We start from the raw sequence: 72,089 nt of genomic DNA on the forward strand, positions 1-72,089 counted from the left end.
TCCTAAAGGTGCTACCAGAAAACTACTAGAGCTAATCAATGAATTTGGTAAAGTGACAGGATACAAAATTAATGCACAGAAATCTCTTGCATTCCTATACACTAATGATGAAAGATCTGAAAAAGAAATTAAGGAAACACTCCTATTTACCATTGCAACACAAAGAATACCTAGGCATAAACCTACCTAAGGAGACAAAAGACCTGTATGCAGAAAACTATAAGACACTGATGAAAGAAATTAAAGATGATACAAACAGATGTAGAGATATACCATGTTCTTGGATTGGAAGAATCAACATTGTGAAAATGACTACACTACCCAAAGCAATCTATAGATTCAATGCAATCCCTATCAAACTACCAATGACATTTTTCAAAGACCTAGAACAAAGAATTTCATGATTTGTATGGAAACACAAAACACCCCGAATAGCTAACGTTATCTTGAGAAAAGAAAAACGGAGCTAGAGGAATCACGCTCTCTGATTCAGACTATACTACAAAGCTACAGTAATCAAGAAAGTGTGGTACTGGCACAAAAACAGAAATATAGATCAATGGAACAGTATATAAAGCCCAGAGATAAACCCATGCACATATGGTCACCTTATCTTTGATAAAGGAGGCAAGAATATAGAATGAAGCAAAGACAACCTCTTCAATAAGTGATGCTGGGAAAACTGGACAGCTACATGTAAAAGAATGAAATTAGAACATTTCCTAACACCAAACACAAAAATAAACTCAAAATGGATTAAATACCTAAATGTAAGGCCAGACACTATAAAACTCTTAGAGGAAAACATAGGCAGAACACTCCATGACATAAATCACAGCAAGATACTTTTTGACCCACCTCCTAGAGAAATGGAAATAAAAACAAAAATAAACAAATGGGACCTAATGAAACTTAAAGGCTTTTACACTGCAAAGGAAACCATAAACAAGACGAAAAGACAATCCTCAGAATGGGAGAAATATTTGCAAATGAAGCAACTGACAAAGTATTAATCTCCAAAATTTACAAGCAGCTCATGCAGCTCAATATCAAAAAAACAAACAACCCAATCCAAAAATGGGCAGAAGACTTAAATAGACATTTCTCCAAAGAAGATATACAGATTGCCAACAAATATATGAAAGGATGCCCAACATCACTAATCATTAGAGAAATGCAAATCAAATCTACATTGAGGTATCATCTCACAGTGGTCAGAATGGCCATCATCAAAAATTACAAACAATAGAGTAAGCTGTGACAAAGTGAGAGAGTGGCATGGACATATATACACTACCAAACGTAAAATAGATAGCTAGTGGGAAGCAGCCACATAGCACAGGGAGATCAACACGGTGCTTTGTGACCGCCTGGAGGGGTGGGATAGGGAGGGTGGGAGGGAGGGAGACGCAAGAGGGAAGAGATATGGGAACATATGTATATGTGTAACTGATTCACTTTGTTATAAAGCAGAAACTAACACACCATTGTAAAGCAATTATACTGCAATAAAGATGTAAAAAAAAATTACAAACAATAAATGCTGAAGAGGGTGTGGAGAAAAGGGAACCCTCTTGCACTGTTGGTGGGAATGTAAATTGATACAGCCACTATGGAGAACAATATGGAGGTTCCTTTAAAAAGTAAAGTTAGAACTCCCATATGACCCAGCAATCCCACTACTGGGCATATACCCTGAGAAAACCATAATTCAAAAAGAGTCATGTAACACAATGTTCATTGCAGCACTATTTACAATAGCCAGGACATGGAAGCAACCTAAGTGTCCATTGACAGATGAATGGATAAAGAAGATGTGGCACATATATACAATGGAATGTTACTCAGCCATAAAAGGAAACGAAATTGAGTTATATGTAGTGAGGTTGATGGACCTAGAGACTGTCATACAGAGTGAAGAAAGTCAGAAAGAGAAAAACAAATACTGTATGCTAACACATATATATGGAATAAAAAAAAATGTTTCTGAGGAACCTAGAGGCAGGACAGGAATAAAGATGCAAACATAGAGAATGGACTTGAGGACACGGGGTGGGGGAAGGGTATGCTGGGACGAAGTGAGAGAGTGGAATGGACATATATACACTACCAAATATAAAATAGATAGCTAGTGGGAAGCAGCTGCATAGCACAGGGAGATCAGCTTGGTGCTTTGTGTCCACCTAGAGAGGTGGGATATGGAGAGTGGGAGGGAGACGCAAGAGGGAGGGGATATGAGGATATATGTATTCATATAGCTGATTCATTTTGTTATACCGCAGAAACTAACACAATAATGTAAATCAATTATACTCCAATAAAGATGTTAAAAAAATAAAAGATTTGTGTAGAGGGAAGAAAAAATCTGTTCAGTTTTGTCAAATTATTTTTCTGTGTCTATTAACGTGATCATGTGATTCTTCTTCTTTAGCCTGTGGTATGATGGATTAATTGTTTTTCAAATGTTAAACCAGTCTTGCATACCTGAGGTAAATCCCACTTTGTTGTAGTATATAATTCTTTTTGTACATTGTTGGATTGGAGTTGCTAATGTTTTGTTGAAGAGTTTTCTGCCTATGCACATGAGAGTTATTTGTCCATGGGGTTTCTTTCCTTGTATAGTCTTTGTCTGGTTTTGTTATTAGAATGAGTTAGAATATGTAAAATAATGAGTTCAGAAGAATTCCCTTTACTTCTATCTTCTGTAAGAGATTCTAGAGAACTGGTATGATTTCTTCCATTAAATATTTGGTAGAATTCACCAGTAAGCCCATCTGGAACTGATGCTCTGCTTTGGAATGTAATTAATTATTGATTCAATATATTTAATAGATGTAGACCTATTCAGATTGTCTATTTCATCCTGTGTGAGTTTTGGCAGGTTGTGTCTTTCAAGGAGTTGGTCCATTTCATTTAGATTTTCAAATTTGTGGGCATAGAGATGTTCATAGCATTTCTTTATTATCCTTTTAATGTTTATGAGGTTGGTAGTGATGTCCCCTCTTTCATTTCTAATATTAGTAATTTGCATCCTCTTTTTTTCCTTATTTAGCCTGGCTACAGATTTATAGATTTTGCTGATCTTTTCAGAGAACCACATTTTGGTTTCATTGATTTTCTCTATTGATTTCCTGTTTTCAATTTCATTTCTTACTGTTCTAATATTATTATTTCTTTTCTTCTGCTAACTTTGGATTTAATATGCTCTTCTTTTTCTAGTTTGATGAAGTGGAAGTTTCAATTACTGACTTTAGTCCTTTATTCTTTTCTAATACATGCATTCAATGCTATAAATTTCTTTCTAAGCACTACTATTGCTATATCCCACACATTTTGATAAGTAGTGTTTTCATTTTGTTCAAAATATTCAAAAATTTCTCTTGAGATTTCTTCTTTAATCTATCTTATTTAAAAGTGTGTTGTCTAATCTCCACATATATTGAAGTTTTCCATTTTTTTCTGTTGATTTCCAGTTTTATTCCATTGTGGTCTAAGAGCAGATATTGTATGACTTGTATTCTTTTAAATTTGTTAAGGTGTGTTTTATGGCCCAAAAGGTGGTCTATGTTGGTGAATGTTCCATGTGAGCTTGAGAAGAATGTGTGTTCTGCTGTCGTTGGATGAAGTAATCTATAGATGTACATTTATACAGTTGATTGGTGGTGGAATTGAGGTCAATGATGTCCTTACTGATTTTCTGCCTGTTGGATGCGTCTGTTTCTGATAGAAGGGTGTTGAAGTCTCCAATTATGAGAGGATTTATCTCTTCCTCCTTGTAGTTCAAACAGCTTTGCCACACATATTTGAAGCTCTGTTGTTAGGCACATACATGTTAAGGCTTGTTATGTCTTCTTGGAGAATTGACCCCTTTGTCATTATGTAACATCCTTCTTTATCCTGATAACTTTCCTTGCTTTGATGTCGGTAGATCCGATTTTCTGACCTTTATTATTTTCCTTCTCTATAAAGAACTTCTTTTAACATTTCTTACAAGTCAGAACTACTGGCAACAAATTCCCTCCATTTTTGTTTGCCTGAAAAAGTCCTTATGTCTCCTTCACTTTTGAAGGGTAATTTCACAGGGTACAGAAAATTATAGGTTGGTGTTTTTTTTCCTCAACACTTTAAATATTTTACTCCACTCTCAATTCTTGCTTGCAGTTCATTTTTTTAAGTTAAATAAATGTGGAGACATTTTGAAGACATATATCGTGACCTCACTTGCTCTTCAGCGACACTACTGACTTTACGCTGAATAAGATGATAGTTTTTAAGTACTAGAAAAAATTTCTCAATTTTTTATCTATTTCACAGTGACCTGATATTTTATTTCCACCACAGAGATACAATAGATGTAAATGTTCTCAAGAGCATAGAGAATAGTAAAATGTAAAATAATTAAGAAGTAATGAGTTTTTATTCCCTTAGTTTTTGATATAATTTATTTAATTGTAAGTTTATGTAATTCAATTTTTAATAATGTAATGTTTATCAATAACCAGCTCATAAGGTTTCTGAAAATTTAACAATTGGCTCTCATGAGTTGGTAGGTGCTGGCTCCAGCACACCACCGGGTAGTGCTGTGGGGAGGATAGTTGGGTGTCAGGTGTTTGAGTGTGTGTGGGGGGGCGATGAGAATAAAGAGCACTTTCACATATATCACCAGTTCTTATTACCCTTGTCCTCTTAGGGAGGCCCATTGGAAAGTGCCTTTGACCTGTTAAAATGGACCTTCAGTTTCCTTGTGAGCCAATAATAGCACCTTTCCCATGTTTCATATTTATAGCTTAACTTATGGAAAAGCACAAGATCTTTCTTCTGTCAACTCTAGTCCCTTCTCCTCAACAAAAAATTAGTTACAAATTCTAAAATAAGGCAGCCCCTCCAAACACAGCACAGGGCTCACTAAATTCTACCACAATGTACCCAGCAGGGAAATTGGGTTTCTGCCAGCTGACCCACCCTTGCCCACCCCCATCTCTCTGTGACACCAGGACCTGACTGCACGGAGAGGTGTTCTCTGAAATTATGGAACAAATCAGAAGTAAAAGGTCCATCAGCTCATTAAAGGTCAGTCATCCAAGTTCAGCTTTGAACTAACACATCCAAATTTGGTGTGGCCTGACATGACTACATCTTTTTCTTTGTATAATGAGAGTTACCAGACAGAACCACCCAGAGAGTCTTAACATCCCTTTCCAGAAGACAGCTAAGAAAGGGAGTGGGGAGCACATTTCTGCCCAAGGCTGGGGCTTGACCACAGCCTTGGGTGATTACCCAGCTCCCTTCTCGGCTCTTGCAGTCTAAGCACCTGATTTTGACTTCTTGGGAACAGCAGAGTGACTTAAAGCCTGAAAGGAGATGAGCAATCCTCGAGGCACAGGCAGAAAAAGTCCCAGTGAGACAGGAAGCCTACTGGTTCCTGATGCATAAACTAGACAGTAGAGGCAGCACTTGCCTGACAAAGAGCTCACTCTGCCGTGGCGTCTGCAAGCAGCTGCCGGGCTCCTCACCGGGCTCCCTTCCCTCTCCTCACTGGCTGATGGATCCCAAGGGGCTCCTCTCCTTGAACGTCCTGTTGTTTTTCTCCCTAGCTTTTGAGCTGAGCTGCAGAACAGGTGAGTGCTCATCTGTCTGAGGACTTGGGTCCCATGATTACCTGCCAGGAATCAGCTGTAGCCCATGGATGGAGAGAAGAGGCAGGGGTGGCGGGTTGTTTTTCGGCTGCCTCTTCCTCAGAGACTGACTCCGAGGTCTTCCTGCCTCTTTTAAAGAGGAAGGAACATTGTGAGTTACTGGGGTCCTGGCTTCTGAGGCTAAGCCCCACCAGTCCTAGTTTCCAAGGAAACCAGGAGCTCTAAGCCAAAGGCACTGGTCACATTCTAGACCAGCCTCTCTGGGTGAGAGGCTCCAGTCAAAGTCCTGGCTGAGTGGTTGGTTTTGCATGAGTATCTTTCTGGCAAAGACCCAGGCTAAGGGAATGAGCTGTAGGGATGGAGCTCTGGGAGAATATTACTCCTACAACCCTGTCCTGGATGGGGATCCTCACACACGCAAGCAGACAAACGAAAAACATGATCCACCTACATGAAAAGGCTGTAGTGCGAAGAGAGGGTAGAAGTGAAAACCCCAGGCACTGGTTGAGAACAGATAGTGGCCACAGTGTGGTCATACTGGTGGCTACTTTCCTGGAAGAGAAGGCTCCAAGGCAGCAAGAGGGGGAGAGGCCAGGATTTTTGGAGCCCAGGGCTGGTTACAGTAAGTGAGAAATGCAAATCGGAAATGCTCAGGGTCAGGGCAGCTCCAGTGTAAGGCCAGACACAAGACAAAGTGTTTGAAGCTGGGCTCTACTCCTGTCTTTCTGGTTTGCTGGTATTCTCTGTTTAGTAATAGCTGAGCTATGAGAAAAGGTGTTTGAGAAAGAAAAAGCCAAGCAAGGGGCAGACTTTGGGCTCACTGTGGAGTGGGTGAGAATCTCCTTTCTGCTTAAATGCCTTGGGACTGTGGGAAGCGGTCTGGAGTGGAAGCGGCATTAAGGAAGGGGGGACGTCCTGAGGCTCCGGATATTCTGTTCTTGGGGTTTTCAAGACCACAAATCCATTATGGACTTTTCCAGGAGAAGCCCAGAGATATGCTAGGATTGTCAGAGGGGCTGCACTTGGGATCTGTCTTTTGCCAGATTCCCAGATGAATAGGCCTTCCTTGGCCCCACTTTTTCTCAGAATCAGGCAGACCCATGGCTCTTGCTACCCAAGGTCTCAGAGAGCAATAATTGAACTGAGGGCTCAGAAAGCCAAACGAAACCACTTTAAGCCATCACAGGGAGAGTCAAACTTTCCTGGGTGCACCCCATTTGTGACTCCACCATTTTTGGAATTCTTCTTAGTGACTATCAGGCGTGATGGGTTTGAACAGTGAGCTGGACTTTTCTGTCTCTGTGCTGGCTTGCCTCCTGGCCAGTCTGGCCCTGGCATTTCAGGTTCTGCTGACAGCTGCTGCGCGGAAAGCTTTGGAGGTCACTGGTCAGTGAGAAACAGCCCAGCCCCACAGGCATGGCTACCCAATCGGTAGTGTCTCCCTTCCTTCCTTTGTCTGCTTTGAAATATGTACAAAAATTTTAGTGTTTTTATTTTAAAATATGCACCCTTTTGTGAAACCCCAATAAAACCCAGAAGGAAATGCTTTGCAAATGGGACAGGTCATTCATGACAGATTCACCCAACCAAGAAGCCCCATTCTTGTAAAATCAGTACCTACTCCCTTTCCCATCTCTACTCAGCTCGACTTCCAATTCCCAGTCAAAACTGTAAAAATCAAGAAGTCCACATGTCCCTCCCCCAAGTAAAGTGAATTTTCCATTTCCCCCAATGATACATCTTTTAATAGACTTCATTTTTTTAGAGCTGTTTTGGGTTCACAGCAAAAGTAAGCAGAAGGTACAGAGATTTCCAACTACCTCCACACATGAACAGCCCCCCCGCCATTAACAACATCCCCCATCAGAGTGGTGCATCTCTTACAACTGATGAATCTACCCCAGTGGGATTTTTTATTCCTTCATTCAGGTCCTCCTCACATCCTTCACACACATGAGGGGAGAGGTGAGGGACAAGTGGGGGCATCCTAGACTTGGCCCAACCTTGTTGTTCACTGGCCCATTGTACCCCAAGATGCAGATCTAGGCACTTCCATCTCTCAAAAGCTTTAATACTGTGATATAATGCCACTACCTTCACTGTCTCCAGTGTTGGACTGGAAATCAGAACCTCAATGTTATTTGGTTTTATCCATAGATTGCCTTTGAACAATCCCATTCAGCAACGGTCTACTAAGGACACACGATGTGGCTAGCACTATGTGAGGTGTGGGGGAAGTAAAATGAACAACCACAGCCTCTGCCTAGCACTTGACACAGTATCTGTGAGAGCCCTTCCATGAATGTTTGTTGAATGAATAATAATAGTATGTACAGCATCCTTGCTGTATACCAAACACCGTGGTAAGTGCTTTGTGTGTATTATTCATTTAATTATCATACCAACCCTATGAGATATGTGTAGTTATTGTTACATTATGATTTTATAAAACAGGAAAAAGAGGCACAGAGCAGTTAGCAATTTCTCTTTAATCACCCAGCCTGACTCCAGAGGCCTGAATGAATGAAACTAGATAAGCTTATGTTTAGGGAGGAGGAGAATCCTAAAATTTGTTTCCAGGTACCATGGTAAAAATTAGAATATGCTGTCTATAATTGAAGGATATGAGTTGATTTTAATTGAACTGAAATGAAGTATAGGAATTTTCAAAAGGTGAGAGATGTTGACAAAATCAAAGAAGGAAGTACAAGGCATATGGAGGTATTTGATCTGGAATTTGAAAAGTGGATAGAAACATCTTTCATCATGTAGCTTTCATTTAATTTTTTGTTAACTAGTTTGTTTATTGGAAGAGTATCACATGTATGTCTATAAAACTTCAACAGTGTAAAAGGGTACAGAATGGAGACAAATCTCCCTTCTATACCCCTCCCTACTGTTACCAGTTTCTTGCATGTCCTTTTAAATGTATACATCAGGTAGGTTGGATTCTTATATAACTTGAAAAGAGTACTCTAGATGAAGGCACAGATGCAGAGGTAAAGTGCTATGAGTTTTCAGGGGGAACTGTAAGTGGCCTGCTGCACCTGAAACAGAGGTTTCATAGCTAAGGCACTTCTAGCTCCTCACCTGGCAAATAGGGATAAGGGTCCCCTTCATCTCCCTACATAAACAACTCTTACGGATGTTATAAAGATAAAGGAGAGTACATTCAGATTTTGGAGAGAGAAGAAATTAGACTCTGTTTTGTCATTTGTTCATTCATTCATTCATCTCATTCAGTTTTTTCATTCTCTCGGGCAAAAAGGATTTATTGAGTTCCTACCATGTCCCAGGTGGGTATTAAGATTACAGCAGTGAACAAAACAGACACAGTCCCTACTCTTGGAAACTTATAACTGAATAAGGATGACAAGCATTGAACGAGAGTTAAAAATGTCTTGAGCGATATGAAAGGAGAGATGCAAAGTGAACTGGAAGCATATGGCAGAGAAACCGAATCTAAGCCAAGGGTCAAGGGCAGAGGCCTGAAGGACAGAAGGAGTTAACCTGGCAAATAAAGAGCAGTGACAGGCTTTCAGGCTGGGGAACAGTGAGTGCAAATATTCTAAGATAGAAAGACCCAGCAGCGTCAAGGAATGGGACTAGGAGGACAGCTGGTAGGACTTCTGTTTAAAAATGAGACTTATTAAAGACACATTATCTTTTCTTTGTAAGCCTAGATTTCGCATAAGAACTGTGAGGGCTCTGAGTCCTACCTGAAAGAAATGTTGTAGCAAGATGCCCAGTAACAGGGCTGGGCCAAAAAATTGTTATCATTAGGTAGAATCCCATTTTGTGAAAAGTTTGGCTAAATGCTACTGATTTCAGGAAAATATCCACGGGCCCATGTGAATCACTCTACTTTCTAAGTTGAATTTTCCTGGAAGGAAAGTGAGTTGGTGTTAACAGCTACAAATGTTTCCTCCAGACTCTCTTAGTAACCAGGGGCTGACTGAATCACAGACCTGCTGGAAAACACTCATCAAGCAGTAGGATGTTTCAGGAGCTGGGACTCTACTTGAAGTGTTTTATGAACCACTTTAAAGCCCCCACTTATTTTTCCACTCTTGCTTAGGTGGCAATGAGTTCACGTACCCCCTGCAGACCTGGCCACTCACATGCTTAGTTGTTACATCATCATTCTTTATGTGGGTTGTAGCGTGTGAGGGTCTCTTCCTGATGAAGTTTTGATTCCACTCCCCATGACTGAGTCTGCCTGAACCACTCAGCCTTTTCTTCTCATCTGCCCTCTCTTTCTTTCCCTCTTTACCCTCTTCTTTTCTTTTTTCAAAACATTTTTTCTTTGATTTTTTTTTTTTGACTACTCTCTGCCCCATCCTCTATTTCCTCTTCCCCCTGACTCCCTTCCAATTCCAAGTTCTGAAAACAGCCATGGTGTAAAGAGTTTGTTGGGTTACATGGGCAGAAGGGGCACACAGGAGACATGGCAGGGTGGAGACTTATGGTCTATGAATGGGTATAATTTCCATTTCTTCTTTCTCTATATTAAAATTGATCCAAAAAAATCAACAGTATGATGGCAATTCTCAACCTTGATTTGAAGCCCAGACTCCTTTGAGAGATGACATTTATGGCTATGCTCCCAGAAAAATGTACATATGCTTATTTATACCGCTTTTGTACACAATTTCAGGGGGCCTATGTACCACATGATGTTTCTCCTTGCATGAATGGTTCTAGTTTTCTGTCATCCCTTTATTGGTAGAAGTTTAAGTTCAGGATTCAAGAGGTTACTCTCTTGGGTACTGTACCTACCACATTATCTGGACAGTCAGGCATCCATAAGTGTGGCTGGAAGGAATTCCAACATGCCCTGCAGTTTATCTTTATAAAAACAGCAACACCAGCACCATGAACAGCAGTCCTTATTGAATCAATTGAGCAACAAGGGAGAGCGCTCTGTTTTAAGAGTTGATGTATTGGCAATATGTAAAAGAGCAAATGCCTAATTGTCTTTCTCACTATTCCTTAATAATTATAAGTGTCAGGAATTCTCTGGCAGTCCAGTGGTTAGAACTCGGGGCTTTCATTACCGGGGCCCAGGGTTCAATCCCTGTTTGGGGAACTAAGATCCTGCAAGCTACATGGCATAGCAAAAGAAAAAAAATACTATGTGTCCACCACTCAAGTCCTGATTTTTCTTTTTTCCCAACCTCTGAATCTCTAGTCTGATATCAGCTGGGCCCTTTACAGGATTTCAGAGCATGTTGGTATCAAGAACATCTGAATCAGTTTGCCCAAATTTCCAACATCCATCTTAACCACGAGTTATTGTGTCTTTTCTAGATGGCTGCACTACTTAGGCAAACAGTTTTATTGTACTCTTCTGACTTTCTTATCAACTAGAACAATTTGTGCTCTCTCTGACTCATGGGCTCCTTCTTTTACAAACATTAGCTTATGGTTAAGTTCAATTATTAAGTTCAGTCACGTATTGGGCAGAGCTAAATAAGAGAGGTTTTAGTCAGGTAACATGGCTTTCAGCATTCATAAATTGAACAGATATTTATTTAAAGCCTACTATGTGCCAACCACAATTGTGAGTCCTAGGGACAAAACAGTGAACAAGATCAAATTCTTCCTCTTGAGAAGTTGGCATTCTAGTGTTTAACACTAGAATAAAATAAAATAAATAAAATAAAATAAAATAAAATAAAATGAATAATATATACAGTATAACATCAGACAGTGATAAGCACAACAAGAAGGGATAGGATAGGATAGGTAGGATAGTCAGAGCAGGTCTCTCAGAGAAGATGATTTTTTGAGCAGAAATCTAAAATAAAATGAGGGAATGAGCTCTTTAGATATGTACGGGAAGAGATTGCCAGAAAGAGAGAGAGAGAACAGAAAATGCAAAAGCTCTGAGATGAGAATGTTCTGGATGAGTTACAGACCAGCCGGAGCCAGTGTGGCCATAGTGCAGTGAGGACAGGAGAAGGAGTTGGAGAGGTACCAGGGATTGGGTTATTCAGTCTTTGAAGCAATAACAGGGACTATGGATTTTATTCTATGGGTGCTTAGAAAGCCCTGGAAGATTAAAAGCAGGAGAGAGACAAAATCTGATATAGTTTTAAAAGGTTACACTGTCCATTGCATGGACGCAGGGAGATTAGTTGGAAGACAATGGCAGGGCCAGGCTGGTGATGATGGTGGTTGAAAGTCCTGAGATGCCAGATATATTTTTAGGGCAGAGTCAACAGGATTGCTGATAGATTGAATGTGGAGTATCAGAGGAAGAAAGGAGTCAAAGATGATTCCAGTGTTTTGGCCTAGGAATTGTAATGTTGTTTGCAGAAGGGGCTATAGAATCAAGAGTTCATTTGCTAAGTTTGAGATGCCCTTTAGACCTCCAAATACCAATACCAATCAGTGTAGGCAATTTGGAGTACTGTGAAGGGTTTGGGTAAGAGATATATCTCTGTAAGCATTCCAGAAACATGTCAAACTATGCAACTAGATAAGTGTGGCTGAGAAAGAGAAGAGTTCTGAGTACTGAGTCCTGGGATGCTCCAGTCTTTAAGAGCAGAAAGTTTCAGGCAAGGAGACTGAGAAAGGGCAGCCAGTGAAATAGGAAGAAAACCAGGAGAGTGTGTTGTTCCCCAGGCCAAATGAAGGCAGTGTTTCAAAGGGGGAATGTGAACAATGCCAAGTGAAAGCAAGGATGAAGATGGAGAAGTGACTTAGTATCATGGAATATACAGTGACCTTGACAAGAGTGGTTCCAATGAGTAGTAAGGAGAAGGCCTGTCTGGAGTGGGTACAAGGAAAAATAAGTCAGGAAATGGGGACAGAAGGTATAAACACACATTAAGGGACTTTGGAATAAAAGAAAACAGAGAAATGGGGAGGTGGCTGGGGATGGACCTGGCACCAGGGGAGGGGTTTTTAAGATTAGGGAAATTACATGTTGGTATGTTGTGTGTTAGTAAAAATAACCCACAACATACCATAACAATAACAAAGTTGATGATGCAAGGGGTGGGGGAAGTTGCAGAAGCAAAGCCTTGAAGTGAGTGAGTGCTCCATGAAGGAAGAGGTTAACCTTATCTGGGAGCAGAGACCATCCATCCAAGTAGGTAGGTTGACTTGGTGGTAGAAACAAATGGAAGTCCTCTTTTACTTCTTCTCCTTTTTCAGTGAAATGAGAAGCAGGGTCATCAACTGAGGTTGTGGGGGTTTTTTTGGTTTTTTTTTTGGTTGTTGTTGCCTCAGCTTTTTTGAAAAAGAGAAGTAAAATAATTTTTCACCCTTGACATTGTTAAATATCTTAGCTTTTTGGGGAGTTAGGATTCCACAATTTGAATATAAGGCTCATCTCCTCCTGGACTCCACATCCCTCAGACTTTTCTCTTTCCTCCTCATCTGAAATGATGTTTCCTAACCTTGGTCTCTTGGGCTCACAAGCTCAGAATTAGTTTCAGTTACTCTCCATTCTTCATGCTATATATCCAATGGTGGTGGGAAGTCTGGCTGAGGAATTAATCCAGTTACTAGTTATATGACTTTAGGCAAGTCATTTAACTTCTCTATGCCTTAGGTGCCTTAACTATAAATCTGAGTTGATAGAATTCCCTCCTGGATCAAAGAAACCCAGAGTCCTAATTAGTCTATACAGCTCTATCATAAGTGATTTTAAGATTTCCACTGCAATTTTTGAAAACTGAGAATATAGTGGGAAATACTGAGAATATAGTGGGATCCTCATGACAGTCCTTATAAACTACTAAGGACCTGGCAACCCCAGGGATTGGCCAAGAGGAAGAGGGAGATCATCCAGTCTATTATTCCTGATCCACAGACAGGATGTGAGTCTCAAAGGCTTCCATAATAAGGGACTTCGTTCTCCTTCCTCCTGCAGGTGAGGGCTCAACGAATTGCCCAGTGATGATCCTTGGGCGGCTGGGAAGCAGTGTGTTGCTGCCCCTGACATGTGACGGGATAAGTAAGAGCATGAATAAGAGTATTCACATCCTTGTCACAATGGCAGGATCACCCATAGACACCGTCAAGAAGAAAATAGTGTCTCTGGATCTGCGGAAAGGTGACTCTCCACACCATCTGGAGAATGGCTATGAGTTTCATCCAGAAAACCTGAGCCTGAGGATCCTGAAAAGCAGGAAGGAGGATGAGGGCTGGTACTTTATGAGCCTGGAGGAAAACATTTCAGTCCAGCAATTTTGCCTGCAGCTGAAGCTCTATGGTAATGATGGTGGCTTCCCCAGTCCCCACTGGAGGGATGAGATAGTTCCTTGCCTAAGAATTTAGGCCTCTCTCAGAAGCATTAGTATTAGTATTCAGAGTTGGAAGCAACTTGAAAGACATCTCAGTCCAGGGGTAAACCGTCCTTCAGGAAGAAGTTTTAGAAGTTCACAAATCTTTTTTTCATCCAAATTGCACGTTAGTGATAGCTGATTAGCACAAGTTACCTTTAACCCCATTTTCTTGGGGCTCCAGGCCCTCTTGCCTACAGCCCCTCTGCCTGTTGACAAGAGGGTCTGGAGCCCCAAGAGTCTCAATTTACAAATAAGATTTTATTTGAAAAAAGGTGTTTTTTTAATAAAAAAATTTTTGAATACCACTGATCAAGCTCAATCTCGCTTTCATAGATGAGGACACTGAAATCTAGAGATAAGTGGTTTGCACGTTCCTACTCACATCTGCGTAGGTGGGTTCACTGCACTAGGAGTCCTGGGAGACGGAGGGCTGAAATTCAGCCCACACATCACTCACCAAGCCCCGCATCCTGGCAGAGGATTGCATCTACCTGGTGGAAGAGGCATATTTTTCTCATTTAAACAAATGCTCTGATTATAAAATTGCTTAGTTGCAGAACTTAAACTAGAACGTAGGTCCACCTAAATCTAAGGCCAGTGCATTTTTGAGCCTCTTTAACTGCCAGCCCCTCTTGAACACACCCAGAGTTTGTCTCTTAAGTCCCAAGGCTCCCTTGAATTCCCAGGGATCCTGGCAGCCATGCGGGCTACCCTGCTTCTTCAACAGTGAGTTTCTTATCTCTGAGGATGGGACAGGAGCCCCAAACAGCCAACATTTCTTTAAAATCCTCAGGTACCAACAAGAGAGACAGAAATACCCTCCCTGCCCTTCCCCTGGCCCTAGCATTCCCTTCCCTCCAAACAGTGTATGCAGAATTCCCACAGCCCTCCACCAGGTATCAGTGTGTCCTGATCATTCCAATAGTGTTCCTGGGGCAAGGCTGCCATGAGCCCAAAGATTACACATGCATTTTCTAGAACAGTTCACTGCCTTTGTCACATCTTCTCTTTTATGATCAAATTCTTACCTTAGAAAATATGGTTCCTGCAACCATGGTGTTCTTCTCAAGTCAAAGAAAGAGTCTGGATCTTGGAGTTAGAAAGACGTAGTTTCAGATCTCAGTTTGGCTGTTAGAAGCTGAGTGGCATTATGTAAGACACTCCACCTCTCTGGGTCTCAGTTTCCTCATTTATAAAATGGGAATAATTATAACTAGGTTCATAATTGTTGAGAAAGTTGTTGAAGAGATTAAAAAATATTACAAATGTGAAATTCTAGCATTATGCCTGTCCTATAGTATGTACTGAATAAATAAGACTTTCCCTTTTACTTTGTCTATTTCACAGCATTAGAGTGAGATAAGTTGGTGAGGCCTGTGGCTATCCCAATTTCAGACACCCTAAAGCACTTGCTATAACACACACACACACACACACACACAAACACACACACACACACAGAGTATAGATGAAATCTCACCAGTAAAAAGTCATTTTTTTCGATCTGGAAGGTAATAATTTAGCCAAAGACAGTTAAAACCCATGGGGGAGTTAGCTGACAGCAAACTCCACAGGTAGAATACAGGAGAGCAACCTAGATGAGGAACAACAGAAAGGCAAGGGGAGCCCTAACAGTACTGGTTGGGGGGAACTAAAAGACAATGTTTTCTTCTCTATTTTATCCCAAGGTGATCCTAGAAAGAAGTATGGGGGAGGGGCATATGAGAGAGGGATGGTGCGAAGCAGTAGGTCCCCACAGAAATAAATCACACTACAGATCCACGGGCGGGGCGGGGGATTTGCATTTTCTTCTAACAAGAAGGTTAAGTCAGCATTCCAGAGGATTCATTTCAGTGATGGCTCCCTTTCTCCTCCTCCTGACAGAGCAGGCCTCCACTCCGGAAATTAAGGTGTTGAACTCCAGCCAGGAGAACGGGAACTGTAGCCTGATGCTGGCCTGCATGGTGGAGAAGGGGGACCATGTAGCTTACAACTGGAGTGAGGAGGCGGGCACCCCTCTGCTGAGCCCCACCAAGAACTCCCACCTCCTGTATCTCACCCTTGGCCCTCAGGATGCCAACAACATCTACATCTGCACCGTGAGCAACCCCATCAGCAATGGCTCTCAGACCTTCATCCCGTGGTCCAGATGCAGCCTCGGTTCCTCAGGTGAGTGCCCTTGTGGCGGCTAGTGTGCCACATTAACGATATGGGTTCAGTCCCCACCTGGACCAATTGCTCTTCTTCCATAGCCATGGTCTTCACCTTGGGAACAACACTTTATATGTTCTCTATAGTTTGTAAAAGCCTCCCATGTGCACTCAGTGAGTGGTTACTGTTCATAATGACCAGGGTGGCATTATGCTCAATTCAGAGTTGAGGAAACCAATGAGAAACGATGGAGCCAGACCCGGAGCCCAGGTCTCAAGTTATGATCCTTCCTCTCCCCTCCTGCCGTGGCACCAACCTGAAAGGCTGGCCGGGTGAGGGAGTGCAGGTGGCAGGTCCTGACTCCCAAGTCCATGCTCTACCAGTGGTGGGATTGTTCTACACCATCAATAAGAATTTATCAATCACCTATGCTGTAGAAAATTGGGAATAGACATGATAAATGACCTCTGCTCTCCGTCAACATGTTATAAAGATAAGACATGAAACATGTGCTCAATAATGAAAAGCAGGATGTAATAAAGGGCCACATTTCATGAAATGTACTGTGAATCCCATAGCAGGTCAGAGGGCCAGGGTAGTCAGTTCTCTGACTAAGACCTAGACTGTGAAGTCTGGGAAAATGATAAGTCATAGAGCACTTTATTATTGGCAAAGCGCTTTCAACTCTATGATCTCTTTTGATCCTCACAATGGTCTTATCAGATAAATGTTGTCATCATCTTCATTTCACAAATTAGGAAGTTTAAGCTCATAGCATGTAAGTACCCTCCTCAAGTTTCTTCAGCTTATAGATGGTAGAGTCAGCACCTAAACCTAGATCTTCTGACTGATCTTTCTCTGGAAAGATAAAGCATCATTATTCTGTTATCAAAAGGAACGAAGGGCTGATTAAGTAAGCTCAACTAACCACTTGAGTTTGGAAACAGGATAGACCACTGAGCTTTTTCATTAATCGATCTTGTGTCCATGCCTCAGGTAGGCTCAGGGACAGAAGAACCAGGGTGCTGGCCCTGCAAGGTATTACCTGTGCTCTGACATTCTTCCCTCTGCAACCACTGGGGGGAAACAAGAGTCATTCCAAGGGGACTCCTGCCCACAGTAGACTTGGTGTATATGTGGAGGGCTTTTCCAGATGACCAAGGATCCAGGGACAGGGGAATGCAGCCAGGTCATGCCCTTCAGCATAGCATGTCCAGTCAGCGACTCCCCTGAGGTATTCCAGAGGGACTACTGGGAAAATCTACCTGGTCTCTTCATCTGAAAGTTCGTTGGTGAGCCTAACCAACTGCCTGTTTCCTCCCCCAGCCATTCATGGCAGAGTTGGCCACCTGTCCACCCACTCAGTGTGTCTGTCTGCTTGCCCACCTTGCACACAAGCCACATTCACAGGCTCCTCCCCCAGTTCAGACCTCTCTCTCTGCCCACAGCTATTCAGAATGTGCCGGTGGGATCAAGAAAGCAGTCTTGCATGAGTGCGGAGTTTAAAGAATGTGGCCCCAGTTGTCCTAGATCCAATATTACCCTTTTTACTCACAAGGATAAGCCACTTAACCTGTCTAAGACTTAGATTCTTTATCTAAAATACTAACAGCTGAAAGGTCCTAATTGTTTACTATGTGTCAGTATGTGGCATCTCATTTAATCCTCCCAGCAACCAAATAGTATTAGTATCCCCACCTTACAGATGAGGAAACAAAGATATGGAAACGTCACACACAGAGCAAGGGGCAGAGCTGAGTTGTCTGATTCTGAAATCCTCATAGGTACTAGTGGAACAGATAATACACTTTCTAAATGCCTTATAAATCATAATAAAAATGTGTGTATTTCCCCCAGGGCTGAGGAAGTAGTAGCCCTTACCCCTGCCCAGCCTTCTCTGGTCATAGCAACCCTCTTAGAGTAAAGACAGGGCACCAAATGTTTTACCCTGACCCACCTCAGAAAAGAGCAATAATTCTCTTCATGCTCCTCAATATAGTTTAATGAGAATTTAATCAATGTTTTCCAAAGTCTTGGCCATAAAGCCTCGCCTAGGGGCATTTAGCTCAGGACATTCTTAAGAAACATATAGGGACTCCCTGGTGGTGCAGTGGTTAAGAATCTGCCTGCTAACGCAGGTGATACGGGTTCAAGCCCTGGTCTGGGAAGATCCCACATGCTGTGGAGCAACTAAGCCCATGCGCCACAACTACTGAAGCCTGCGTGCCTAGAACCCGTGCTCCGCAACAAGAGAAGTCACCGCAATGAGAAGCCCGCGCACCGCAACAAAGAGTAGCCCCCGCTCGCCACAACTAGAGAAAACCTGCGCACAGCAACGAAGACCCAATGCAGTCAAAAATAAAGAAATTAATAAATTAATTTTTTTCAAAAAGAAAGAAACACTTAACCACTGGTGGTCCAGTGGTTAAGACTCTGTACTTCCACTGCAGGAGGTGCGAGTTCGATCCCTGATCAGGGAACTAAGATCCCGCATGCCGTGCAGTGCAGCCAAAACTAAAAAAAAAAAAAATGCTCTTACGCATCTAAGCCACTTTGAGGACCAAGTATGCCCTAGTGTGACCAGATTTACTGGGTATGGAGCAGGCTTTTGCGAGATGGGGAAGGAAAAGAAGAAGCGGAAACATGGCACCATGGGAAAGCCCTGTCAGGACCTCAGCTCAGGCATTAAGACAAATACCCAGCAGCCACTGCACTTTCTTGGGCCTCTGTTTCATTACATGTGAAATGAAAATGGTGAACTAGTGACATTCTTTCCAGAGTAAATATTCTATGATTCAGTTTGTATGTACCTGAATAAGAAATGCTAATAAAGCGTTACCAACGTATATTAGTTTGCTAGGGGTGTTGTAAAAAGATTCCATAAACTGAGTGGCTTATATAACCAAAATTTATTGTCTCACAGTTCTGGAGGCTAGAAGTCCAAAAGTAAGGTGTCGGCAGTGTTGGTTCCTTCTGAGGGCTGTGAGGGAAGGATCTGTTCTAGGCCTCTCTCCTTGGCTTGGAGATAGCTGTCTTCTCCTTATGTCTCTTCACGTTGTCTTCCCTCTATGTGTATATCTGTCCAAATTTCCCCTTATTATAATGACACGAGTCATGTTAGATTAGGACCCACCTGTACTTAGTTTGCTAGGGTTGCCATAACAAAATACCAAAGACAAAGTGGCTTAAATAACAGAAATTTATTTTCGCAAGTTCTGGAGGCTAGAAGTCCAAGATCAAAGTGCCGGCAGGGTTGAGTTTTTCCTGAGGGCTCTCTCCTTGGCTTGTAGATGTCTACCTTCTTGCTGTGTCTTCACACAGTCTTTCCTCTGGGCATGCTCGTCCGTAGTGTCTCTTTGCGTGTCCAGATTTCTTCTTCTTATAAGGACACCAGTAAGACTAAATTTGGGTTCACCCTAATGACCTCATTTTAACTTGATTACCTCTGTAAAGACCCAGTCTCCAAATAAGGTCACATTCTAAGGACTTCAACATATGAATTTTGGGGAAACACATTCAACCCGTAACACAAGTAAAGATCCCCTCCCCTGCCTCCAGGGATGGGGAACCACAGCATGTCAGAAACAAATCACACAGCTAGTTTGTGGCATGCCGTTCGCAGTAAACCAGGTTGCCTAAATATGGAAAACAGAGTTTTGTTAGTTCATTGATTTGTGTTTGCAAATGAATGTCACTAATTTTTAAAATACTGTGCTTAGTTAGACAAAACATTTACTGAGGTTCTACTATGTTCCAACATTGTGTTAGGTGCTGAGAACACAAAGACCAAAAAAGACACAGTCCTTGCCCTTAAGGAAGGAATAGTTCTAAAAATAACTAATTATCCCAGGTCTGGTAATGCAACAGGTGCAAAACAGAAGTACGTGCAAGTTAAGCAAGAGGAGGGAATGATTGACACTGTCTCAGGGAATCAGAAAGAGCATCACAGAGGATGTGACATAAACAAAGTTTTGAAGAACAAGTAGAAATTACCCAAGCAGATAAAAGAAAGACATTCCAGGAAAAGGAAAAGGCAGATATAACTGGGTCTTGTTCTGTATTATCCTATAGTATCCTGATGGGAACTAATAGATAGTTTTAGGTAGAGGAGTAACACGATCAGCTTTGCATTTCAGAGAGAAAATTCAGTGGTGTGGAGAATAGATTGGGGTGGGGAAGAGGCAGAAGAAAGAGAAACTAGTTATGAGGCGGGCCCATTATTTCAGTCACCCATCAAGGGATGATGAGACCTGAACCAGAGCAGTGGCTGTTTGTTTAACAAAGACTCCATTCAAGGGAAACCCCAGCCTTGGGCTGAAGCGGTGGGGTGTGAGGGTTTATTAGAGGTCACTTCACCATCTATAATGAGGACAGTGATTTTAAGATATTTTTCACTTTCATTAATGAAAAACTCAAAGTGGTTAATGATGTGATGAGAGCAAATGAGACATGATGTCAGCACTGCTTCTCATCAGGACTCAAACTGAAGAGCGAAAGAACATATTTGGGGCTTCCCTGGTGGCACAGTGGTTGAGAGTCCGCCTGCCGATGCAGGGGACACGGGTTTGTGCCCCGGTCTGGGAAGATCCCACATGCCGCAGGAGCGGCTGGGCCCGTAAGCCATGGCCGCTGGGCCTGCGCGTCCGGAGCCTGTACTCTGCAACGGGAGAGGCCACAACAGGGAGAGGCCCGCGTACGGCAAAAAAAAAAAAAGAACATATTTGTTCCTCAAAATCTTTTCTTTCTTTTTAAAGGTAAATCTATTTTTATTTTATTTATTTATTCATTCATTTTTTGGCCACACTGCATGGCTTGTGGGATCCTAGTTCTCCAACCAGGGATGGAACTAGGGCCCCCTGCAGTGGAAGCGTGGAATCTTAACAACTGGACTGCCAGGGAATTCCTGTTCCTCAAAATCTTTTCTTTCTAACAACTGTCTAGGCTCTCCATCATATATAAATCTTTATTCCAACTGTTATCTCAGTGTTTTACAGCAAGAAACACCTTCATGTCTATTGTTATGATGCCTCTTTACTGCAAAGTCCATTTCCAAGGGTGCTACTAAGCATTCTCCTAGGTCATGCAGCGTGTGTCGATGTGGGTCAGCACTGGACAGTGTGTGACATGCTGCCGTCCTTCATGACATGTTCTGAAATAGTTCTCTCTGTGCAAGAATGAGTAATACTAAACCTTAAATAGCCCAACTCAAAGGGAATACCCCTGGAAGCTCATCTTGAAAAGAAGACCCCTTTCTGCAGATTAGCAAAAAGTTGGCTCAGCAAGTCTGGGTTAGCTCAGTGGAAGGAAAGAAAAGCTGACACCTGCCAGTATGTTCTGGGGGCTCCCCCTTTCTAAAAAGGCCATTTCATCAAAAGGGAGCTCCCATTGTTACAGAGTCACCTAGCTGTTCCATGCACAGAGCAGGTCCCTCTCCCTGGTACTCCCAATCCAGGAAGCATGGCAACAATCTTGGAAGGATGGAACCTGGACACTTCTCATGGACCAGAGCCTTGTCACGTGGCCACACCTGCTACACAGGATGCTGAGAAATGTAACCCTTAGCTGGGCAGCCATGTGACTGGACAAGACTTGCATTGTCGTGGGAGAATGAAAATGCCCCTGGAGGCACACCTACTAGCCCCTGCAACACAGTGCTGGGTAGGATAGGCAGTTGTAAGGGATTTTTCTGGAAGCTGTGAACTCTGTAATAATTTTTACCTCGATGGTCCCAGATCTTAAATTAGTGTATGGTATGGTTTAGGACCGCCCTTCCCCCACTAACAATTCTGAGAGGAAACTTCCACCAACAAAAAGATGTCTCTTGAAGATGGTTGACTTCTTCAAGTTGATGTGCTCCAGGCAGGCGGCCTTTCTGACAGAACCACATGAAAGGCAGGAAAGAGATCTGGCACTCTCAGACGGTTACGTTAGCATCTCAGTAACTCCTGGGGTGAGCTACATTTGTTTCTCAGATTCTTTTTATTTTCTTCTTTACCTGCCTTAAAGAATAAAGGTTTGGGGACTTGAGAGACAGGAGCTTTTGTGTTTCTGTGGCAGCAGTTTTCAGAGATAAAAAAGGCCCTTCAGCATTTTCCTTGGATGCATGTCTATGTGCCAAGTTATCAGGTTTAAACCACAGCCAATCTAATAGAAGACCAGGGGTGGAGACTTGTGCAAAGAACTCTTCATAAAATGTACTGGAGTTCTCAACCAGCCTGCTCAGCTACCTCTAAGAGGCTCCAGGGGAGAAAAAGTCCCAAACCTCCTGTTTAAGAGTGTTAAGATAACATTTTTTTGTGGACGAAGAATGGGACCTGTGGACTCCAGAACAATATCGGCCTGATTTTCGAGCATTGCCATCCTGAGGGGGCCTCACTACATGACTGAGCAAAAAGCAGGAGAGCTGGAGATTCTGCCACAGGAAGTGGTGGTTTGAAATAGGAGCACAGATGGTGCTGAGAGCAGAGATGCACACCTTCTTCCTGGTTCCATTTTGTTATAATAAAACACATGCCAAATAGGTCATTGCTTGTTCCCTTCTACTCCTGCCTTGGGCCATTCAGAAGGTGACTCTGCATTCCTTCCCAGACTTTCTCATACTTAGTGCTCTGATAATTCTTAACACAAGGGACATGACAGAATTCTCCAAGCTTCATTCTATTGCCTCTAAATTAACTTAGTCCATCACAGTTATGTTGAGTGCCCTCCTGCCCTACCCTGTGTCATGTGGAAAGGGTAATGCATATGAAGCGTAAGGTACAGCATCTACCTTCAAGGAGTTTACAATCTAGATAGGACTCAGAAGCTACCAGGTAGAAAAACATGATCATATTAAGGAAACTACTACTAGAATTCCTCTTTGGAAGGCAACAGAGTTTGTTTAGGATAGTAGCTTCATAAATGCTAGACTGCAGAAGGTGAGACCCCTCCCCCTAAGAATCCAGCTGTAGGTTAGATAGTTCTGTATTATAATGGGGGAAAATGTTGCTTGTGCAGATATAGGAAGAGAAAGAGAGGGTCTGAGCCTGTCAGAGGGTGGGAAGCTGCCTGGTTCATGATGGAATCTGCTCCTTGTGACCTTTCAAATCTACACTAGAGGATTTGAACCCACAAAATTCTTCGTGTAGGTTTTTTGGGTTTGTTTTGTTTTGTTTTTTGTAGAAACTGATGAAGGCACTGTACCTTGCACCCAGGACAGCTGAGACTAGAACAAGTAGAGCTGCAGGAGAGAAAACTCAGAGGACCATGAGGAAGTTATTCCCAGAAATTACAGGAATCATGGGCAGCCTGAACCCACCAAGCTGTAAAAGTAGCATTTTGTCCATATTTACCCAAATTCCTGACAGCCTAGAGTCTCTGACATTTAGTTTCCATTTACATATCACAATTGAATAAGAGCACCAAAAAGATGATCACCAAGTGTAGAAATATTTGGACCTGGTAGACAGATAGAGAAATTAAGTCGTAAGCAAATGACATGATGGTGCTGAAGCATCCATCCTTCACTGATGTTCAGGGACCCCTCTGGACTTAAGATCAAACCTATCTCCTGTCCTTAAAATCAACCAGCAAGAATTTACCAAGGACCTCTATGTGTCAAGTAGTAAGAGAGCTGCAAAAGAAGTAAAGAGGTGGTCTCTGGCCTCCAAGACCCTAGCAGCTAGTTAGAGAATTGAGGCAAGTGGAGTTGACATTTATTCACCACATGCTGGATTGCAGGCATTGCTCTGAGCACTTTCCATACATTATTTCATTGGTTCCTCAGAACAACTCTGTGAACTGAATATTTTTATGTTCATTTTGCAGATGAGGAGACAGGGGCCCCAGAGAGTAGGAGCAGCCTATCTGAGGTCACAGAGCTATCAAGTGGTAGACCCAGAATTGGAATCCATCAGTCTGGCTCCAAATGCTCTCACTGAAAATAGTCTCCACAGCAGACATAATTCTAAGATGTAGGACATAAACCAAGGTGCTTCAGAGTCCAAGGGGGAGGGAAGAATGGGAGCTGGAATGGTCAGGAAAAGTCACACAGAGGAAGCAAGATTGGCCTGGGGGGTCAGGACTCGGCCGTGGCGGCGGGGGGACCGCTGAAGGTGCAGCGGGAGGGAGAATAGAGGACTGAGCATATGCACAGGTGTTGGATGGAAGATGGTGAAGGGACTAGTTGGCACCTCAGAGGGCCTTTGACTCACGAGGTCTCCCAGGCAACCCAGCCTTCTGCTGCTTTCCATGTGGAGGCCTCACCACCACAGGCTAAAACACAAACTATAAATTCTGTAGGTCTTATGTCACCTGGCTCGACCATCACCTTCTTCTGTGACTCTAAGTACACTTGTCTGAGTCTCAGTTTCCTCAACATAAAATTAGTGAGCTGGGTGAGATAAGCACTACAGTTCCTTCAAGGTTACAAAAGTCTATGGTCCTGTAACTTAAATCCTCCAGTAGATTCATATTACTTTGTATCCAAAGACTAGGAGAAAACTTGGACTTCTGAAATATCTTTCAGGACTGTGGCCAGGTTGCCTCTCAGATCTGGCTGGACTGGCCGAAGCTGGTCATGTATGTCATAGGACAAGTGGAACACATAGCTTTCATCCTCCTGAGACCCTGAAAAGAAAGAGAGGGCTGGTGTCATTGTGTCCCCTGGGCCAGTTATATGTCCCCGTCGTCTTTAGTTTATGTGAATAGGTGGGCAGCTAGCTGTCAGCAACAGGAAAAAGTCTCACTTGGCAGAAGTGTTACAGATGCACTTATGTCATCTGCTATTTCCTAATTTTATTTTATGTATGTATCTATGTATTTATTTATTTTGCTATTTTCTAGTTTTAGATGCACCACCTTGTTGGTTTTATTTTATTTTTATCTGAATGAAATTTGAGAGAACTAGTATTTTTTTAAATGACTTAAATAGTCACAGTGTTTGTTCTTAAATTAACCGTTGATTTAGAAGGTCTCAAAATACATGAAGGAAGAAAAAAGAGGAAATAGTCTTGAAATACTAAGTGCTACTATAACTATTTGCTGGGTCAGTTCCATGGGCTGATGAAACCTGGTGGTACTTAGGCTTCTAGCTCTGCTTCTTTATCTTAGGATCTGAAAGCGTTCTCTGTGGGTTTCTGGTGTTGGCAACATCAATCTGAATAAACAGTCTCTCACTGTTTCTTGGACAAAACACACACACACACACACACACACACACACACACACACACCTGTGAAGTGAGTTCTCAGCAACCATAAGCCATTCAGAGTGGTTACTCAGGGTACAGCTGCTCACAGGGCAATTCTAGCCTCAGCAGTGATTTTGTACTCATATTTCATTCTTTATATAAATTCAGGAGTCTTACTACAACTCTCTGCTTGCCCCCTAGCTTTTTTGATCAGGGGTCAAATGACCGCTGAAGTTGGTATCTGGCAGGGTTAAAACATGTTTAATTCTGGGAAGAGACTCTATCATCAAGATCTTTACAAAACTAGTTCAGTGAGATTCCCTGGGATGACGATGTGTGAAAAGCCTAGAAAGAAAAAGAGAATATTTTCAAACCCAGGAGGCAACCTCTGGTTATCTATCAGGCTGAAGGCCCACTTGGATCTTGGTGGGGTGCGTTTTCATCAATTTGTTGAGACTTCAGTCTGTATCTTTGGTTAACTCTGTAAACATCTGAATTGTGTCTGCAAGCACTCTACCCCTTTGTACCCTACCTATTTCTTCCTTTCAGTTTCTTCCCAACAAATCCATCATAAGTTCAACAACAAGCAGGCTGATTCCACAACCATCCTTATAAGTTACCTTTACACATTAATGTTACCTCCTGGTATTTAGAAGGTACATGCTATTACTTAGAACCCTAGTGGTGCTTCGGGTTGTCCCTCACCGTTAATTATCCTGGTGTATCTTACCCCAAGCCCATAAGTCTCCCTGACTCTCCAAGAAGTCTGTCTTCAGTATTCAGCCATGTTTCTACTCCTAGACCAACCTCTAGTTCTTGAGGATCTCTGCGCCAGCTTCCTTATCCATAAAATGGGAGTAAGAAGAGTATCTACCTCATAGGATTTTTGTGAGGATTAAATACATTAGTAAACAAGATACACTAAAAAAAAAATGCCTGGCCCATTGTAAATGCTCAATAGTTGTCTGTTATTATCTTATTGAGCTAAACGTCTTATTTACTGGGGTAAGAGGTCTCGTCCACTGTTTTCCAAAGTGCTGCTCCTCGTTCAGAAGGATTTGGTAAAGGGAGCAAAGAAGAAAAAATGAAAATTGACTCTCTGATTTTTAGTCTGGGTGATGTACTCTAGTGCTAATATTAAACACAGGACTGATTCAGAGTAAAACTACATACTTTCTTTCAGTTCAGGTCTAGTGGGTTCAATACAGTTATTTGCATGGAAGGACAATAATAGCACTATTATGTTTATTTTTAAAAAAGCATAAGTAGATCCTCCTTCCTCCCAGTGTCTCATGAGAATGGTGTGGGAGTATGGGGACAGCACATGCAGCCATCATGCTCTTTCTACCAAAATGGATACAGGACACATTAGAAATTTAAAAACAGAGAAACTGAGCAGAGAAGTTGACTTAGAAAAAACAAAGATAAGTTTAATTTTATCATGTGGTAGACTGTCTAAAGTGAAGTGAAAAATAAAACATTTGAATAGAAGAATCTTTAAAGAAATTAGGAGTATGAAAGTCAAAAGTAGTGAGAGAAATCGGGATAAGAAAACAGATCTGGAACTCTTCAGTAGTCTAAAGCTGATCTCTAAAACCATAAGATCGAATGTCTCCCTTGAGGAAGAATGTAGACAGAAAACATGAGGCTAGGTCTCCCCACTTCTGCGTGGGATGTTTTTAAACTCACAGCACTTTTGAGACTGCCCTTTGACTTTTTTTTCAGAAGCAAGACAATGGGCACTGTATGCTGGGCTCTTCTTAGGGGCCATTGTTGGTGTCATCATGATTCTGCAAGTGGTAATACTACTGTTGAGAAGAAGAGGTAGGTGACAATAGATTCTTATCAGACTCCCTGTGGTAAGCAGGGGACCTCTCCCCACAAGCACTTGCTCTCACCACTGGGGCTTTCTGCAGGCAATGCCTTTGCAAAAACACTACATAAACATATCCTCGGATCTTGTTCAATTCAGTTTCATTCAACATGTCTTGCTTGATCCCGCCACACTAGGCTGTGGGGATAAAAAGATAGATGAACCACAGGTATTTAATATGGGAGACATGACACAGATAATTTAAATTCGGTATATATGATGAACACTGCAGCAGAGGTGTGTACAGGATGCTGAAGGGATCCAGATAAGAAGCTTAAAATATTCACTAGGAGCAGAATACAGAGGACCCTTGAATCTTGTTCAAAAGAAAAGTTATAACTACTGACTAATAATAAAAAGGATGCTTTTACCCAAGGGTTGAAACCTTTCTATAATTTCTTTTTTTTTAATTAATTATTTTATTTATTTTTGGCTCCGTTGGGTCTTCGTTGCTGTGCACGGGCTTTCTCTAGTTGTGGTGAGCGAGGGTTACTCTTCGTTGCGATGTGAGGGCTTCTCATTGCGGTGGCTTTTCTTGTTGTGGAGCACAGGCTCTAGGAGTGTGGACTTCAGTAGTTGTGGCTCGCGGGCTGTAGTGTGCAGGCTCAATAGTTGTGGCATGCAACCTTAGTTGCTCCACGACATGTGGGATCTTCCCAGACCAGGGCTCGAACCCATGTCCCCTGCCTTGGTGGACGGATTCTTAACCACTGTGCCACCAGGGAAGTCCCTATAATTTCTTTTTATGCTTACAATATCCCTCTGAGAAAAGGAGGGTATAGTTGTTTCTATGTGACTTAGCAATGGGGTAACCAAGGCACAGAGAGAATGACTCCTGCAAAGTCACCCAGCTGATCGGCGAGGGAATCAGAACTGCAACTATGTGTCCCAACTACCGGGGCGTGTTCCTCTAGGAAGGCCCACAGCTTATCAGAAGACAGCAGAGAGAACACACTTTACTACCATTTTAGCACAAATTCTGACTCACCTTGGACAAGTGTGCAAGTCATGAGGTCACTTAAAGCCAAACTAAATAGTTATGGAAAGTTACCCAGGGTAGACTGAAACCATTAGGGCCCAATTACTCCCTTGCAGTTTCAATGCCTAGAGTTAGTATCTCCTGGCCTCCCCTCCAAGTTGTCCTATGATTCAATATCCTGGGCAGTGTGCTCCCCTCAGCGACACTACCCACCACCCACTCACATTAGCATCAGAAGGTCCTGCCCCACGATCAGGACAGATCCCTGGGCTGGTCTTCCCATGGGGAGAATAGAACTTGATCCTCACACCACAGATCTGATGGCCGATCTCATTCTCAAGTAGATCAGTGTTCTCCACATATAACCTTCTTGGAAAAGCCCTGTCTCAGCACTCTGATGTTGGTTTTGCTTATGTAAAAAAATCTAGGTCATAGCAAGCCGCCTACTTTGTCTCATTTCCTCCATTTAAGAGGTAGCTGGGGAGGAACGGGGGGAGTGCGGCAATGCAGACAGAAATCACGATGAGAGTCCATGGGGATGGGCCAGGGCAGCCACATTTGTCTTAGACAATAAGGAAGCAGTGAAATACCAGCGATGAGAAAACTGAGATTAACATACCTGCATTAACCCAGCTGGTGAAGGTCCTGGGATCCTAACCTGCACTCTTTCCTCAACTACATCCTGCTCATCACATGGTTGTCTCTGAAAGGAATAGCACTCCCCACCCCACTACAATTCTCTACTACTTTTCCCAAACACGTACCCATCCTTGTTTCTAATCACCGTGTATTCCTTGTAAGCCAGGAACATACAAAGCCCTGCCTTAAGTCTGTGGGAAAAGCTTATACTTAATTGCTGTACCCCCATAAGACTTTGCTCAAGAGATTCTGTTGCCAACTTCTATTGGTGTCACCTCCAGAATGCAGCCTGACTCTGAAGGTTTTCAGATGGACTCTCTGGAAATTTCGTGTCCAGGAGACACACTAGATAAGAACATAGATTTTTAGCATTCAAATGCAGACTTTGCCACTGACAAGCTCTGTGATCAAACGAAAGGCAAACAAATCTGCAAAATGGGGATAATATTATGTACTTCATGGTATTGATGTGGGGATCCATAAGTCAATATACTGAAAGCACTGAACACGATGGCTTCCATGGATAGATGATGGATGAGAGATGGATAAATAGATGGATACACACACACACACACACACACACACACACACACACACACACACACAGAAAGACTAATCTCTTAATGTAAGCATCAATAGTTAATCTCTATTGCCAGCAGAGGGCAGCGCTGGAAGGATCTGGGAAGAGCACCTAGAACAGATTTAAAGTACTTGAGGTTAGGGTAACATAAGACAACTTTATGCCTCAGATGAGAGCTGAAAAGGATATTAGACCGACTATGCCTTCATTTTACAGTCATGGTAAGAGAAGAGACCCATTGAGATGACGTGTTGTCCAATGACACACAGCTAATGAGGGCTAGAAGGGGGATGCCCCAATGCTAAGGTCAAGACATTTTTCATTAGATCTTAAGGCCTCAGTGACTAGAGTTGAGCTGGCTCCTGAAAACCTGTTTCTGCATTGGGGAAGAAAAGCATGAGACTGAATTATCTTGGTCCAGTGGTCTTTTTGAGAAGCAACATTCAGCCTTGCCTTTTCCAACTCTCTGACCCTTTGGGACTTTCCCCTCAATTGTAATTTTCAGCTTGAGCTGACCTGAAAGACTGAAAGTCCTTAAGGACCGAGGTCTGTTCTCTACACTATTTGTTCCCCTACAACACCTAGGACAGTGCTGAGTGGGGGCTTCTAACTGTGCAAACATTCATGGTTTTGAACCGAAGGATGTATTTCACAGAACTAACTTGTGCCCCCTCTGTTATCTCCTCTGATCACCCCAAACCCTATCCTCCCTCCCTATCCCCCCGCAACACGCATCCTCAGCCAGTTATCAACCCTGACCAAAAAAGTGAAGTTGGAACCACCAGGCAGGTACTCCCTGCCCACACATGCACAGGAAAACCATACGTTGGCTTCTTTGAATTCTTTGAGCTTCCCAGCAGCTGCCCATCACTTCCTTCCCAAGTGTCACACCCTCATGCAGCACCTTCCACCACTTTCATCACGTACATACATACAAGGCCTTTCCCTTCCAAATAAAAATATACCTCTCCTAAGTGCTATTCCCTCAGAGACATGCTCCTAGATTTTTAAAAGAATAAATTAATTGGTGTTAAAATAAGTCTACCCTAAAGACTTCACGTGATTTCCTCTGAATCAAGTCTCCATTGTTTTTGCCTGGACTTTGCAATAGTCTCAAAACAGGCCTCCCTGTTCCCATCTGTTTTTTACCCTCCATCCTTCTCACTGCTACATGATATATCCAAAGAATACCACAAAACATTAGAAAGAATGAGATAGGTCTACTGCACTAGCATGGAAAATGTCCTCAACACATTTTAGCTGAAAGGGTCAAGTTACAGAGAAGTGTATGGAATGACTGTATTTGCAGAAGAAATATCTGTATAAGTATAGCAAGTGTCCAGAGCTGCACCATCTAATACGGTAGTCATCAGCCACGTGTGGCTGTTTAAATTTAAATTAATTAGAATTAAACACAATTTTAAATAATTTTATTGAAGTATAGTTGATTTACCATGTTGTGTTAATTTCTGCTGTACAGCAAAGTGATTCAGTTATACATATATATACATTCTTCTTCATAGAATTAAAAACAATTTAAAATTCAGTTTCTCGGTTGCATTAGTCACAGTTCAAGTGCTCAGTAGTGACTTGTGGCTTGCAGCTACCATAGTAGACTGCAAATATGGAACATTTCCATCATCGAAGATGATGTTGTATTGTACAGAGCTGATCTGGAAGGATATACATCAAACTGTTAAAAGCAATTACTTCTGAGAATGAAATTGTACTGGTTAATGGGGGAAAGAGGACATACTTTTTACTCTCTATTATTTAAATTTTTGTAACAAGAATGAATTATTCCTACAATTTAAAAAGAAAAAATTTAAAAACTGGTTAAAAATTTAAATGTTCTGCAACATATTAATTTCCAGAGATCCTAGGCTCTGAGCAAAAAAAGATGGTAGGCATTAGAATGACATTGCAGCTTTATTCCAAATAGTCCCAGGCAGATCATCCCTCTTGCATCCCTTCCACCTACACATACACCGTCCCCCAGAAACAGGGAGGTGAGAAAGCTGTGAATGAAACAACATGCTATGAGCTGAAGAATTCGAAAGAGGTATAAATAACTTGCCCTGCCCCTAAAGAACTTAGAATTCTATTAGGAGATCAGATATATACATCAAACAATAGAGATCAAAATAATTGAATGGCATATCAATTACACCTAACAATTGCACGTAACACTATGTGCCAGGCGCTGTTCTATACACTTTACAAGTAATATCTCATGTAATCATCACAACAGCCCTGTGAGGCAGGTATTTCAATCCCATTTTACAGATAGGGGAATAGGCCAAGAGAGATCAAGTAACTAACCTAATGTCATATGACAAATGTACACGGGGTTTGGGACTAAGTGCTTTGTTCCTGTGGTACTTCTGGGGAAGGTGGGTGTGCAATGGGGGGTAAAGACCAGACAGGTCTGAGCAGAGAGTTCATGCTGGGGACCAGAGGGAGATAACCACTATGGTTTCTTTTCCCCAGGTAAAACAGACAATTACCAGCCAACAATGGAAGCAAAAAGCCTTACTATCTATGCCCAAGTCCAGAAATCAGGTGTAAGTCCTATACTGTCTTTGTCTGGGGTGGACCTGTCATGTTTCCCATGGAATCCCTGGCCATTCAGTTCACTTTGCATGTCTGACATTCATGGTTCTACGTGGGTTCTGAAGCAGAGGAAATTAAGAAAGCAGAAGTCAAGAACAAGAGCTCTCTAAAAGGACATTAACTTCGGTGTTAGATGGGACTATTTATTATTTGAAATAATGGGAAACACTGGGTAATTTTCTGGTCATCTGTTTCTTCGTAGGAAAAATTGAGGAAGCTAGAAACATGTGATGTATGACTCCTTCCAACTCTGGCATTCTAGGAGTCTACGGTTCTCTGTTATCAAACTCTTTCCTTCTCTATGGAAGAGGGTGCCAGCTTGAGGAGAGAGGGGAAGATTGAGAAAGGCTATTGTGTGACATGTTGGTCTGATCCAAGCTTAAGAGTTTGCAAACATCAAAGAGACAAGGAAGGAAGATCTTGAGGATTCTGCCTAGAGAGTGGTTGGTGAGATGGAAGATGATATGTAGGCAGCAGATGAAAGCAAAACTGTGACAGAGTGATGCTTGGGCTGAAACAGAAGAGATGGATTTAAAAAACTAGAGTCATGATGAAGTTGAGGATCAGATAAGTTAGAAGTAAGAGGGAGGTTAAAGAATGATGGCTAGATATGAAGATATTATAGTTTTTCTGACATGAAGGCAATTCTAGGTGATGTATAGGCCAGAATATGGCCATTCAGGATGTAGGGGAAGGCAAATTCTTGAGTAAAAGATGTGAAGGTAAAGACAGCTTTGATTAGCACCTTGGAAAATTGCATCAGATGACAGTAAATGCATTTCTGATAACCAGAGATAAATTCTTGGACAAAGCCCTTCTTTCTGCTGTCCCCTAGTGGTCTGGAGGGTGTATTACACAGGCCATGACCACCGTTGAGAACCAAACTCCATTTAAATATATGAGTCCCAAGAGCAACCTCTTTTGCATATACATATTTAGGTAATCAGGTTCAACTTAACCATGGTGCCTTCCCTATCTATTCTATCCCATGTTGCTAGCACCCCTCTTTTTACTGTAAAGTATGACATCCATACCAAAAAGTGCACCCTGTATAAATATCAGCTCAATGAATTACCCCATCTTTTTTTTTTTTTTTTTTGGGTAATTACCCCATCTTGATACCTAGTAAAGCAAGTCTCTCCAGCTTGCTTTTCTTCAAGAGTTTTGGCTATTATGTCCCTTTGTACTTGCATATGTATTTTCGAATCAGCTTCTCAAGTATCACAGAAAGGGGAAAAATCCTATTAGGATTACATTGAATCTGCAGATCTATTTGAGGAGAAATCATATCTTTCAGTATTGAGTCTTCTAGGACCATAAAACTACCACCCAGATCAAGGAACAGAACATTGTCCCCACCCCCAGAAGACCTCCTTGTGTGCCTCATAATCACTATCTTCTCTCTCCTCCCCAAAGATTCCCTATCCTTACTTTCTGAAAATATAGTTTACTCTTTTTTTTTCCCCTTTGGACTTTATAAAAATGGAATCTTATAGCATTTTTCCTCCTGTGTACAGTTTATTTTGCTCGATATTACCTTTTATGAGATTCAAGCATGTCTTTGAGCTTAGATATAATGCATTCATATTCATTGATTTATGGAATATCAATGTATACATATACAAGAGTTTATTCTTCCAGTTGGCTACTGATGGACATTTGTGTTATTTCCAGTCTGAAGCTATTATGAAAACTGCAGCCATTCATATTCATATGTGTGCTTCTTGGTAGATATGTGCACATATTTTTGTTGGGGATATATCTAAATGTAGAATTGCTAAGTCACAGAGTATGCATATCCTCAAATTGATTAGATAAGGCCAAACTGTTTTTCAAAGTGGGTGTACCAATTTACTTTTTTGCAACTACATACAAGAGTTTCAGTTGCTACACATTCTAATCGAAATTTGGTGTTATTGGTCTTTTAAATTTTAGTCATTCTTTTGGATGTGTCTTTTTATAGTTCTATTTTGCATTCCTCTAATTATTAAGAAAGTTGAACAATTTTTCATATGTTTATTGGCTGTATAAATATCCTCTTTCTTAAAGTGACTGTTAAATCTCTTGCCAATTTTCCCTTGCATTTCAGTCTGTTTTGGGTGGGATTATTATAAGGCTTTTAAACATTTTTAGCAGTTATATTTTAGCACATACCTTCACCCATCTTGTGGCTTGCCTCTGCAATTTCTCAAAGATACATTTTGATAAAGGAAAGTTCTCAATTTTAGTGTAGAACAATTTCATCATCTCTTCCTTTGTGTTATAAAAAGATAACACTTTTTGTATTCCAGTTAAGAAATCTTTCTTTACTCCCAGGTATGAAGATATTCTTCCACCATCTTCTAAAAACTGTATAGTTTATCTTTTCAACTTATATCTGCTATGCACCTGAAAATGATTTTTTGAGTGTGGTGTGAGATGGGTCAACTTTTATTTTTTTCCATATGGATATCCTATTGACTATTTATATTTAAAAACTGTCCTTGCCTCACTGCAGTACCACCTCATTATAAATCAAGCGTCCATCTGTGTGTGGATTCTATTTTGAAGTTCTCTGTTCTGCTCCATTGGTTTATTTCTTTACAATTGCACCAGAACCATACTGTCTTAACAAATCTGTGATTGCAGATTTATTACAAGTTTGATATCTGGTAAAACAAATCTTTTTACTTGTTCTTGTTCTTCAAGTTCTTGGCCATTTTTGGTCCTTTGCATTTTCATCTATATATTTTAGATTCAGTTTGTAAAAATTCTCCTTAAAATCCTGCTGGAATTTTAATTAGAACTGCATTGATCAATTTCAGAAGATCATATATGTTTTCCTATTGAGTCTTTCAATTCATAAAATGATATATCCTTTATTTAGATCTTCTTTAATTTTACCCTATCACTCCTTGAATTATCTTCTGCAACATTACTTCCAAAGTGCTGGCTAGCTCCTTTTTACTAAAAGGACCTTTTTATTAAAAGGACCTTTTACTAAAAGCATTACCTGGGACCTAATTAGAAATGCAAAAAGTCAGGCCCCACCCCAGATCTTCTGAAATAGAACCAGACTTCTAACAAGATTTCCAGGTAATTCATATGCACATTAAAGTGTGAGAAGCCCTGCTCTACCCCAAGCACTTCCAGTAATGGGAAATTCACTGCCTCTCAAGGTAATTCATCCCACATTTGAGCACTTCTTACTATTAGAAAGATCTTATTACATTGAACCAAAATATTACCCTAAAAATTCCAACCTTGGTTTAAAGCTGACAGACTGTACAGAACAAATGTAATTCCTCTTCTACATGGCAACCCATCAGATATATGAAAAGAAAGATCATGTCCCACCTTGAATCTTCTTTCCTCCAGTAAAGTTTTCCAATTCCTTATCTCTTCCACCAGATGACAAGATTCCAAGTTCTCTCCCATTATAACCCATGTGCTTCCGTTTTAAGGCTTGTTCTATGTCCAGGAAAGGCAGAGAATAGCATTGTCCTACACCAGTGCCCCCAAGTATGTTGAAAAGATGACTTTCCAGGCATAAGATATGTCGTCTCCATCTTAGAGGGACAGGGTCTCAATTTATGCCTACACTGACTTCGTCCTGGTATTGTGGATTTTAATTCATTCTAAGTAACATTAACAAACAACAGCTGAAGGTTTTTATGTGCCTAGCACTATTACATGGGGAATGCAAAGAAAAAATAGGCTATTTCTCAAGGAATTGATGGTCTGTTTGGAGAGCGATGTGTGAATACATCAGAGTGTCTTAAATACAGTGTACAGTTAAGTGCCATAATGTGTGAATTAGACTTTAGGTACCTGAGGAATTTAGGTGAAGGAGAGGTCATTATAAGTTGGGGTAACCAAAGAAGAACAGTATAATGGAAAATACATGCGCTTTAAGTTAAAAGATATTTTAAGTTAAAATCCTGGCTCTGATACTTCTTGCATGTTCACATTAAGAAAGCACTAAATCTTTCTGGGCTTTAGCCTCTTCATCTGTAAAATGTGAGTAACAGTCTTTAACATAAAGAGTGGTTGTGAGACAAATGGGAAGATATATGTGAAGAACTTGGTAAACTTTAACACACTCGCACATGTGTGGTTATTATGAAGTTCAATGTTTGGACAGGAAAGAGAATTGATGAGAAGCCATATTAGAGTGAGTAATAGCAGGACTTCATGTTGTGGGTGATATGAGTGAGACTAAAATACTATAAAAATCGCGTTCCCTTCAGCTGCCTATGTAAGAACCACACCAATTTCAGTTCACTGTGAGCAAGATGTTTAAAACATCTGGGAAGTGATGATGATGAATCAGGCTGCCTCACAAGGCTGTGAGCTCCATGTCACTCGGGGAGTCTGAGCAAAGCCCAGAGAATTGAGTTCCAGGGAATTTGGGGGAGAATTTTCACCTGGGAAGGAGTCTGGACCAAATGACTCCAAGGAGCTTTCTAACTCAAAACTTCTTGATGCTACGCTTCTCCATGGCGAAAGTTGAATGGGAAATAACTTGCTGCTCAGCTAATCTCCTGCTGTCTTTGCTTCCCTTGTAGTCTGTTCAGAAGAAACCTGACTCTCTGCCAGCTCAGGACCCCTGCACCACCATTTACGTTGCTGCCACAGAGCCTGTGCCAGAGCCTGTCCAGGTGAGGCATTGCTCTGTGCCTCCTCTCTGTAGGAGGGAATAGGTGGAGGAGGGGAAAGGGTGGAACCTGTGTAGAGCTGAAATGGAGGACGTAGGCCCTTGCAAGCAGGTAGCAAGGAGCATCTGCAGCCTCAGTGGCAGGGCTTCCGGGAAACCCCTCGTGGCTGCTTACATGGGGTCTCTGCTCACTCTCTGCTCACCAGGCTTTCTCTGAGAGCTGTCACGTCAGAATCAACTGGCATATTTGTTCAAAATAAAGGCTCCCGGGACCCTCTACCTAGGATTCTGTTCAATCAGAATGTCTATGGTGGGTAACCAGGCATCTACACGTTAAAAAACAACATCCTCCTGGTGATCCTGATGCACATTTAAGTTCAGGAATCGCACCTTGAGTCCAGGAGTTCTCCAGTCCAGCTGCATAACAGAATTGCCAGGGGAGCTTTGTAAAAATGCTCATGCCTAGTCTCCATTCATCCCTGTTTAATCAGAACATTTAGGAGTAGAACTCTGCATAGGTGTAAAGCCTAGAAGACAGTATGACACATGGCCCGCCTGTTCTACCCCATTGCAAGGTCAGCATGGATTAAGTTTACTTGACAGGAATCTTTCCTTTTACTAAACGAACAGAAGTAAATTCTGGGCTAAAATCTTGGCTTTAGTTGGACCCTATTAAATAAAGCATTTTAGGAGACAATGGAGGATCAAAAGGCCACAGAAATGCCTACATGTACCTATTTTCCTCAAAGCTCCTACTGTACACATACTCAGCAATGCTTGGGAGGATGCCTCATCTTCATCTTGAGGTGTATTCACAGACCACTCTCCTATCCAAAGGGAAGTAAAAACATAAATCTGACTTTAAAAGCTTTAAATAATGTAGATTTTTAATGATGTTTTCTTGGGGAAGAAACACAGCACTCGGTATATTTCACATGTTACAGCAAAACCACCTAAATTCCCTCATTCCTGTCTCTTTCTGTCTCAGACTCTTGAATCTCCTCTCCCTGCGAGAAGTCTTTGCCCACAATCTTCATCTCTTCCCCATCCCTCTCTTGCAGGAACCACTTCTTTCTTCTCCCTTTGGGTCTCATTAATCCCCCCCTTTTTAGAGCTCAGTAATTTAGAACTCTTTTGGCTTCTCTAAACTGAGTGCAGGTCCTCAGATGACTGGGACAGGTCTCCCAGTCTCCCTGATGACATGCGTATTCTTGAAGGGAGCTGTAACCCATCTTGTGGGCAAGCAGGCAGTCTGGGAAGCTGAGTGCTACCTCTAGCAATACCCAGCTGTGGCAGACCCTGAGCAAGCTGCAATGCTACATGATTCTTGAGACGCTTTCCTTTTTCTAAGCATCACCGCTTCCATTTGTAGCCTGTGAACCTAGTGCTGGTCCCTCCACCCACAGACTTGTTCTCTTTTGCCCCCAGCAATCAAGCTCCATCACAGTATATGCCAGCGTGACACTTCCAGAGAGCTGACACCACAGATCCAGTGAAGGGACTTTCTGAAGGAATACGGAGGAGCCAAAATAAACACTGGACTTGGTCCCAAGTCCCAAGTTTCTTGTGACATCTACACATCTGTACTCTTCTTGGATCGACTCCCTGGTGATGTTTCTCCCACATCTACCCGCGAAATAGATAAGGAAGCGAGGCTTCCCAAGCACTTAGCCTGCTCTGTGGGAGGCACAGGCTCAGAACAGAGAGCTGCTTGGAATAGCTTTCCATCTCTGTGGTGTAGCAGATGAAATGGATAATGCCGGTCCAGTGAGGTGTCTCGCTCTTCGCTGCAATTGGGTAATAAAAGCCAAAGGCAGAAAGTCTGGACAGGACATCTAGTACCTATCTCAGACAGCTGACCACCAGCCACAAAGTCTGGAACAGCGTACCCTTGGGCTGCCTGTCCTGGGTCTGGGAGCTGCTCCCGATCACCATGCAGACTTGATCAAGGCTCTGCGCCTCAGTTTCTCTCTCTGGATAGACAATGAGATTATTGTCTCAATGAGATTAATAAACACTCTGAGATTATTCCATAAAAGAAGCTAATAAAGTATTTTATTTGTAAAACCTGGAAGCTAAGAGTCAATAAACTGAAAATATGACTTTGAGGTCTCTGAGCTTTGAATAATGGAATGAAAAAAAATCTAAGATTCTTAAAAGTACAGTTTTGTGCAAATGATGTTCAGATTTAAAGAAAAGTGGTAGGGCTTCCCTGGTGGTGCAGTGGTTGGGAGTCCGCCTGCCAATGCAGGGGACATGGGTTCGTGCCCCGGTCCGGGAAGATCCCACATGCCGCGGAGCGGCTGGGCCCGTGAGCCATGGCCGCTGAGCCTGCGCGTCCGGAGCCTGTGCTCCACAGTGGGAGAGGCCATAGCAGTGAGAGGCACGCGTACCACAAAAAAAAAAAAAAAAAGAAAAGTGGTAAGTGTTTGGTGATACTGTTACAAAGGAACTTGGGATAATCAGAACTTGTCCCAGAGTGACTTTTCACTTCCCCAAATGATTTTTAAATCCTAGTTCTCTGCTTACTCTGTTGAACAACAAACCTGGAGCCTCAACTAAGACTCTTCAAACTGATTGAGTCCATTTTACATCCATGGCCTCACATCCTCAGGGTCTCTACCAGACACTTCTTAATCCTTGCATACCTCTCCCCGTCACTAAATGTATCTTGAAGTAGACAATAACATATATTGGCCCAACAGTTTCAAGTAATTGAATGCTTAATAACTTAAATTATTGGCTGCAGACAGAAAGAGCCTCTTCTATTAAAGTCCTATTTCCCTTCTATTCTCGCTTTCATATAGGCCTTCTTCAATTTAAGCACTTCTGTCTGATAGGGTCTTGTGTGACCCTAGTGAGCACTTTAAGAAATCACCATAAAGAAGATGTGGCACATATATACAATGGAATATTACTCAGCCATAAAAAGAAACGAAATTGAGCTATTTGTAATGAGGTGGATAGACCTAGAGTCTGTCATACAGAGTGAAGTAAGTCAGAAAGAAAAAGACAAATATCGTATGCTAACACATATATATGGAATTTAAGGAAAAAAATGTCATGAAGAACCTAGGGGTAAGACAGGAATAAAGACACAGACCTACTGGAGAACGGACTTGAGGATATGGCGAGGGGGAAGGGTGAGCTGTGACAGGGCGAGAGAGAGTCATGGACATATACACACTAACAAACGTAGTAAGGTAGATAGCTAGTGGGAAGCAGCCGCATGGCACAGGGATATTGGCTCGGTGCTTTGTGACCGCCTGGAGGGGTGGGATAGGGAGGGTGGGAGGGAGGGAGATGCAAGAGGGAAGACATATGGGAACATATGTATATGTATAACTGATTCACTTTGTTATAAAGCAGAAACTAACACACCATTGTAAAGCAATTATACCCCAATAAAGATGTTAAAAAAAAAAAAGAAATCACCAACTGTCTTACACCCATATAATAAGACTCACCAAATTTCCAGCTCAAAACTCTGAGCTCCTTATAGCCTTGTACTTTATCCCCTCTATTCAGTCAGTTCACATTTTAGCTCTGTTGTTTGGAGCATCCCACTTCCTGGAACCAATGCATTAGTATTCTTTTTTGTGAAGACAGAAACTGACTCTGCATTTTTCTATGTAGAAAAGGAATCTACGGAAAAGATACTGGTTGGTTCAGATAACTGCTAGGAGGTTCTGTAAAATGATGGTTTGAAAATGAGCAAGGAAGGGGAGACTTGGACTGTGACTAGGGCCACAGCCCAAATCACAAACCCAGCCCAGGGATGACAATGCTAGGCACCAGCTGTTTTGCTATTGTCCTCCCAGCTCTAGATCCAGACTCCATCATTCCCTCCCTGCCTCAGCTGGACTTGAAAACTCCAAATTGCTGTTGTACTATCTGTACCAAAGTGACATCTCCAGGGTCCATTCTTCAGCTTTTCATCCCTAGTTTCTAAATCAGAGTCCAGGACCAAGCGGCCAATCCTAGGTCACACATCCATGTTCTACCTCCAAGGGAGGCTGGGAATTGAATACATGGCATTTTCCATGTTCATAGTGGTGGTGGTGGTGGGGTCTGTCTCTTATGAATTAGGGAATTCCCCAAACACAAGCAGTGAGATTCCATGCTGGACAGGCACACACACACACACACACACACACACACACACACACACACACACACACACACAATGTCCACTATACCACCCTTGTATAATCTTAGGCTCATTAGCTGTCTATACGAAAAAACCAAGGAGCTACTAACCAGGATTTGTAAACCCTGGGGTTATGAGCAATCATTCTTTTACTATAACTCAGATTGTTTTAACAGCTCAGTTCCCAACATTTGGGTTTTTCCTGTGGCTGAATTCTACCTGATAGAAGGGCAGAAACAAAGGGGGAAAGAAGAGGCTATCCCCTCAACATTCCCTGACAAGACTCAATAGCTCACTGGGAGGATGGCTGTGATTAGGAGTCTTTGGGGCCATTCTTCAAACAACATTTGATGTATGTCCTGCATCACCAGGTCCCAGGTTCAAGTGGGAAAGCAGAGAACCCCTCAGATTATTCTCTTACCATTCTCCAATTTTCCCCTAAGGCACTGTGCATGAGCTGAAGTTTTCTTCTTCCTCAGGCTTAAAATAAAACTGATACTTCAATTTCTGGTTTCCCCGTGTTTCTTCTCTGATGTTTTCTTTTGACTGAGCATATCTGAATTCTGGAGAACTCAGGAGGAACAGGCCCATTCTCAGTATTAATGGGTTGGGGTTCTGAAATACAGCTGGGCATAACCTTGAGCTTCCTTAGGACACTAACTCTAGTCACACGACCAGGATGTGATTGGTAAAGGGTCCATAAGCTGACTAAGAAACCACTGATTACAGTAAGTTACTTCTCTTCCTCAAGATTTTCTTTCTACCTCCTGGAAATGAGTACAATATGGACAGTCCATCCAAGAAATTGCCCTTTTGTTTTTGTGTTGCCCAGAGAACGCATAACATAGCAGTGTGGCAAAACATGTTTCATGACCTTGTGTCTCTATAGCTATGGTGTGAAGCACTGAAGGTGGCTGATTTGATTTGATGAAGTATGAGGTTGTCCTTATCCTAGGCGGAAGGTCAGAAGTCATACTCCACATGGAGAGGATAACTTGTGTTTAAAGGATTGTTTAATTTTTGTCACTGCCAGGGTAATTGCTTTCCCTGAATTTCTCCAAATTCCCCTTGTGGAGCAAATCTAGACTGGGTTTCTCAACTGCAGCACTATTGACATTTTGGTCCAGATAATTGCTTGACATGGGGGGTGTTCTGTACATCATATGATGTTTATCAGCATCCCTGGCCTCTGCCCACTAGATGCCAGTAGCACATCCCCTGTCCCTGGTCAGTACAATCAAAAATGCTTCCTGACATTGACAGATATTCCTTACTGGGCAAAATCTTCCCACTGATTGAGAACCCCTAAATTGAAAGCTGATGATCTAGAAACATACTGGCTCCCTAGTCATCTTTGCATAGACTAAATATCCATCAATATACCAAGTAGTAGATCTATCAAAAATCATATTTTGATAGTGGCCACCTAGTCACTTAAGCATGACCCACATCTGCCAATATTACCAAGGTTATCTAAATATTAGAGCTCCCTGCCCAAACCCTACCTCAAACACAAATAAAATCTGGGTGAAGATCTATAGCAGAAGTCCCCAACATTTTTGGCACCAGGGACCAGTTTTGTGGTCCTGGGATGGGAGGGGTGGGAGGTAGGTGGGGGGGAGGGGTTCAGGCGGTAATGCGAGCGATGGGGAGCAGCAGATGAAGCTTCGCTCACTCGCCTGCTGCTCACCGCCTGTTGTGCGACCCAGTTCCTAACAGGCTGCGGACCAGAACCGGTAGGTGGACCGGGGGTTGTGGACCCCGATCTATAGAACCACCAACTTAGAGGCTATGGTTATAACCAGAGGATTTTGTGAAGAGTTCCACACAACAACCACAAGAGGGAGATGTAGCAATATAGTCCATCCCACACCAGCATCTCCAACACCACTTCGCTTGCATCTAAAGGATGTGGACTTAGTCATAGACTTGCTGAACTGGTGGCTGGATTCTCATCAATTCACAGCACTTACAGGCTGGAAGGAGAGTTGACCCCTCCCCCTAGAGATAAGGAGGCCCAATGTGAGTTGATAACAGACTGTAATCAAAGTTAACTGCAATAAGTTTCTTTCACAGAAGACTCCTAATTCTACTCAGTGCTTCACTCATTTAACAAATAGTTATTAAGTTCCCACTAAGCATTAGGGGTTGTCATCCAGTAGGAGATACAAAAAATACAGGCAATTAAAATACTACAATATCCGATATCTGGAGAACACCATAATCCGAAAAGATACATGCATCCCAATGTTCATTGCAGCACTATTTGCAATAGCCAGGACACGGAAGCAACTAAACGTCCATCAACAGAGGAATGGATAAAGAAGATGCGGTACATATATACAATGGAATACTACTCAACCATAAAAATGAACAAAATAATGTCATTTACAGAAACATGGATGGACCTAGAGATTATCATACTAAGTGAAGTAAGTCAGACAGAGAAAGACAAATGTCATATGATATCATTCATATGTAGAATCTAATTTTTAAAAAAGATACAAATGAACTTATTTACAAAATAGAAACAGACTTAAAGATATCAAAAACAAACTTATGGTTACCAAAGGGGAAATGTGGGGGGAGGGATAAATCGGAAGCTTGGGATGAACACACACAAACTACTATATATAAGATAGATAACCAACAAGGACCTACTGTATAGCACAGTGAGCTCTACTCAGTATTCTCTGATAACCTATATAAGAAAAGAATCTAAAAAAATAATGAATATATGTATAACTGAATCACTTTGCTGTACACCTGAAACTAACACAACATTGTAAATCAACTATACTCCAGTAAAATTAAAATAAATAAATAAAATACTACAGTAGGTAGACAACCATATGCTCTACTGGGACTGCTTGAAAGTAAAAGGAGGTGCTGTTAATAATTATACTGTGGCAATGGCTGGGCAAATCAGAATATGTAGTCCCCCTAATGACAGAGAGGGTAAGGGATATTCAGTAAGCACAGAGGAGGTGCACAAAACTCAGACTTCAGGAGTGAGGAGAGTAAGCTTATTTAAGTTAAAATGTTTTAAGTAACAATGGAAACGAAGACCTCCTTCTCCTAAGATTCTATTGTGTCTAAGTCTCCTTTTTTTTAAATTATCTGTTACATGACACACGCCCCTTACATGTCCCTCCCACTGTCCTGACTGCTCTCCTCTGAACACAGTCCAGTTCGTCAATGCCTCTTAAAATTTACTGCTCAAGATTGAACTCTGCTTCAGATGTACCAATGCAGACAAGAATGGAACTGTTATCTTCCATGATATGAGCAATATACAGTCATTTTGATTTTTAAGTTGGACTCAGGTCTACAGAAATGGATGAATACATTTAAGCATATTCCTCAATTCATGGTATATGATCATCACTGGCCCATGTACCACACCTCTTTTATCTCATTTTAATTTTATTCTTATTTTTCCTCCTTCATACCACATCCCTGTTCTCTTTCCCACCTCCATGTCCCTGAATAGAATTTATCTAATGTGTGCTCTTTTAGTTCATTATCTATATATTTATTTATGTGTGTGTTTATAAGTATACATGAATATCTAGAATTGTTTTCAAGTTACGTATATAGACATCTCATTCTCCTTCTCAGCTTCATTTTGGTTTTGTTGCCCAATGTTGTGATTTTTAGATCTTTCTAGGCTGAAACATGTAGCTTTAGGTCAACCTTTTTCGATGCTGTATAGTATTACATCCTCCAGACATGCTACATTTTCATCTATCCATTTCCCTATTGATAGACATTGAAGTTTTTCTAACTCTCTGTTATTTCAAACAATGCTATTATGAACGACCGTATATCCATCATTTTATATCTCTTTTGTCACTCATATAAGTGATTTTCTGGGTAGTAACAGGGGTGGAATTGCTGGGTAGTAAATTATGCAAATACTCAGCTCTCTAGATATGTGCAATTATTCTGAAAAATTTATACTCTCGCTGAGAGTACATTAGAGTTTCTCCTTTCCCCCTTCCTCAACAGCACTTGATATTATCTGTTTTGTTTGTTTGTTTGTTTTGGCCACTCAAGTATGTGATATAGCATAGTTGTTTTAACTTTCACTCCTCTGATCCCTATTGAGGGGTATTGCATCTCTCCATATGCTTGTTTGCTGATCTAGTTTCCACTTTTATGAATTGCCTATGCATATTATGGACTCAGTATCATGAGATATTCTGTTCTGTTCTTGATAATATGCAGGTTATTCCTATATGTTTGGGATAGTAAGTCTCAGTTGGTTATGTATACCTCTCTTTTAACACTGTGCATAGCGTCTTTCTCTAACTATAAAACTTAAATTGATGTAGTTATAAATTTTCACTTTTTTGTTGGTGTAACTTGATTTACAATGTTGTGTCAGTTTTGGGTGTACAGCAAAGTGAATCAGTTATACAGATACATATATCCACTCTTTTTGAGATTCTTTTCCCATATAGGCCATTATAGAGTACTGAGTAGAGGTCCCGGTGCTATACAGTAGGTCCTTATTAGTTATCTATTTTATATAAAGTAACGAGTATATGTCAATCCCAATCTTCCAATTTATCCCTACCCACTCCTTATCTCCTGGTAACCATATGTTTTCTTTCTACAACTACAATTCCATTTATGTTTTGTAGATAAGTTCATTTGTAACTTTTTTTTTTAGATTCCACATATAAGTGATATCATATGATATTTGTCTTTCTCTGTCTGACTTAGTTCACTCAGTATGACAATCTCTGTGTCAATCCATGTTGCTGCAAATGGCATTATTTTGTTCTTCTTATGGCTGAGTAATATCCCACCGTATATATGTACCACATTTTCTTTACCTATTCCTTTATTGATAGAGATCAGTGGACAGGATAGAAAGTCCAGAGATAAAATGAAGCACCTATAGTCACCTAATCTATGACAAAAGACGCAAGAATGTACAATGGAGAAAAGATAGTCTCTTCAATAAGTGGTGTTGGGAAAACTGGACAGTTACATGTAAAAGAATGAAATTAGAACATTTCCTAACACCATACACAAAAATAAACTCAAAATGGTTTAAAGACCTAAATGTAAGGCAAGATGCTATAAAACTCTTAGAGGAAAACATAGGCAGAACACTCTTTGATGTAAATTGCAACCAGATCTTTTTTGATCCAACTCCTAGAGTAATAAAAATAAAAACAAAAATAAACAAATGGGACTTAATGAAACTTAAAAGCTTTTGCACAGCAAAGGAAACCATCAACAAAATGAAAAGACAACCCTCAGAATGGGAGAAAATATTTGCAAATGAAGCAACTGACAAGATACTAATCTCCAAAATATACAAACAGCTCATGCAGCTCAATATCAAAAAAACAAACAACCCAATCAAAAAATAGGTGGGGAGGTTTCCGGGAAGATGGCGGAAGAGTAAGACGCGGAGATCACCTTCCTCTCCACAGATACACCAGAAGTACATCTACGCGTGGAACAACTCCTACGGAGCACCTACTGAACGCTGGCAGAAGACCTCAGACCTCCCAAAAGGCAAGGAACCCCCCACGTACCTGGTTAGGGCAAAAGAAAAAACTAAACAGAGACAAAAGGATAGGGACGGGTCCTGCACCAGCGGGAGAGAGCTGTGAAGGAGGAAAAGTGTCCACACACTAGGAAGCCCCTTCGCGGGTGGAGACTTCGGGAGGCGGAGTGGGGGAGCTTGGGAGCCGCGGAGGAGAACACAGCAACAGGGGTGCGGAGGGCAAAGCGGACAGATTCCAGCGCAGAGGATCGGGCCGACCGGCACTCACCAGCCGAGAGGCTTGTCTGCTCGCCCGCCGGGGCGGGCGGGACTGGGAGCTGAGGCTCCGGCTTTTGTCGGAGCGCCGGGAGAGGACTGAGGTTGGCGGCGTGAACACAGCCTGCAGGGCGTTGGTGCGCCGCGGCTGGCCGGGAGAGAGTCCGGGGAGGGGTCTGGACCTGCCGAAGAGGCAAGAGACTTTTACGTCCCTCTTTGTTTCCTGGTGCACGAGAGGGGATTAAGAGCGCTGCTTGAGAGGGCTCCAGGGACGGGCGCGAGCCGCGGCTAAGATTGCGGAGCCCAGAGACGGACATGGGACGCTGAGGCCGCTGCTGCCGCCGCCAGGAGGCCTGTGTGCGAGCACAGGTCACTAGCCACACGCCCTTCCGGGGAGCCTGTGCAGCCCGCCACTGCCAGGGTCCCGGGATCCAGGGACGGCTCCCCCGGGAGAGCGCACGGCGCCCTCAGGCTGTAGCGTCACGCCGGCCTCTGCCGCTGCAGGCCCGCCCCGCACTCCGTGACCCTCCCTACCCCCCGGCCTGGGTGAGCCAGAGCCTCCGAATCAGCGGCTCCTTTAACCCCGTCCTGTCTGAGCAAAGAACAGACGCCCCCCGGCGACCTACAAGCACAGGCGGGGCCAAATCCAAAGCTGAGCCCCTGGGAACTGTCAGAACAAAGAAGAGAAAGGGAAATCTCTCCCAGCAGCCTCAGAAGCAGCGGATTAAAGCTCCACAATCAACTTGATATACCCTGCATCTGTGGAATACCTGAATAGACAACGAATCATCCCAAATTAAGGAGCCCTGTGGATGAAAGGCTCTTGGTGCTGCAGCCAGGAGTCAGTGCTGTGCCTCTGAGGTGGGAGAGCCAACTTCAGGACACTGGTCCACAAGAGGCCTCCCAGCTGCACATAATATCAAACAGCAAAAATCTCCGAGAGATCTCCATCTCAACGCCAGCACCCAGCTTCACTCAACGACCAGCAAGCTACAGTGCTGGACATCCTATGCCAAACAACTAGCAAGACAGGAACACAACCCCACCCATTAGCAGAGAGGCTGCCCAAAATCATAGTAAGTCTACAGACACCCCAAAACACACCACCGGACGTGGACCTGCCCACCAGAAAGACAAGATCCAGCCTCATACACCAGAACACAGGCACTAGTACCCTCCACCAGGAAGCCTACACAACCCACTGAACCAACCTTAGCCACTGGGGACAGACACAAAAAACAACAGGAACTACGAACCTTCAGCCTGCAAAAAAGGAGACCCCAAACACAGTAAGATAAGCAAAATGAAAAGACAGAAAAACACACAGCAGATGAAGGAGCAAGATAAAAACCCACCAGACCTAACAAATGAAGAGGAAATAGGCAGTCTACCTGAAAAAGAATTCAGAATAATGATAGTAAGGTTGATCCGAAATCTTGGATATAGAATGGACAATAGAATGGACAAATTGCAAGAATCAGTTAACAAGGACCTAGAAGAACTAAACAGGAAACAAGCAACGATGAACAACACAATAAATGAAATTAAAAGTACTCTAGATGGGATCAATAGCAGAATAACTGAGGCAGAAGAACGGATAAGTGACCTGGAAGATAAAATAGTGGAAATAACTACTGCAGAGCAGAAAAAAGAAAAAAGAATGAAAAGAACTGAGGACAGTCTCAGAGACCTCTGGGACAACATTAAACACACCAACATTCGAATTATAGGGGTTCCAGAAGAAGAAGAGAAAAATAAAGGGACTGAGAAAATATTTGAAGAGATTATAGTTGAAAACTTCCCTAATATGGGAAAAGAAATAGTTAATCAAGTCCAGGAAGCACAGAGAGTCCCATACAGGATAAATCCAAGGAGAAATACGCCAAGACACATATTAATCAAACTGTCAAAAATTAAATACAAAGAAAACATATTAAAAGCAGCAAGGGAAAAACAACAAATAACACACAAGGGAATCCCCATAAGGTTAACAGCTGATCTTTCAGCAGAAACTCTGCAAGCCAGAAGGGAGTGGCAGGACATATTGAAAGTGTTGAAGGAGAAAAACCTGCAACCAAGATTACTTTACCCAGCAGGATCTCATTCAGATTTGATGGAGAAATTAAAACCTTTACAGACAAGCAAAAGCTGAGAGAGTTCAGCACCACCAAACCAGCTCTACAACAACTGCTAAAGGAACTTCTCTAGGCAAGAAACACAAAAGAAGGAAAGGACCTACAATAATGAACCCAAAACAATTAAGAAAATGGGAATAGGAACACACATATCGATAATTACCTTAAATGTAAATGGACTAAATGCTCCCACCAAAAGACACAGATTGGCTGAATGGATACAAAAACAAGACCCATATATTTGCTGTCTACAAGAGACCCACTTCAGACCTAGAGACACATACAGACTGAAAGTAAGGGGATGGAAAAAGGTATTTCATGCAAATGGAAACCAAAAGAAAGCTGGAGTAGCAATTCTCATATCAGACAAAATAGACTTTAAAACAAAGACTATTAGAAGAGACAAAGAAGGACACTACATAATGATCAAGGGATCGATCCAAGAGGAAGATATAACAATTGTAAATATTTATGCACCCAACTTAGGTGCACCTCAATACATAAGGCAAATACTGACAACCATAAAAGGGGAAATCGACAGTAACACATTCATAGTAGGGGACTTTAACACCCCACTTTCACCAATGGACAGATCATCCAAAATGAAAATAAATAAGGAAACACAAGCTTTAAATGATACATTAAACGAGATGGAGTTAATTGATATTTATAGGACATTCCATCCAAAAACAACAGAATACACATTTTTCTCAAGTGCTCATGGAACATTCTCCAGGATAGATCATATCTTGGGTCACAAATCAAGCCTTGGTAAATTTAAGAAAATTGAAATTGTATCAAGTATCTTTTCTGACCACAACGCCATGAGACTAGATATCAATTACAGGAAAAGATCTGTAAAAAATACAAACACATGGAGGCTAAACAATACACTACTTAATAATGAAGTGACCACTGAAGAAATCAAAGAGGAAATCAAAAAATACCTAGAAACAAACGACAATGGAGACACAACGACCCAAAACCTGTGGGATGCAGCAAAAGCAGTTCTAAGGGGGAAGTTTATAGCAATACAAGCCCACCTTAAGAAGCAGGAAACATCTCGAATAAACAACCTAACCTTGCACCTCAAGCAATTAGACAAAGAAGAACAAAAAAACCCCAAAGCTAGCAGAAGGAAAGAAATCATAAAAATCAGATCAGAAATAAATGAAAAAGAAATGAAGGAAACAATAGCAAAGATCAATAAAACTAAAAGCTGGTTCTTTGAGAAGATAAACAAAATAGATAAACCACTAGCCAGACTCATCAAGAAAAAAAGGGAGAAGACTCAAATCAATAGAATTAGAAATGAAAAAGGAGAGATAACAACTGACACTGCAGAAATAAAAGAGATCATGAGAGATTACTACAAGCAACTCTATGCCAATAAAATGGACAATCTGGAAGAAATGGACAAATTCTTGGAAATGCACAACCTGCCAAGACTGAATCAGGAAGAAATAGAAAATATGAACAGACCAATCACAAGCACTGAAATTGAAACTGTGATTAAAAATCTTCCAACAAAGAAAAGCCCAGGACCAGATGGCTTCACAGGTGAATTCTATCAAACATTTAGAGAAGAGCTAACACCTATCCTTCTCAAACTCTTCCAAAATATAGCAGAGGGAGGAACACTCCCAAACTCCTTCTACGAGGCCACCATCACCTTGATACCAAAACCAGACAAGGATGTCACAAAGAAAGAAAACTACAGGCCAATATCACTGATGAACATAGATGCAAAAATCCTCAACAAAATACTAGCAAACAGAATCCAACAGCACATTAAAAGGATCATACACCATGATCAAGTGGGGTTTATTCCAGGAATGCAAGGATTCTTCAATATACGCAAATCTATCAATGTGATAAACCATATTAACAAACTGAAGGAGAAAAACCATATGATCATCTCAATAGATGCAGAGAAAGCTTTTGACAAAATTCAACACCCATTTATGATAAAAACCCTGCAGAAAGTAGGCATAGAGGGAACTTTCCTCAACATAATAAAGGCCATATATGACAAGCCCACAGCAAACATCATTTTCAATGGTGAAAAACTGAAAGCATTTCCACTAAGATCAGGAACAAGACAAGGTTGCCCACTCTCGCCACTCTTATTCAACATAGTTTTGGAAGTTTTAGCCACAGCAATCAGAGAAGAAAAGGAAATAAAAGGAATCCAAATCGGAAAAGAAGAAGTAAAGCTGTCACTGTTTGCAGATGACATGATCCTATACATAGAGAACCCTAAAGATGCTACCAGAAAACTACTAGAGCTAATCAATGAATTTGGTAAAGTGGCAGGATACAAAATTAATGCACAGAAATCTCTGGCATTCCTATATACTAATGATGAAAAATCTGAAAGTGAAATCAAGAAAACACTCCCATTTACCATTGCAACAAAAAGAATAAAATATCTAGGAATAAACCTACCTAAGGAGACAAAAGATCTGTATGCAGAAAATTATAAGACACTGATGAAAGAAATTAAAGATGATACAAATAGATGGAGAGATATACCATGTTCTTGGATTGGAAGAATCAACATTGTGAAAATGACTCTACTACCGAAAGCAATCTATAGATTCAATGCAATCCCTATCAAACTACCACTGGCATTTTTCACAGAACTAGAACAAAAAATTTTGCAATTTGTATGGAAACACAAAAGACCCCGAATAGCCAAAGCAATTTTGAGAACGAAAGAAGGAACTGGAGGAATCAGGCTCCCAGACTTCAGACTATACTACAAAGCTACAGTTATCAAGACGGTATGGTACTGGCACAAAAACAGAAAGATAGATCAATGGAACAGGATAGAAAGCCCAGAGATAAACCCACGCACATATGGTCACCTTATCTTTGACAAAGGAGGCAGAAATGTACAGTGGAGAAAGGACAGCCTATTCAATAAGTGGTGCTGGGAAAACTGGACAGCTACATGTAAAGGTATGAAATTAGATCACTCCCTAACACCATACACAAAAATAAGCTCAAAATGGATTAAAGACCTAAATGTAAGGCCAGAAACTATCAAACTCTTAGAGGAAAACATAGGCAGAACACTCTATGGCATAAATCACAGCAAGGTCCTTTTTGACCCACCTCCTAGAGAAATGGAAATAAAAACAAGAGTAAACAAATGGGACCTAATGAAACTTAAAAGCTTTTGCGCAGCAAAGGAAACCATAAAGAAGACCAAAAGACAACCCTCAGAATGGGAGAAAATATTTGCAAATGAAGCAACTGACAAAGGATTGATCTCCAAAATTTATAAGCAGCTCATGCAGCTTAATAACAAAAAAACAAACAACCCAATCCAAAAATGGGCAGAAGACCTAAATAGACATTTCTCCAAAGAAGATATACAGAGTGCCAACAAACACATGAAAGAATGCTCAACATCACTAATCATGAGAGAAATGCAAATCAAAACTACAATGAGATATCATCTCACACCAGTCAGAATGGCCATCATCAAAAAATCTAGAAACAATAAATGCTGGAGAGGGTGTGGAGAAAAGGGAACCCTCTTACACTGTTGGTGGGAATGTAAATTGATACAGCCACTGTGGAGAACAGTATGGAGGTTCCTTAAAAAGCTACAAATAGAACTACCATATGACCCAGCAATCCCACTACTGGGCATATACCCTGAGAAAACCATAATTCAAAAAGAGTCATGTACCAAAATGTTCATTGCAGCTCTATTTACAATAGCCCGGAGATGGAAACAACCTAAGTGTCCATCATCGGATGAATGGATAAAGAAGATGTGGCACATATATACAATGGAATATTACTCAGCCATAAAAAGAGACGAAATTGAGCTATTTGTAATGAGGTGGATAGACCTAGAGTCTGTCATACAGAGTGAAGTAAGTCAGAAAGAGAGAGACAAATACCGTATGCTAACACATATATATGGAATTAAAAAAAAATGTCATGAAAAACCTCGGGGTGAAACAGGAATAAAGACACAGACTTACTAGAGAATGGACTTGAGGTTATGGGGAGGGGGAAGGGTAAACGGTGACAAAGCGATAAAGAGGTTGGACATATATGCACTACCAAACGTAAGGTAAATAGCTAGTGGGAAGCAGCCGCATAGCACAGGGAGATCAGCTCGGTGCTTTGTGACCGCCTGGAGGGGTGGGATAGGGAGGGTGGGAGGGAGGGAGACGCAAGCGGGAAGAGATATGGGAATATATGTATGTATATAACTGATTCATTTTGTTGTGAAGCTGAAGCTAACATACCATTGTAAAGCAATTATACTCCAATAAAGATGTTAAAAAAAAAAAAGAGTCAAATGAGGTCCATCCATTATCTTTTACTGCTATTTATTTTCTCTTTCAAAATTAAAAAAATAGGGCTTCCCTGGTGGCGCAGTGGTTGAGAGTCCGCCTGCCGATGCGGGGGACACGGGTTTGTGCCCCGATCCGGGAAGATCCCACATGCCGCGGAGCGGCTGGGCCCGTGGGCCATGGCCACTGAGGCTGCGCGTCCAGAGCCTGTGCTCCGCAGTGGGAGAGGCCACAACAGTGGGAGGCCCGCATACCGCAAAAAAAAAAAAAAAAAAAAAATATTGCATATGGCATATATGACAAAGTGGCAAAAATCTTAAATCTCTTTTAATTTCTCCCTCCCTCCCTCCTTTTCCCTTGCTCCCTTGTTCTCTCTCTCCCTCTTTCTTTCTTTTCTTTTTCAATCTGTTTGTTTGAAGAAACCAAGTTATTTGTCATGGCGAATGTCTGGCACTCTGGGTTTCGCTCATCCATCTCTGTGATCTCTGTGATTTTATTGACACATTTTTTTTCTTACCCCTGTATTTTCTGTAAATTTGTTAGAGCGAAACACCAGATTCTAAGGCTTGATCAGATTCAGGTTCAGAATTTCTTGCAAGAAAACTTCACAAGCGTTGGCAAGTCCATTTTTAATTTGCTTTGACAGATTGAAATGCTATCTGCTTTGGAGGCAAGGGAGGGACCTCTCCTTATTGTTCGTTTTTCTTTTTTTTTTTTAATAAAATTTTCCATTTAAAAAAAAAAATAGGTGGAAGATCTAAATAGACATTTCTCCAAAAGAGACTTACAGATGGCTAAAAAGTGCATGAAAAGATGATCAATGTCATTAATTATTAGAGAAATGTAAATCAAAACTACAATGACGTATCACCTCACAACAGTCAGAATGACCATCATCAAAAAAATCTTCAAACAATAAATGCTGGAGAGGGTGTGGAGAAAAGGCAACCCTCCTACATTACTGGTGGGAATGTAAACTGGTACAACCACTATGGAGGACAGTATGGAAGTTCCTTAAAAAAATAAAGCTACCATATGACCCAGGAATCTCACTCCTGGGCATATATCTGGAGAAAACCATTCAAAAAGATACATGCACCCCAATGTTCATTGCAGCACTATTTACAATAACCAGGACATGGAAGCAATCTAAATGAATGAATAAAGGAATGAATAAAGAAGATGTGGTACATATATAAAATGGAATATTACTCAGCCATAAAAAAGAACAAAATTTTCACTTTAATATTTGCGTTTTTTATATCTTGGTTAAAAAATTTCCTCACTCTCAAGGTTATAAAGATATTCTTCTATTTCATCATCTAATAGGTTTAGTATGTCAAATTAATTTTTTAATAGACTCAAATTCTCTGTTGAAATTCTCCATCTTTTCATCTATTGTGTACATCTTTTCCTCTATTTTCTTCAAAATATTAATCATAGTTGTTTTAAAATATTTATTTAATCTATATCTGTAGGTCTGCTTCTAATGTCTATTTTCTCTCTTTATTATCAATCATAGTTTTGTCTGCATAGAATTTTTTCAATATAATGCCATATATTATGTATAAAAGAACCAAAGAAGCTTCAAATTATGTTATCTTTCAGCAGAAAAGTTCCCTTTTTTTTTCTGTTAGGCAGATAGGGTAAGAGGCTGATCACCTCAGTGCAATCAGAGAGTTTGCTTGATTGGGCTGGGCTTCAATTTAAACAAGACAATTTATCTCTGCTTTACTCTGTCCTTTGGGTGTGGCTCTCATGGGCCTTTGATTAAGGCATCCACCTCCTCAGATCTGAAAGACAGTGGAAGATCTAACTCTTCAGCCTCCATCCCACACAACTTCAAAGTCTAGCAATGAATTAAGGGAAGGACCATCATGGTAGGTCTCTTTCACAGGGCTGCAGGACTGTGAAAGATTTCACTCTTCTCTTAGAAGATGTCAGTCTAGCTCGTTACCCTCCTTTGTACTCCTGGAACCAAGCAAATGTCTGTTCAGAAAATCAGCCATGTGTTAGAGACTGCCTCAGGTTTCCAATTTTCCCTTTAGATTTTCACAGTCAAAAATCCTTGTTGTCCCTCCCTTACTCAACCTGGACCAAGTTCAATATTCAGCTAATGAATAGAGTAAACCAATCTCCCCTACATCCAAGTGTAAAAATGGCTGGTGATTGTTAGCTTACCTCAGAAAAGTTCTGCCTCTCTGGAATTTTAGGTCATGGGGTCCCATCTTTTCCACAGTCCTCTGATGCCTTTAAAAATAAGGTTTTTGTAATTCATCTGGCCTTTTAAAATTTGTTTAAAATGTTTTCAGCATTGACCTGGTACAAACTGTTACATCCCACTTGGAAGTGGAAAACTTATGCTTTGCAATATCTTGACTTCTGCAAAGAATTTCTGAATCAAATTCTTATTTTTTATTGGTCACATTTTTATTCTGTACTGGATTTGAATGCAATTAATAAGGCTTATAATTTTGTAGCACTTAAATTTAGCAAAATAACCAAAGAATTATAATTAGATATAATTTATTTGACAAACATTGTATCATAAATAATATTTGTAAAGGAAAATATTTTGAATGGAGGTACTAATATGGAATTTGAAAATATTTGGGCTAAAATGTTTACAGGTTTTCATATAAAAATTTAGAATTCAGAGTATCCACTTAGCAGAATTTTCTCTGAGTTTACCATGAACCTCAGCACCTATGGAGAGATCAGCTTCTTAACTAAAAATATTGTATTTCTAGAAAAGTCATTTGAAGGTGCCAACAATTCAAAATAATAATAAAATGTAAATTTTAGGAAGCTTACAGGTCATTTTATAAGAGAATTAGCCTAATATGAAAAGATAAATGTTAGCTTAAAACACATTTTTCTTAAAAATTCCAGAGACCTGGCCTTAAAAATCTAAAGATAGAACCAGCATGACCCAGCAATCCCACTCCTAGACATATATCCAGAGAAAGCCATACTTTGAAAAGATACATGCACCCCAGTGTTCATTACAGCACTATTTACAATAGCCAGGACATGGAAGCAACCTAAATGTCCATCAACAGGGGAATAGATAAAGAAGATGTGGTACATATATACAATGGAATATTATTCAGCCACAAAAAAGAACAAAATATGCCATTTGCAGCAATATGGATGGACCTAGAGATTGTCATACTGAGTGAAGTAAGTCAAACACAGAAAGACAAATATCATATGATATGGCTTATACGTGGAATCTAAAAAAGTGGTACAAATGAACTTATTTACAAAACAGAAAAAGAGTCACAGATGTAGAAGACAAACTTATGGTTTCCAGGGGATAAGGGGTGGGGGGAAGGATAAATTGGGAGATTGTGATTGACATACACACTACTCTTTATAAAATAGATAACTAATAAGAACCTACTGTATAGCACAGGGAACTCTACTTAATATTCTGTAATGGCCTATATGGGAAAAGAATCTAAAATAAGAGTGGATATATGTATCTGTATAACTGATTCACTTTGCTGTACACCTGAAACTAATACAACATTGTAAATCAACTATACTCCAATAAAATTTTTTTAAATGATAAAAAATTCCAGTGACCTGATATTAGAGATAGATACAACTGAAAAACTAATGAAACTCTGTGACTATGTTCCAGGAATAATTATTCTATTTATGTTATTAAAAATTTTTATTTTATGTTATTTTTGATGTTCAGATGACCAATAATATAAATATAATTTAATGTATAAATAGTAATAAAGTTTTTATTTTACTTCAATAAACATAAACATGTCTTTTTAGAAAAACATTTCACTTTGAAAATATTCTTACAAAACTATTTTACCAGTTCACCATTATAATAAAAATCAATTTGTCATCCAAAATACTAATATTTCAAATAATTGAATAGTATTAAAGTGCCCCTTTAAATCTCAAACATCTGGTTTCGATGATAAATTATACAATTATTTTAAAAAGAAGAGAACAAAGAATCAACCAATACAGTTCACAATGTGGAGGTTACAGATTAACTTGACAGGAAGAGTTTTAGTGGAGTCGAGATTTATTGGAGAGGGCTGAAATAAGAAAGTAAAGTAAAGGCATGAAGACAATGACAATATTTTCATAGTTCAATAAGTCTTGCTTTTAATAGGAGGAAAGAAAATGAGATGGTATATGGTAGAGCAGTGGCCCCCAACCTTTTTGGCACCAGGGACCAGTTTCGTGGAAGACAATTTTTCCACAGACTAGGGTGGGGGTTATTGTTTTGGGATGATTCAAGCACATTACATTTATTGTGCACTTTATTTCTATTATTATTACATTGTAATATATAATGAAATAATTATACAACTCACCATAATGCAGAATCAGTGGGAGCCCTGAGCTTGTTTTCACTTGCCACTTACTGATAGGGTTTTTGATATGAGTCTGCAAGCAATAGATTCATTAGGGTCTCTGTGCAGTCAAACCTCTCTGCTAATGATAATCTGTATTTGCAGCCACTCCGTATTGCTAGCAACACTGCCTCAGCTCCACCTCAGATCATCGGGCATTAGATTCTCATAAGGAGCGTGCAGCCTAGGTCCCTCACATGTGCAGTCACAGCAGGGTTCAGGCTCCTATAAGAATCTAATGCTGCTGCTGATCTGACAGGAGGTGGAGCTCAGGCGGTAATGCGAGTGATGGGGAGCAGCTGTAGATACAGATGAAGCTTCACTCACTCACCCACCACTCACTTCCTGCTGTGCGGCCTGGTTCCTAACAGGCCACGGACCGATATTGGTCCATGGCCTGGGGGTTGGGGACTCCTGTGGTAGAAGATGTGAGGTTAGGATATGATACTGTGGGGATTAGTTTATAAAGCATGTTTGTGTATTTACATTGCTGTCCAGTGATGAGGTAGAAATTGGTGATGCAGGATGGAGAGAGGGAAAAGGATAAAGTCCAAATAACAAGGAGGAAGATTGACCTTTCACTCAGAGCCACCATACTGTCCCTTCTGAAAAGCATATTTGTTTTCTCTTCTTTATTCCACTTAATTTACATGATTATTTGTCTTTTTTTAAAGTCACATAAATAGAATAACATAAATAGAATAATTATCCCTGGTACATAGTCACAGAATTTTTCTAGTTTTTCATTTGTATCTGTCTCTAATTCCAGGTTACTGGAATTTTTTAGAAGAATATATTTTTTAAACTAACATTGATCTTTCTGTTTTTAAGTTAGTTCTCTTAACTTCTCTTCAAATAATTTTTGATAAAAAAATAGGAGAGAAATAAGAGAGATGAGGAGAGAGGAAGAAAAAAGTGAGTTGTATTTAAAAACTGAACCTCTCCCTATGCACAAAAGATATGAATTAGATGTTAATAATGGACTCTGAGCAAATAACTTAAGGAAGATATGCACTTGAGCATGTGTGTGTGTGTGTGTGTGTGTGTGTGTGTGTGTGTGTTGTGTGGTGTGTGTGTGTGTGTGTGTGTGTAGGGGGCTTATTGTTCTTCACATGATTTTTTCTCCAAACAACTGGAGAGAGAGCACTAGTAAGCTTCAGGTGTTTCACGCTGTCTCTGATTAACAATTAAACATAAGCATCTTTGTTTTTCATGACCCCCAAATAGATTTCCATATGTTGATATAAAAAGTGATTGGTTTTAGTTTGCATGCTGAGAATATCAAAATTGTTGCAGAATTTATCCCCTCCTCCACTGATACTTATCATTTTAGGTTATCCACAAACTGCTGATGGCATTTTAAGCCAGCTAGAAAAACAAAATCTATTAAATAAACAACCTCTAAGTTCATGGCCCCACACACTAGGTAGCTAGGGAGGATTTCATAAGAATGAAACACAGAATTTAAAAAATTTTGTTTGGGTACATTCAAGATTCAACTACAAAATGAGACATTCCCACAGCAGCACAGGCTTACTAGAGGTCCAGGTGTAGTCCTTGGGGAATGACTACACTTGTTGGTGGAGGCAGGAGGACCAGCAGGAAACCTTATGTTGAACTGAAGTCTGCTTCCTGGAACAAGATCCATGGTGACTAGTTCTGCCTTATGGAGACACCTTGATGTCATCATCCAAACAACAGTGTTTCAAATATCTGGCCATGGTTATTACACTGTTTCACTCCCTGCCTTAATCCCAGCCCCCTCACCAGATTTTCTCTTTTCCAAGCTAATCAACCCCAATTCCTTCAAATATTTCTCATCTGGAATTGTTTAACATAGTCCTGGAAACAAACTCAGCAATCAATAAAAGATAATTATGTCTTTCTTATTGTTGTCAGTGCCTAATGTTTCACCATCAGTTGCCCTCTGGTGGACAGTTTCCTGATCATTAATGTTGTTCAAATGATATGCTATTTATTATTCATTTCTTAGTAATGATAATATTAAGAACTAACATTTATTGAAAGCTCACAATGTGTCAAACACTTCGCTAAGTGTTTATAGACATTCTCATTGAAACTGCAAAACAAACTTAGGGTACTATTATGGTTTGTCCTTATTTTACAAATCAGGAAACCAAGGCCTAGAATGGTTAAAAAAACCTGATGGGGTAATATAGCAAAGGGGTGGGGACTGTAGTCTTCTGCATTTTCTCTCATGTTTTCAACTATTTGTACAACATTGTCATCTTATAACTTTCCCCTTGTTTTTCACTTAAATTGTGGTATCCTCCTTTCTCTTCCCTCTTGACAGTTTTTTTGGGGATTTTTTTGTTAAGCTCAAAGCTATGGCCATGCAGGTAAATGGACTTGGAGCCTTTTTATGCCACTTGGTTATTTGGTTTATTTCTTTCTCAGAGCCTAAATTTTGCTTACATTATTTTAAAAATTGCACATACTCTTTCATTTCTCATTCAATTATCTGCAGAATTAAAAATGCCTCAACATTCCTTTCTTATTTAAACCCTTCTTTGTTTGAATTTCATGACATTACCTCTCCTGTTTTCCTCTGACCACTTTAACAATTCTTTCACAGTTTCCTTCTCTTCTAGTCATAGTTGTTTCTTACAGGGTTTTGTCGTTATGTTTTTTTTTTTTTAGTATACACTTTTTCTAGTGTAGAGAATTCCCAAACATGGAATTAAAGATAATCATAAATCAAGAGTCAGGTGCAAATGGAGGCTAAGAAAAGACTCTTAGAAATCAATTTACATTACCAAAATTTAAAACTCAAGCAAAAAGCTGAAGAGCAGTATGAATATGGTTGAAACCTGTGTTTGGAAGATGTTCTATAAGATGTCTATAAGGAATTATATCAGAGTGTAAAACAGAAAGGCAAAGAGAAAACTGGGAGATGTTAATTCATCCATATGGAGGATAGCTTCAGATATTTTAATAGGAATTTCAGGAATAAAAAGTAGAGAGGCCAGAAAAGAAGTAATAATCAAGGAAACAGAAGAAAATTGCCCTTTACTGAAGAAAAAAAATCAGTGCCATACAGGAATATATTGAAGAAAAAAAACCCCACACTTTAACACATCCTGGTGAAATCTAGAAATCCAAGTGTAACCAAGCAGGACCCTATGGGCCCTTCCCAGAACACCCCTCCTCCCAATATCCTCTGCTTGCCTTTTCTCTGTAGAAAACTTTTAATCAAAGAACAAAATGAATCAAAGAAGTGAGAGAACACAGAAAAAAAGGAAACCAGTCAAGCAAGACAAAATAATACTTCAGCCATTAATCAAAGTCAAGGGCTTTTAGTTCCTCCTGAAGAACTATAGATAACATTCTGAGCCCTGTCCTTTGAGCTGTTTTGTAGATGCTGAAACCCCCACTAGGTGGGAGAAGTTAACTGTATGCTGCCCACAAGCATGTAGACCCCAGACCAATTGGAACCAGAAGGTTGATGGTGTTGCCTCCTCATTACCTCACCACCAGCCAATCAAAAGAATGTCCATGAGCTGATCACATACCCCACAACCCTCTCCTTCACCCTATCTTTAAAAACCTTTCCCTGAAAACCTTCTGGGAGTTCAGGCCTTTTAAGCACTAGCTACATGGACTCCTTGCTTGGTGCCCTGTAATAAACATTACACTTTCCTTCACCACAACCTGATGTCCGTAGATTGGCTTTACTGTGCACAGGCAAGTGGACCCAAGTTTTGTTTGGTAACAATGTTGGCACCCCAGCTGGGGTGGAAGTCCCAAGTGGGTGTTTTGCCCGTGGCACATCAGCGCCTGGATGAAGGTGGCTCTTGAATCCTGTTCAGCAGCTGCCTGAGCACCTTTGTCTTGGGGACAGCCCCAAGTGCTTGCGATTGACCAGACATTAACGGCTCACAGTGCTTTCAATTCTGTGATGAAGGAAAAAAGCTCTGTTTTTGATTTGTCTCTACTAATGAACAGACATTTGGGAGTTGACCGACTCAGTATTAGGAGGGTAAGATGCTTTTGTGTGTAAAACCAAAAATTCCTTTCCTCTCTACCCTGGGCTTTTCCTCCCCAGAATAAGCCTGTTTGTTTCATGTTGGTGTGGGGTACCTTGTTGGAAAGAGGAACAGTTGTTGGACTTCTACCCTATTTGTGAACTGGTTCTTTGTTTATTTGGATGCTAACATTTGGTTTTGGGGGCACCATTTGTGTTTTGTTTCTCTTGTCTGGGGAACATTCCCTCTGGGGCATATTTTGGAAAAATGATCTTATTATAGCTATGAACATATGACTAAGGAAAAAATGATTTAAAACTCTGTGGCACAATATTGTTTAGACTCTGGAGAAAACTGGTTAAGATGAAACTCTTTTGAAATTCCAAAACTGGTTCTTTTTGCACAGGTAGTTAGAAAAAGCTGGCTTGATAAAATACTTCAGAATTCTGACCCTGAGAAAACAAAAATATTCCTAGGAAAAAGCTTGAAGTTTTAACTCTTATCATGTCCTTGAAATACAAACACAGCTCACCTTTGCCTGAGACTTTGGCCTTGGGTTAATTAATAGAACTTCAAACCAAGGAAAAAAGTATAAAGAGACTTTTTAAGCTCAAGTAAGTAAACTTAACTTATTCCTAATGTTATTTTTTTGATTTTGCATTTGCCAGGTAAATTGCCATGACACGTGTGGTCATTATTCCCTATCTTTCCATTTACATGTTGTTTGTTGTTAAAAAGAGGGATCCTTGTTTGAAAAACTTTGAGAAAGTTGTTGGACTTCACCCTTTTGTTTTCGTCCCACAGGAATTAGATTTTGTTCTTTGTGTGTATGTTTGCATTTTATCTTGTGTGTGTGTCAGCTGTGGGAAACTCAAATTTGTTTCCCAGATGCAGCCCCTTGAGGTGCATTCTCCAGAATTGGAGAATTTCATTTATAAGCCAGTGATATATAAAAGGATGATTTTCCCTTGTAATATGTCCTAGTGGTAATACTCCTAAGATTCAGGGGAAAAAGTGACCCACAAGTAGATCCCTGAACTATGCGACTTATGCAATTACAGCTGTTTTACAATAGAGAGGGAAGTAGGTAAAATTTATAAACTAATAAGTTTTATATGAAAATATCTGATTCATGATTAAATTTTAAGATGAGGCTATGAGATCTCTGTCTGGATATATGTATGTCTTAATATGATTATGTGTCTTTGTCTTTGGATAATATTGTTTAGGTTAATTTGTAAATGAGCTCTATTTAATTAGCTTAAAGAAAAGTAAATGTTTACAAATCAATCATTTAAAAATACAACTGAAGAGACCTTCAAGTTGGCAGAGGAGTAAGACTTGGAGATCACCTTCCTCCCCACAAATACATCAGAAATACACCTACAAGTGGAACAACTCCTAGAGAACACCTACCGAATGCTGGCAGAAAACCTCAGATTTCCCAAAAGGCAAGAAACTCCCCACGTACGTGGGTAGGGCAAAAAGAAAAAAGAAAAAACAGAGACAAAAGAATAGGGATGGGACCTGCACTTCTGGGAGGGAGCTGTGAAGGAGGAAAGGTTTCCACACACTAGGAAGCCCCTTCACTGGCAGAGTCGGGGGGTGGCGGGGAAAAAACTTCAGAGCCACGGAGGAGAAAGCAGCAATAAGGGTACAGAGGGCAAAGCAGAGAGATACCCGCACAGAGGATCAGCACCGACCAGCACTTACCAGCCTGAGAGGCTTGTCTGCTCACCCACTGGGGCGGGTGGAGGTTAGGAGCTGAGGCTTGGGCTTTGGAGATCAGATCCCAGGGAAAGGACTGGGGCTGGCTGCATGAACACAGCCTGAAGGGGGCTAGTGCACCACAGCTAGCCAGGAGGGAGTCTGGGAAAAAATCTGGAACTGCCTAAGAGGCAAGAGACCATTATTTCAGAGTGCTCGAGGAGAGGGGATTCAGAGCACCCCAAAAACAATCTCAAGAGGTGGGCACCAGCTGCAGCTATCAGCGCGGACACCAGAGATGGGCATGAGACACTAAGGCTGCTGCTGCAGCCACTAAGAAGCCTGTGTGCGAGCACAGGTCACTATCCACACTTCCCCTCCGGGGAGTCTGTGAAGCCTGCCATGGCCAGGGTCCCGTGATCCAGGGACAACTTCCCCAGGAGAACACACGGCGCGCCTCAGGCTGTTGCAACATCACACTGGCCTCTGCAGCTGCAGGCTTGCCCCGCATTCCGTCCTCCTCCCTCCCCCCAACCTGAGTGAGCTAGAGCCCCTGAATCAGCTGCTACTTTAACCCCGTCCTGTCTGAGTGAAGAAGAGATGCCCTCAGGAAACCGACATGCAGAGGCGGGGCCAAATCCAAAGCTGAACCCCAGGAGCAGGGCGAACAAAGAAGAGAAAGGGAAATTTCTCCCAGCAGCCTCAGGAGCAGCGAATTAAATCTCCACAATCAACTTGATGTACCCAGAATCTCTGGAATACTTGAATAGACAATGAATCATCCCAAAATTGAGGCAGTGGACTTATGGAGCAACTGTAGACTTGGGGTTTGCTTTCTGCATCCAATTTGTTTCTGATTTTATTTTTATCTTATTTTAGTATTTAGAGTTTATTATCATTGGTAGATTTGCTTATTGATTTGGTTGCTCTCGTCGTTTTTTAAATATATATATATATTTTTTTTCCTTTTTCTACTTTTGTGAATGGATGTGTGTATGCTTCTTTGTGTGATTTTGTCATATAGCTTTGCTTTAACCATTTGTCCTGGGGTTCTGTCTGTTTTTTTATTATTTTTTAATTATTAAATTTTTTTTAAAATTCTTAATAATTTTTTCTATTTTAATAATTTTATTTCTCTTTCTTTCTTTCTTTCTTTATCCCTTTTGTTTTGAGCCATGTGGCAGACAGGGTCTCAGTGCTCCAGTCGTATGTCAGGTCTGTGCTTCTGAAGTGAGAGAGCTGAGTTCAGGACATTGGTCCACCAGAGACCTCCCAGCTCCATGTAATATCAAATGGTGAAAGATTTCCCAGAGATCTCCATCTCAAAGATAAGACCCAGCTCCACTCAACGACCAGAAAGCTACAGTGCTGGACTCCCTATGCCAACAAACTAGCAAGACAGGAACACAACCCCACCCATTAGCAGAGAGGCTGCCTAAAATCATAATAAGGTCACAGACATCCCAAAAGACACCACTGGACGTGATCCTGCCCAACAGAAAGATAAGATCCAGCCTCATTTACCAGAACACAGGCACTAGTCCCTAGATCATGAGAGATTACTACAAGCAACTCTATGCCAATAAAATGGACAACTTGGAAGAAATGGACAAATTCTTAGAAATGCACAACCTGCCAAGACTGAATCAGGAAGAAATAGAAAATATGAACAGACCAATCACAAGAAATGAAATTGAGACTGTGATTAAAAATCTTCCAACAAGCAAAAGCCCAGGACCAGATGGCTTCACAGGCGAATTCTATCAAACATTTAGAGAAGAGATAACACCTATCCTTCTCAAACTCTTCCAAAATATAGCAGAGGGAGGAACACTCCCAAACTCAGTCTATGAGGTCACCACCACCCTGATATCAAAACCAGACAAAGATGTCACAAAGAAATAAAACTACAGGCCAATGTCACTGATGAACATAGATGCAAAAGCCCTCAACAAAATACTAGCAAACAGAATCCAACAGCACATTAAAAGGATCATATACCATGATCAAATGGGGTCTATCCCAGGAATGCAAGGATTCTTCAATATATGCAACTCAATCAAGGCGATAAACCATATTAATAAATTGAAGGAGAAAACCATATGATCACTTCAATAGATGCAGAAAAGCTTCGACAAAATTCAACACCCATTTATGATAAAAACCCTCCAGAAAGTAGACATAGAGGGAACTTACCTCAACATAATAAAGGTCATATATGACAAACCCACAGCAAACATCATTCTCAGTGGTGAAAAAATGAAACCATTTCCTCTAAGATCAGGAACAAGGCAAGGTGATTCAGTCTCACCACTATTATTCAAAATAATTTTGGAAGTTTTAGTCACAGCAATCAGAGAAGAAAAAGAAATAAAGGAATCCAAATTGGAAAAGAAGAAGTAAAGCTGTCATTGTTTGCAGATGACATGATACTATCTATACATAGAAAATCCTAGTGATGCTACCAGAAAACTTCTAGAGCGAATGAATAAATTTGCTAAAGGAGTAGGCTACAAAATTAATGCACAGAAATCTCTTGCATTCCTATATACTAATGATGAAAATCTGAAAGAGAAATTAAGGAGAAACTTCCATTTACCATTGCAACAAAAAGAATAAAATGCCTAGGAATAAACCTACCTAAGGAGACAAAAGACCTTTATGCAGAAAGCTATAAGACAGTGATGAAAGAAATCAAAGATGATACAAACAGATGGAGAGATATACCATGTTCTTGGATTGGGATAATCAACATTGTGAAAATGACTATACTACCCAATGCAATCTACAGATTCAATGCAATCTCTATCAAACTACGAATGGCATTTTTCACAGAACTGGGAAAAAAAATTTCACAATTTTTATGGAAACACAAAAGACCCTGAATAGCCAAAGCAATCTTGAGAAAGAAAAATGGAGCTGGAAAAATCGGGCTCCCGGATTTCAGCCAATACTACAAAGCTACAGTAATCAAGACAGTATGGTACTGGCACAAAAACAGAAATATAGGTCAATGGAACAGGATAGTAAGCCCAGAGATAAACACACACACATATGGTTACCTTATTTTTGATAAAGGAGGCAAGAATATAGAGTGGAGCAAGACACCCCCTTCAATAAGTGGTGCTGGGAAAACTGGACAGTTACATGTAAAAGAATGAAGTTAGAACAGTCCCTAACACCATACACAAAAATAAACTCAAAATGGATTAAAGATCTAAATGTAAGGACAGACACTATAAAGCTCTTAGAGGAAAATATAGGCAGAATACTCTATGACATAAATCACAGCAAGATCCTTTTGACCCACCTCCTAGAAAAATGGAAATAAAAACAAAAATAAACAATTGGGACCTAATGAAACTTAAAAGCTTTTGCACAGCAAAGGAAACTATAAAGAAGATGAAAAGACAACCCTCAGAATGGGAGAAAATATTTGCAAATGAAGTAAATGAGAAAGGATTAACCTCCAAAATTTCCAAGCAGCTCATGCAACTCAATATCAAAAGAAAAAACAACCCAATCCAAAAATGGGCAGAAGACCTAAATAGACATTTTTCCAAAGAAGATATACAGATGGCCAACAATAGCACATGAAAGAAGGTTCAACACCAGTAATCATTAGAGAAATGCAAATCAAAACTACAATGAGGTATCACCTCACACCACTCAGAATGGCCATCATCGAAAAATCTACAAACAGTAAATGCTGGAGAGGGTGTGGAGCAAAGGGAACCCTCTTGCACTGTTGGTGGGAATGTAAATTGATTCAGCCACTATGGAGGACAATATGGAGGTTCCTTAAAAAACTAAAAATAGAACTACCATATGACACAGCAATCCCACTACTGGACATATACCCTGAGAAAACCATAATTCAAAAAGAGTCATGTACCAAAATGTTCATTGCAGCTCTATTTACAATAGCCAGGACATGGATGCAACCTAAGTGTCCATCAACAGATGAATGGATAAAGAAGATGTGCACATATGTACAATGCAATAATACTCAGCCATGAAAGGAAATGAAATTGAGTTATTTGTAGTGAGGTGGTTGGACCTAGAGTCTGTCATACAGAGCGAAGTAAGTCAGAAAGAGAAAAACAAATATTGTATTCTAACACATATATATGGAATCTTAAAAAAAAATGTTCTGAAGAACCTATGGGCAGGACAGGAATAAAGATGCAGACGTAGAGAATGGACTTGAGGACACGGGGGTGGGAAGGGTAAGCTGGGAACAAGCAAGAGAGTGGCATGGACATATATACACATATATACACTACCAAACGTAAAATAGATAGCTAGTGGGAAGCAGCCGCATAGCACAGAGAGATCAGCTCAGTGCTCTGTGACCACCTAGAGGTTTGGGATAGAGAGGGTGGGAGACGCAAGAAGGAGATCTTATTGGGATATATGTATATGTATAGCTGATTCACTTTGTTATAAAGCAGAAATTAACACACCATTGTAAAGCAATTATACTCCAATAAAGATGTTAAAAAATTTTTTTAATAAATAAATAAATAAAATACAACAGAAAATAATCCAAATGACTTTCAACTTCATGTGATCTGGGAAATATTCAGTATTAAACTAATATTTAGTATTAAATTTTGGTTAAGTTTATTAATTAATACAGACATGTCTTTAGAGTCATCAACATTAAGTATAATACTTTTTTTACTGTACCTAGCTATCCTGAAAGTCAATAGTTCATATTATATTTATTACAAAATTTTTCAGCAATAAAATTATCTTGATATGATATTGTCATAACTAATGAAAAAGAGGTAAATGGTAAAGATGTCTTACGTGAAATCTTTAGAAATAATTATGTTTTAGTTTTTATAGATTCTTAGTAACTTGAAACTTTAGGGTTTTGCTAAGTTAACTTCAATGATAAAAATTCATTGAACGTCTAGGTCATTTTAATTAAGATAAGATACTAGAACATTGTTTGCTAGACAAGCCGTTTTATTAAGAGAACAAAACAAAGATATTTGGGTTTATTAGGTACATGTTTTGTACCACATTAAAAATTATGCTATAAAAATGTGTGTTTTTAGAGGTTATGGTATATGTTGTTAAGTTCTTTGCTATTCAGGAAATATTGGTATGACACACAGTTCACAATTGCTTGTTTCTTGATTTTCACTTGAGATTAAGGTTTTTAATGGTTAAAAATGGTAATATATGTAATTCAAGCTACTAAAAATGACAAAGGAAGCATTTCAGTGTGTAAAGAATGTAGGAAATAGGTTGTCAGTGATATAAAATATGAAGACTAGATATACATTTGTTGGAGAAAAAAGAAGAATAATTTTTTCTTAGAGTTGATTATTTCTGGATGGAAAAATGGGACAAATTAATATGGATTCAGAAAACTATGAAAAAAATGTAGAAAAAGAACCTTGAAAAAAGAGTTTTGTACATGGTCAGGATTGATTAAGATTTTAGTGAATTTAATTAGTTAAATGAATTTTGTTATTAACAGTAAACTAATTTAAGGCTGGAATCTGATTCTCTCTCTCTGTTAAGAGAACAAAGTTTCCTTAGAATGCTGCTTTTGATAACAGGCTAAATCTCTTTCTCTAGCTAACTTTAGGATGCTTTACAGGGCCCCTGAAGCATCTCAGAAAAATATTAAACTAACTAGGATTATTTGGTAGATTGGATTACAGGGGAAGCATTGTCAAATAAAAGGTAATGCTAAGACTTCTTATGTTATGTCTATATAAATATATATTATAGGTGTTCCAGAAGTTATATGAAGTTCCTGGAAATCATATATGTCCTAACATAAAATGTTATCTGTCATCAAAACTGAGGCTCACTCTAAGGGGACTGAACCCGAGTATTAAGGAAATGCCTTAGCTGACTTTCATGTAAAGGCAACAACAGAATCTATAAAGATTATGGCACATATAGATAAAGTCCATTCTACTTCTACAAAAAATTAACCCCACATGTCAGACTTTTGTCATCCTGATAGCCTTGTGTCATGGCAACAGCCTGCTCCTAAATCAGAGAAATTAAGATGGGTAAACAATAGTTGTGAATTAAATAATCAGGGCTATGGGAAACCTAATACAGCCAATTGGCTCTTCCCGGCTCCCTGGAAAACCCCATTTTTCTACTTGGTGGGTTAAAGCCTTCCAACACTGATGCTCTCACAATAAAAAAAAGAAATGGTTAAAAATGTATTTTCTACTTGGGGTATACTTTCTACAATCTCCAGTGATCAAGGCATCCACTTCACTGGACAAAATATACAAGCCTTAAAAAAATCCCACAAACTTGTTGAAATTATCACTGTCACTATCATTCTTAATCATCAGGCAAGGTCAACAAAACTAATGGAAAAAATGGACTCAGAACAAAAATTAATTACATGGGACTGAATGAACTGAAAAATATGATTATAATTTTTATGACTTTTTGTCTGACATATTACTGGCATTCAATCTTTGTTTTTCAGATGTAAGGGAACCTTTCCCCTTAAGCTGATTATGATTTATAACAATTTGGTAAATTATACCTTATAAATTGAAATATTTATCTTTTCTCTCTACCTGATCTCTCCAGAAATTAGAAACTCTCAGGTTCCCAGAAGCCTAATCAGATGAATAAGGAAGGCCACCTCTTAACAAGTTCAAGAATCTCAAGGGAGTTCCCTGGTGGCCTAGCATTTAGGATGCAGTGCTGTCACTGCTGTGGCATATATATGTGTGTGTGTGTGTGTGTGTGTGTGTGTGTGCGTGTGCGCATGTAAAATCTCAAGCTATTTTGGGGACCTTGAGAAGAGAAGAATTCACCCAAATCTATAGATACTGCAGGCAGAATCTGTGACAGCCCTTGGTGTGGCTTTACTGGCCTTGAGATTCCTTTTAAAAGTTCAGTCTGAGATTCCTTATGAAAAGTTTAAGCACAGCCAATTTTTTAAAAGCCTATGTGATCAATGAATCAGACTTATTTTACAAACAAATTAATCTTAATTTGGCCATATTTGGTAAAAATGAGGGTAATTTTAGAGAGAAAAAGATTGTGTTTTGTTATATATTAAATTCTAGTTTTGTTAATTGACATCAGTATTTACTGTCTAAAACTCATTTCCCAAATAGCTCTTTGTTGCTATGTTACATTATTGTAAAGCTTAATTGAGTTATTAAGAAGATATTCTAAGCTTGTTTCTGATCACTGTAATCTATTTTTGGATGAAGATCAGATGTCCCATGATCTATACCCAGGGGATTATGCATACCGGAAAAAGCATCATTTAAAGGACTATCTCCAAACTAGATGAAAGACTACTTATCAGGTATTCTTAAGTACATCATGGACAAAGAAACTGAAGTGAATTAACTCAAATTCATATTTCTTACTTAAGAAAGGCCTCTGCATTGGACTAGTCTATAGAAAGGACTGCTGACTCCAAACAATATTAATACCAGAATGAGAAGAAGACAACAGCAGTGGTAGGCAGTTGAACCAGACTGGACCTGTAAGGCCTATCATACAAATCTAATGGAACTGTTTACCAAATGTTTGTCTCCCTATCAACATCGAAAGTTACTGTTTTACTTTTAACCACACTGTTGCCCTCAGTGTTTAGGATAGGAATATAATTCTCTAATGGAGCTTTCACAGAGTATAACTACTCATGATGTAAAACTGCTGGCTTAAATCTATTGCTGAAAGCACATGTACAATGCTTATGTGACAATTGATTTTTGTGACAATTATTGATAAAATGTATAGCCTATAAAATGTTTCCCCATTAACATACCTCTGAGCCTGTTCACAATATCTGATTAGTTTCCCTCAATGTGCATAACTAGGCAAATATAAAGGAGGCCTAGCACCTAGGGACATGATCTAACCCTGGGGCAGGCAGCTGAACCACCCCAGCATCAAGGGACAGATATTCTGATTATCAATACTTTCTATTGAAAGATTTGCCATCAAAAGTTGAAAATAATGAAAGAAACTTTTACATATTGAGGTATGTGGAGGTCATTCTGGCTTTAGGCTAACCAGAACAGCCTGTTTGTGGGCTATTAAACATGCATTGTATATCTGCTTTAGCCATTAAAGAAACATACATTAAAAAAATCAGAATGGAGTAACTGTGGTTCAGACATCCAAAATGGAGATAGGTGGCCATTGTGGACCTGGGTTCAGACACATTCCTATGTTACTGAGAACTTGTTTTCTAAACTTTATTAGACTTAAAGACATCACCAGCTGTTCTCAAAACAATATCTACTAACAGCTGCCAAGTGCAACCTTATGGTTTCAAGGTCTCCTTGTAACTATGAAACCTTTTCTCACTTTAGAAATAGTATTGGCAAATTAGACAGCTCAAGCTATAGCCTCCCAGCAAAAGGCACTTGTTTCTTTAGTCAGAATAATATTAGCTAATAAAATTGCTTTAAATTATATTTTGGCCAAAAAAAAAGGGAGCCATGTATAGTGGCCAATAGTTACTGTTATGTATAATTAGTACCCCTGGAAAAGTTAAAACCCAAATATAGAAAAATTCAAAAATCTACTTGATTACTGAATGTATATAAAGAGGAAATACTCTAAAACTTATTTTCCTGGTTGCCATCTAAAGTAGGAGGACTCTTTTGAAAAATACTATAAACTATAGTTTGATCATTATCCTCATTGTAATATGTCTATTAATATTCAAATGTTTGTCCAGGTGGTATAACAAAACAATCAAAGATGGAAGTACAAAATACAAAATATTGATGCTGAGCTTGGAACTAGAGACTATTTCCAATTCTGTGTCCAGTTCCCAAATTAGGCAGGACTATGCCCCATTTCAGCAGGAAGTAGCCAGAGTGGTCATCACCCCATTCCCTCAAAGAGTTGGGGAAAATTGAAACAGAAATGGAAACTAAAACTGAGTTCCTCTGCCATGTTTATGATTAACCTCTCAATCCAAAACTATATTTCCTTTCTTGTTATGCGTCTGTTCTCCCTCAAGATTGAGGAGTATCCAAGGAAAGGGGGGAATTGTAACTGA

The 72,089-nt window shown here is 40.4% G+C and overlaps 1 protein-coding gene across 1 annotated transcript; it reads left to right on the plus strand.

Annotated features, from left to right (window-relative positions):
* Positions 1–5,527: 5,527 nt before the first annotated feature.
* SLAMF1 (signaling lymphocytic activation molecule family member 1) lies at positions 5,528–38,546 on the plus strand. The gene is made up of 7 exons (XM_060142253.1): positions 5,528–5,618; positions 13,522–13,863; positions 15,821–16,105; positions 26,982–27,080; positions 31,818–31,891; positions 36,488–36,580; positions 38,005–38,546. Exons 1-7 carry the CDS (start codon positions 5,543–5,545, stop codon positions 38,053–38,055), a joined length of 1,020 nt encoding a protein of 339 aa, XP_059998236.1. The 5' UTR covers positions 5,528–5,542; the 3' UTR covers positions 38,056–38,546.
* The last annotated feature ends 33,543 nt before the right edge of the window (positions 38,547–72,089 follow it).

Source organism: Lagenorhynchus albirostris, chromosome 2 (genome assembly GCF_949774975.1).
Source record: "Lagenorhynchus albirostris chromosome 2, mLagAlb1.1, whole genome shotgun sequence".
NCBI classification, from domain to species: domain Eukaryota; kingdom Metazoa; phylum Chordata; class Mammalia; order Artiodactyla; family Delphinidae; genus Lagenorhynchus; species Lagenorhynchus albirostris.

Excerpts from the sequence above, each read along its gene's own strand:
- SLAMF1 (XM_060142253.1), top strand. The coding sequence starts at position 5,543 with ATGGATCCCAAGGGGCTCCTCTCCTTGAACGTCCTGTTGTTTTTCTCC. Across the intron at positions 16,106-26,981 it reads ATGCAGCCTCGGTTCCTCAG|AAGCAAGACAATGGGCACTG; the intron begins GTGAGTGCCCTT and ends CTTTTTTTTCAG. Across the intron at positions 36,581-38,004 it reads CTGTGCCAGAGCCTGTCCAG|CAATCAAGCTCCATCACAGT; the intron begins GTGAGGCATTGC and ends TTTTGCCCCCAG.